A 72,089-nucleotide genomic window follows, 5' to 3' on the forward strand; every position below is an offset into this window, starting at 1 on the left:
CATCTCTGTAAGTCAAAACCATGTTTGGTCCTGAATGTCACTGGGATAGCAAGTCTCAAGTAATTCTGTTTTGTGAAAAAAAAAAGAAGTTTGAATTTTTTTTTGAATAGTTGAAAACAGGTGGAACTTATCTGCTGTGGGAAAACACACAAATTAATGTATTTAAATCTACTGAAATGCATACACCTGGAGAAAATCTGAAGAACATTTTCATCCAAACCAATAGAGAGCTGTTCGACACCTACCCAGTCTGGTAGATCACACAGAAGTGCCAATTTTTCATACTCTGTAAAATTTACACTTTATAACTTTCATGTACATTGTACATACATTATGTCCAATTTCCCCCAAAATTGTTACAAGTTTAGATACATGTACGTATGTGTCTACACTTTTCTTTTTTCATACAAAGCAACTTCAGGGTGGCATGTTCTTTGCTTGATTGCTAGTTCACTAGAATTGTCATATCTGTGTTGGAAATGAGTATTAAATCTGATGAGACATTAAAAGGGGAGATCTTATTATGGTGTGAAATTTAATCATGGTTTGAGTCAGAAATAATTGAAAGAAGTACAAACTGTTCTCATGTCTTTGATATGCATTTTATGAAAATGTTATAGTGGTAAGGATTAGTTAGGATCATCCTAAATGAAATTACAATCTGGAAATAAATCAAGTCCCTTAATAAGATCACTGTGAAACCTGAGATCACTTGTAATAGAATTTTGCACCCAAGCCATCTTTGGTGGTACCGGTATTTCACTGAAATAACCAGTGTAACAACACCCCAAGCATGACTTCAAATATGTAGTGAAGACTTTATTGACGTAAGAGATTTCCTCACACAAACAATCTCAAGAAAGTGTACCATTGCTCAACAGTGTAAACAGATGCATTGAATGGTATAATGCCGTGATTGCTGAGCCAAGAGTGTGTAATAGTATGCATTCTTGTAGTGGAAGTAGTCTGGAAATGTCAAGTTTACAAGTGTTAGTCACTCATATGATATCCAACAGGACTACTAGAAAGACATATAGAGAGTCTATTTGGCAGGATTGGTAAGGGTGAATGAGTTTAAATTCACCAACTTGGCTCTGTGTTTGTCAAAACTGTCTTTTAAATTAATCTTTGCAAACAAAATATGAGTGAAACATGAATTAAATGCACTTGTAATATTAAGCAGACATAACATTTATTAAATGAAACTTGGCAAGAATTCTTTGGTGTAAACTCTTTCAGATCTATTCAAATGACACAAGTGGAGGCCAAATAGCAGGGCACACAGTACAGGGCCAAAACTCTGTGTATTTCACATTGTAAAGTATCCTAGCAGTATTTTGCAGATCCTAAAAAAGCACAGGCAAGCTAGGCTGTATGATCTTGTTAGAAATTAAACGCACTGTAATCAGACTGAGAGTTGGCAGGTATCGGGGTGGAGGGGTACTGTATACGCCATATATTTAGCGAGACTAAATTTTCGCAAATCGAGACTTCCTGACAATATCGCGAGTGGTTAAATTCACAATCATGGAGTACTGTATTGAATGAAGGAATGCATATGTGTGCGTCACATTCATATCGGGATCGGAGTCATTATTTTCACATTTCTTTAATTTCATAAATAGCACCTGACTCGCGAAATACGGGAAAATAAAAACCTCACAAAATATTTGGCATGTATACAATGTGTGTCCCCATGGTGCAGTGCTACTAAGACCAAGGAGGTACTAGGCGAGCCTCCTTGCTACGACCTGAACCACTATAAATTTCAGTTGTCATTGATTTCCTCTATCCAGTACAAATGTAGTGGTAGGAGCTCAGGTAAATTGTTTGAAACCTGTTTTGTAACAAACCATTGTTTGGCAAACCATTGTGATTGTTTATATTACCTCTGAATAGATATTTGCAAGCCAGTTTCTAATGTGGACATCAATGTACATATGACAGGACACCACAAGGTTGCATCAAGGTTAGATTCAATGCAAAGACCTCCCAGGGCTCTTGCTTTTATTGTCCTCAACCTACCCTCCAGCGCTAGTGTATAGAATAGAGATAGAATGCCATTTTGAACATGAGCATTTGTTGAAATTGCAAGTCCTTTTGAGTCAGGGAAACGTACAAACAAATAGGTGCTATGCTATCAGGGCAATGCACTATGCCATAAAATGAATTTTTCATCATTTTATTCTTCTATGATTGATGATGTGACACATGGAAATGTTTCTTTGTGGGGAAAACCCACTGGTATCGATTTCTTGCTGCTACAGTGTGCGAAACCTGCGATTTCCTGTGCAATTTGTCTGTGACTGCAATACTACAGAGTGTGTGAATTCATATTGCATTTAATATATAGGCAAGCACTTCAGGTACCATTGTCCTTGAGGCAGTAATTAAAATTTATGGGTTACACTTTATATCTTACCAGCAGGATATATTGTGTTTTATTTCATTCTCTTGCAGATTTTGCAGAGCATCTTCTCTCAGTCAAGTGCCTTTCACATCGGTAACATTTGTCATAATTTGGTGAAACAAGGGGTTTGCACCAGTATTTTCTAATCCAGAGAGAAGGATCAAACAGTACAGACACCATGACGCTACAGTGGACATTCGTTGCAGCCTTCCTGTACATGGAAGTGTTTGTTCTCATTTTGCTGATGCTTCCTTTCATCAAGCCATACATGTAAGTCTTACTGTCCTATAGATACCTTCATAAGTCTCCTAGTTATGAATGCTATGGGACATCATGCAGCACATTTTGGTTTTGTCCAACCTCATTAATGTGCTGTTCTTGGTTTTTTCTTCCTTTGCCAGCTGCCCAACTCTTCCTCTATAAATTCTTAATACTGGAATTTGATCCATATAGTGCTACAGGTACTTTTGCTGCCATAAAATTCATTTCCTTTAAAGGGACTGTACAGTACTGGTTGAGGTAGGGATTCATGTTTTGAATATTCCTAAGTGAGATAATGAAAAGCCTCGTATGAAATACGAAAGAGCATGTAATTTTGAGAAGGATTCAATGTTGATTTGATGAAAATTGGTTTTCAAATGACTGAGATATCAAAAAAAAAAAGTGATAATAATAAAAGGTGACACGCCACAACTTTATTAGGATCTCTTTGTTTCACCTTGTTTTTGGATATCTCAGCCATTTCAAAACCGATTTTCATCGAATAAACTTTTGATACCACTTAGAACTGCATGCTCTTTGACATCTCATAGAGTGGTTTTTGAATATCTCGCAAAATGTTAAAAGCTAAATCTACACCTTGACCAGAACTGTACACACCCTTTAACCAAGTCCAATTCAGCTTAAAGACAGCCAATCCCTTTTGCATGCAAATTTTTGAAAAATTGGTGAGAATTTAACACTTAGGTATTGAAGAAAAACATTATTTGGAAACCTCCTGTAAATTTTGAACTCAAGAGGGTCTTTATTTGTTTAGTTAGATTGACCGTTAAGATTTGAATAATTTTTGCGTACTACGCAAAAATTACAAATCTAAATACATGTACTAGTCTAGTTTTACAGACCTGTGTGATGCACTTAGTTGTACATGTAGTTCACGTAAGTGGTGTGTTGTTATTTACCAATGAAAACAAAGAAAGAGAAGCTAGTGAATTCTTCTTTTCTGACAGCTTTAACATGCATTATCTGTTGATCGAAGTATTATAAGTATCATATTACAACCACAGGAGGATTAATGTATGCAGCTGTGCCTAGTACACAAAATACATTACGGTGAGCGTTTGGTGCATTATTTGAATTTTATCGCCTAACAACCTTCAAATATCACAGAAATGTTATAGATTTACAATAGTCTTGTCATTCTGGTGGAATATATCATGTTCTGTGCTATTTGGGAATACAGTCAAACTCGGATACCTCGACGTCGGATAAGCCGAATATCACTTACCTCGGGGGCAAAATAAAAGTCCCGATTGTTCCTATGGAGTTTCCGTGTATTAAAATTCGCGTAGCTCGAAAAAGATAACTCGAAGTTCGGTTACCTCGAAGGGAAATCTAATGTCCCGATCTTAATTAACTTATTGTTTTTCCCAGCATGTTGCTCGAATCGAAATTGTAAACATCACTCAGCATCTCCGATTAAGCGCGCGTGGACAGCGAAGACATGTCACAAATGTTTTCACACTCGATTGTAAATATTCTGAGACCAGAACAATCGCGCGCCCAAGAAGAAATACCCGATACACAGCTGACAAGGAAAATCCCCAACACCTACCAACACACGTACATGGTATGCACATAGCACCCGTGCCAATGGAGTGCTTTACGATAGCACTACGCGCTGCCCCATCATTTGCTTTTCTTTAACCACTGTGTTTTGCTTTTTGATCGAGACAGTCATACCGTGCGCGTAGATTTCTCAACCGTCGGGGTGCACCTGCTTTACGTTGACAGTTGTATCTTTAATTGCCATTAATCACGCTCCACTGTCAAAACATCAATCTCCCTCGTAGTGCCTTTTTTAAAACTATTCTTTTTTTGCCTTTCACGAAGTTTACTTCCACGAGAACGCAAGCACTGAAACTTTTTTTTTACAGCAATGCGATAATGAAAATCTGGAAGTATAGGCCGATCACAATGAAGAATAGAATACACAGGGCTCCGCACTAAGTTTTATCGGGCCACCAATATCATTGAATTTTGTTTTGTGGTGGTCGAAAGTAAATTCTGGTGACAAAAAAAAAAAATCAGGAAAAACATTAGAAAAACTAAATCGGTCCTACTAAACATAGACAAATTAATATTAAGCATTATTGAAGTGATACAGATGTCCATGTCTAAAACAAATGAATAGAAAATTCAATCATCTTACTCTGTGTTTAAAGATTTGACAAATAGGCATAGATATTATTATAAAAGTTGATGCTCATATATTGAGGAGGTCAAAACTTACGTTTGAAATGAGAAAATGGGAGCATTTGCTGACATTTGTTAGCATCCGACATTTGTTTTAACATTGTAAAAAGCCGAAAGTTACCGTTATTCATTTTTAAATGTAAAAGCAAACAACCGACATTCATTTTAGAATCTTACGGAGCTGAATAGTATCCTAATCCATTTCCAAACGTGAAAGCAAACATCCGCTATTTGTTTTAGCATCTAACTGAGCGGATTAATACCATTAATCATTTCCAAATGTTAAAGCAACAATCTGTTATTTATTTTTGCATCGTACGGAGCAGAATATTACCGTTATTCATTTCAAACATCCGACATTTATTTCATTATCGAACGGAGCCGAATGTTACTGCTGTCCACTTCCGAAAGTGAAATGAATCATCTGACAATTATTTTATCATTGCACGGAGCCGAATGTTACTGTTTTTCATTTTTGAACGTCAAGGCAGACATCAGACATTTTGGACCATGAAACGTATAGCTGAATGTTACCGATATTTATTTTGAAATGTACCGTAGCAAATATCCAATATTTTTTATCATCGTATGGGGCAGAATGTTACTGCTGTTCTCTTCCAAACATGCCAACGTAAAAGCAATCATTCGACATGTATTTTAGCATCTTCCGGAGCTGAATGCTATTGACATTTACTTTCGAACGTAATAGCACACATCCGGCATTTATTTTATCAGCGTACGGAGTTGAATATTATTGTTATTCACTTCAGAACATCAAAGCAAACATTCGACATTTATTTTAGCATCTTCCGGAGCTAAATGTTATTGCAATTTACTTTCGAACACAAAAGCAAACATCCAGCATTTATTTCATCATTGTCAGGAGTTGAATATTATTGTTACTCTTTTCCGAACGTCAAAGCAAACATCAAACATTGATTTTTACCATTAAACACAGCTGAATGTTACTGTTATTCATTTCGAAATTTAAAAGCAAACATCAGACAGTTATTTTAGCATCATATGGACATGATGGAGCAGAATATTACTGCTATTTTCTTCCGAACATAAAAACGATCATCTGACATCTATTCTAGCATCTTCCGGAGCCGAATGCTATTGCTATTTACTTTCGAAAGTATAAGGAAACATCCGACATTTATTTAACCATCGTACGGAGTTGAATGTTATTGTTTTTCATTTCCGAACGTCATAGCAAAAATTCGACATTTATTTCAGCGTCTTCCGGAGCCGAATGTTATCCTTATTCATTTCCGAACGCAAAATCAAATGTCTAACATTAGTTTTAGCACCATACGGAGCTGAGTCTTATCGTTATTCATTTCCAAAAGTATGAGCAGACATCCGACATTTATTTTAGTATCATACCGAGTCGAATATTACCGTCATTCATTTCCACAATTAACCGCAAAACTCTGACATTTATTTTAGCATCTTACGTAGCCGATAGTTACCGCTGTTCATTTTCAAAAGTAAAGGCAAACATCCGACTTTTTTTTTTTTTTTTGGTGGCGCGATCGGGCCACCAAAATCTTTATTTCTGAAATTTTGATTTCATTTCCGATTTTCACTCAATTCATTCATATAAAAGTTGATTCAATTCAAATTGACAAGCATGCAAACAATCAGTAGGCACTATAACAGACACCATGTTGAACATCGATAAACGTCAAACATCGATGAACATCGGATAAGTCGAAGAAAATTCGACGTACGCGTACCTCGAAATTCGCGTACGTCGAACCATTTTCTTCAGTCCCGACGAATTCGAGGTATCCGAGTTTGACTGTAAATGCAAAAGGGAAGGGCTATCTTTAAAGTTAGAATATTTTATATGTAATAAAGATAAGGAAAATAAGATGTATGCTGTACATGATGAGATGTAATTAGAAAATTTTGCAGGTTTTGTCTTACACTGATAACTGGGTTTTCCCTCTCCTTATTATCACATTTATTGACATGTTGAAATATGATATTGCTTGGCCATTGTCATAACCATTACTGAATGATTTTTTGCAGGTTGTAGTGAAACATTTAATAAGTCATGTGAAGAGACTGAAATGCTTCCTCATTTAAAGCCAAGCTCATAGGTTGCCAAAGCATGTATTTAAAAAGTCATCTCTTTTGTCCTCCACCCCACCCCATTCACCCCTCCTTTCACTTGTATTTCACAGGTGGCAAAGAGTCTTTCAGTCAGGACTGATCAAGAGCATCTCAGCATATGCCTATATCTATTTCAATGTGTTTCTCTTCGTCCTGTCATTGCTACTCATCGGTAAGTGTACGGCTCAGTGGTGGGGGGGGGGGGGGGGCCTGGGTGCCCCCTTAAATTTTTTCCTTTTTGAAATATAAAGAATTATAAAAAAGTGTGCATGAAATCGCACCATGCCCAACACAAATATAAAAAATCTCCCTATCCTACCCCCCAAAAATCTCCCCCCCCCCTTCCTACTCCCTTCCCTCTCTCACTCTCTACACTCCATTCCCCCCCCCCCCCCCCCCACTTTACAGAATTCCTGGATCTGCCCCTGTGGCCTCCTTACCCCCAAACATGCCTCATATTATACAGTGGACTCCCGTTATAACGAAATATTCGGCACTGCCAGTTTTCTTTTGTTATATGAAAATTTCGTTTAAATCGAACAAATAAACAATAAAAATACATAGAGTGTATAACATCGTGGCCCTTATTTTTTTTCATTATTACCAGAATTTTGATATAACCATGTTTGTTATAACGAGAGTGCACTGTATTCTGCCCCACTCTGTTATGTGTTCCACTATCCTCATCTGTTTCATTACCAGATCATAATTTTATGATGCACTTGTGAACATGGACTTTCATCTCCTCTGAGCAGATTTTACACTGGAAGAAAAGTGATTTGATGTTCACTTTTGTTGTCTCGCCCACTGGAGGTGAAGGCGAGACTAAGGGATCCAAATGGCGTCCGTCCGCCGTCCGTCCGTCCGTCGTCCGTCACAAATGTTAAAGTTTACCTGCAAGACTCTCTTATGATGCATAACTTGGCAACTATTACAGCAATGGCAGCCACACTTGGGTGATAGGAGCACTAGGGGTATCTTCATGTTATGGTGTCGTCAGAGGTCATGTGATGATGTCAAAGGTCATTTGAGGTCATATATTAAAGAGTATGTGCAAGACTCTCTTTTCTATGTTAAAGTTTACCTGCAAGACTCTCTTTTGACAAATAACTTCACATACGTTGCTTGGATTACAACCTAACTTGGGTCATAGATGCACTAGGGGTACCTTCATGTTATGGTGCCATTGGAGGTCACAGGATAAGGTCAAAGGTCATTTGAGGTCATACGTTTAAAGTTTACTTGCAAGACTCTTATCACATGTAACTCCACACATGTTGCTTCAGTGGCAATCAAACTTGGGTGATGGATGCACTGGGGGTACCTTCATGTTATGGTGCCGTAAGAGGTCACATGATAAGGTCAAAGGTCATTTGAGGTCATACGTTAAAGTTTACTTGCAAGACTCTCTTATCACACGTAACTCAGCACATGTTGCTACAATGGCAATCAAACTTGGGTGATGGTAGTTGTCTCTTGGGAAGTTGAAGGTAACCACAAGGTCAAAGGTTACAGGCAGGGGTCAACGAACTTTTCGGGCCCAATGTTAAGTTTTTAGGGCGCATTTCGTTTGTGGCTCATAACTTTTGATCCCTTTGTCCGTTTGTGACGAAACTTGGATGGAAGATGTCCCTTGGGGAGATGAAGGTCGTCACAAGGTCAAAGGTCACAGACAGGGGTCAACAAACTTTTAGGGCCCAATGTTACGTTTTTAGGGCGCGTTTTGATTGTGGCTCATAACTTTTGATCCCTATGTCCGTTTGTGACCAAACTTGGACGGTAGATGTCCCTTGGGGAGTTAAAGGTTATCACAAGGTCGAAGGTCACAGAAAGGGGTCAACAAATTTTTAGGGCCCAATGTTAAGTTTTTATGGCGCGTTTCGATTGTGCCTCATTACTTTTGATCCCTTTGTCGGTTTGTGACCAAACTTGGATGGTAAATGTCCATTAGGGTGTTGAAGGTCACCACAAGGTCAAAGGTCATAAGCAGGTCAATTAACTTCTGGGAGTTATAAAAAATATTAATTCCTTGTACGCGAATGGGCGAGACACAATTTGGCGATTGCCTTGTTTTTAAATGTACATTTATACTTTTACACTTGGGTATTGAAACCTTCACACAAATGGCAATAACTCACTACACACATGGAGGGCATACTTCCTGTCATAAAATTTCCACATCTTACAGCTGTCTGTACACTATGCTGGTGGGTTTGTAATTGTATGGGAAGGAATAAGTCCCTGAGCTTAGATTCCAGCATATTTTGTCTTTGAAAGTTGTGAGTCCCTACATTTTGCAGTGTTCCCGTAAAATGTTACAACTACGTCAATATTGTCATCACTATATATGGCCCTTTTATGCATCCAAACAGAAGGGAAAACTCTTGTTTGCAAAAGAATGGTATGACATTAAATGCAAGCCATGATAGGCTTGTATAGGCAAATGTGCATGAAATGATTTGATATCAGCATAATCTATCACAAGATGGTAAATCGGAGAAATAGTTTTACAGTTCTTTTTACAGAATTGATAGGCCAAGGCAGAGCCTATCAGGCACTTACTGGAATGATATAACAATCTCAATTATGGAGTCTTTACATGTCAACTGAGCTTGGTATTTGTATAGCATACGTGCCAGTAGATGCGTATATCGTCATGTGCCCGGGTAAACGATGATATGTGTGTATGAGTACCAGATATGTGGCTGAGATGCAAGCTTAGCTCATGGTTTGCATGAGTGTCCTGCATGAGTGTCCCTCTCTCCTCCAACTTCTTGACATTGTTTCATACTGGTAAAAGTGTTTAAGTCTGTAATCAGAGTAATCCCTATATGCATTTTTTCCAATAAGGTTATTCTATTTGTGGTAATCTTACTTTAAGCTCTATGCTTCAAGAGATTGTGCCCCCATTACTTCAATTGCTTCATTATTATTATTTATTTATTTTGTTTATTTTCTCTGTTTTTCATTGCAAGACATCTATTTCACAGTTCATGTCTGCTGAAATTTAATCTGCTAGTGCCTTATTTTTCCACAAATTTTCAAATCTTGACATTTTTGTATTTTGTGCCATTATTTGCCTAAAAAGATGCTGTTCGAGAGGTGAGGAAGTACACAGAGGCCAAGGAGGAAGTGGATGTTGCAATCCCGAATGCTGAGGCGATTCTCAACATGAAGCTTTTTAGGGCACAGAGGAACTTTTATGTGGCCGGCTTCGCCCTCTTCCTTTTCATGTGAGTGGCAAGTGAACTTCCTGTTTGTGGGTTGAGTGTTTATTATCGTCCATCGGTACTTTAGCTGTAGTTTGTTTTTTAAGCCATTTGATAAGTGCTGATGAGTGTCACTGTAGTTTGAAATATGTGCTGTAGATTTGTATCTGTTTGATATTAGCTGACCTGATAGTGATCAGATTTTGCTTAAAGGCTTATTTTAGGCTTTTGGCTCATGTCTACTATATGAATTTGTGTAGTTACATTCTTGTCTTCAACTGTGGTGATGTCATCAACTCAGTATGCATGCTGTACTGTGCAGCATTACCCAAATCCAATCCAAATCCCCTTATGATGTCACCTGTTTCATCACTTCAAGTATTGAATCAAGGTGGTGTCAGACACACTGTTATCATAAATGATAAGAAATACTGACTGGCATAAATGACATGTGATTGCTGCATTCAAGGTTTTTAAGCTCCAGTAGTCGATATTATGGGGGTGTTGAGATATACCGTAGGGTAGGGTAGGGTATGAAGTGATAATGCTCATACTAAGATTTTTAATGATACTCATACTCACTAAGAGATGTCGCTATCCATGCCATACAAGCAACCCTCGAGGGCACTCTCTGCTCTGATTACCATGCAGCGTACTGAAGCGGTTGTGCAATCTGATCTCCACGGAGGCCACTCTGATAGCGTCCAACGAGGCATCCGTCAAGCAGGCCCAGGGAGCTTCTGACCAGGCCAAGCGTCTCATGGACGAGATCGATGACCTCCAAAAGGTCAGTGGTCATGCTTTTGTTTTGCTTTGTTTTGTTTTGCTTTTGTTTATTGCAGGCTTTTCTGTTTTATATTTTTTTGTCAGAACAAGTTTTTTTTTATGATAGTATTCTTTAAATATATAGTCATGGTGATCATTTTTTGTTTGTGTATATTTCATGTACGTGTACCATCGGTTGTAAACATACTTTGTAGATATAAACAGGGCAGTAGATTTTAAAGTGTTTTACAGCTTTTATGACATTTTCCAGCATTTCTACATAAAGTTTAGAAAAAAGAGAGTCTACCACGCTTTTATTTTTTATTTTTTGTACCAGATAGTAGAATACAACAGTTGTTATGTCTATGAGGCCAAAGTTGGTATTTGTATAGTTTTACCATATTGATATTGTGATATAACAAGGTGATATTACGACATGTGATACCTGTGTTGTGGTGTATTGCTGAATTGCAATAACCATTCTTATATCCATACCTCTATATGAAGATAAAGACATTATTATGAAATACACTCTTGTCTTGTCATGCTCACTGGCCAATTTTATACCACCAGTCATCACACTTCAAATGGTATGTAACAATCAAAGAAGAGTTCTTCTAACATTTCCTGTCATGCCAACCCTATCGTTTGTTTCATCAAGATGCTTTGATATTTTGCTGCCACTCAGGAACTGGAGACAAAGAGCAAGCGCTCTCGCTCCGGATCAATGGCTGATGTTGTTGTGGCGGCCGTCGCAGATAGTGAGGTGACCAAAGACTTGAAGGCAACTAGAGAGGAGCTTGAGTCAACCAAGACGGGTGAGTGCTTTGCTGCTGCAAGCATTGCTGCAACATGTTGCACAGAGACTCTGCCATAAGGGACACTTCATACATTTGACAGCTAGAAATCTGGGAACTATTTACCTGCCGTTATGGTATTTGCCATTATTTTAAGTTTGCTTTTTGAAACAAATTGATATTCTGAGGATCTAGATTATAGCGCCTGTATTTTTAAAGGGTTGTAGTATTGTTGGCAAGCTTAAGTATATCAGTAGTGAGTAGTGTGCTCTAATTACTGCTCTACAGACAGCTTTTACTGTGGTTCAATATCATCAGCTTTCAATAGAAGTGAAGATTTAAAAAAACTCCAGGGTCTACTACTTACATTGAACAAATCAATACTTCAAAGAAATTGCTTACGATACTCCACAGTCCCTATGTAGCAAAGCTTTGTCATTGAGAACAACTGAGATAAGTCAGATTCAGGTCAGTCTAATTCTGATTTGACCCAATGAATTTTGGTTTTCCCAGGCTGGATTATTAAAGCCACATCCCACAAAAGCCCCAAAGAGGCCAGAAAGTTCCCATCCCCTTGTCTTTACCTGTATTTTGGGCTGTAAAAATCATCTCTAATTTAATTCTGTATGGGTAGATAGATGTAAAGCAGGAATTTTCTTGTTTGTCATTCTCAATCAATACATTATTGTATCGATTATGTATACGATGTTGATACATATTGATATATTTGATATCTTGTAAATGATGCATGTGAACACATTTTATTTGTCATTCCTTACAGAGCTAGAGAAAACCAAGAAGGACTTAGATGCAGTCAAAAAGCAGGCCGAGGGAGTCACATCGGAGTATGACAGATTACTGCAGGAACACTCTAAACTGCAGGTGAGGTGGGGTGGGGGTCATATTCTCTCACAGAAAACAAACTAGACAAAAATAATTGCTCTCCAGTACATGAACAGTGAATTGAAACCTTTCCATTTTCTGGCCCCAAATCACTTTCATTGTCACATTCCATGAAAGCACGAGGATTAGAATTGCAATATTTTCTGTCAAAAGGTAACAAATAGCCATTGCACTTAAGCCAGCATTCTGTAAAACCCAAACTGTCACATGCATTTAAATTTAACAAATTTCGCGAGAGCCAAGATTAGAAAAATTAAAATTCACACGAAATTTCTACACTATATGCATCGAATGCCAGTGGGAATTTGTGAAAGTTTCATGCCGTGAAAAATGCTGTCGACTCCAGTTCATGAAAATTTCTTGCTGCGAAAATTTCTTGCTTAATAGTATAATGATGACAACACGCCAACAGGGGAGACAGAAATGATCAAACTGTAGTTGTCAAAACTTCCAACAACAGTTTAGTGTGTCACATGATGGTACCAGATGGATTTCCTACAGGATCATGATTTGATTTAAAGATGATTTGATTTTGATTACAAATGTGAATAGATACAAATGACAAACTACAGTGGACTCCCGTTATAATATGAAGTCCTCCGGACTGGCAGTTTTCTTTCGTTATATTGAAACTTTATTATAACCGAACAAATAAACAATAAGAATACATAGAGAGGATACCATTGCAGCCTGAACTTTTACTTCGTTGTAACCGGAATTTTGTTATAACCGGCTTGTAATAATGGGAGTGCACTGTATTCTTGCATATATCAAGGGTTGCTGCATTAATGCTTTTCTCTTGCGATTGGTATTAGTGGATCTTTTTTAATATGTCATGAAATTGTGCTTGTTTGAGCAACATTGCCAAACTACTTTTAAACTATTTCCTTCTTCTTCTTTTTTCTGCATAGAAACAACTGGAATCAGAAGAGTCCAAGAAGGACACATAGAGCACTTAATTTCATCACAAGGCAAAGGGATACAATAAAATACTGATAGAGAGTTCAAAGGTCAATCAGACTTGATCTCATCTGCATGAAACATTCTCATGGCAGAGGTTAAGCTGTACTGAACTCTCTCTACAGGCTTAACAGCACTAAACTGCATTTAACTGTACGCATTTCCTCGATACGGAGCAGCCAGTGAAGTCATAGAAAGAATCATCCATTACAATTCGTTGCTTAAATATCATGAGCTTGGGATCTCAGCAAATGAGTGTGCCATAGTAGGCCCTGAACATGTGCAGTGTTATAACTTTGCGAGATCAGAAAGTTTGGCTTTGGTAATCGTGCAGGAATAAGAAAGCATGTGCTTGGATTTTAATGTTTCTGTATACAAGCAACTGTGGGCGTGTAAAATCTGAACTTGCATTTCTAAATTTTTTGACTGCGAGTCAAATCAAAACTGTGTAGAATGATATTGTATATGCCATATATTTAGAGAGTCTAATTTTTTGGTGAATCTGGACTTTCTGCAATGCCTTGAGTGGTCAAATTCATGATAGTGAAGGACAGTATTGAACGAAGAAATGTACACCAGCACGTCACATTCACGTCGGGATCAGAGTTAATATTTTCACTGTTGATAAATTCACGAATACCATTGGACCTGGGAAATTATGGATATGGCATATACAGTACATCCAACAAGCGCCTCAGGTGGCGTAAAGGAAAGCAGTGACAGAAAAGGAGATGGATGTATGCAATACTGTACAATTTCTTTATTTGCATCTTCAAGATGGTACATATACAGGATACATGAGGAAATATTTTGCTGAATTGCATAGTCCCCAATGCCATAATTCAAACAGGATGGCTGTTTTCCCTTGAACCTCTATCATGTGGTACTGCACGAGTGTTTGTTTGTTATTGTGCATGTGTGTATGTGTGTGTGTGTGTGTGTGTGTTTGTGTGTTATTTCTATAAGAGTGACCTTTAAGTAACACGCTATTTGTATGTGCACAAGTTTGGAAGATATACCACACTCTTTGAAATCATAGCCTGGCATGCAAGGCTTCATTAACTTAATGAGGAATTTGTACAAGACTTGGACAGTCAGTCTTTTCATTAATTCAGTATGAACATTGAGAGTTGCGTATCAACACACCCTTTACAACATGTTCATGAGAAATGTAGATAAGTGTACCCTTACGGCAAGTCTTTTTTTATTTTTAGTAGTCTTATTTATAATATGTTGCTTCTGGTGGTAGAGTCAACCTGAAATAGATACATTGAAGGTGTAGAGTATGTAGCGAAATCTCCTGCAGTTAAAGGAGGCATTGCAAGCTATGTAAAGCTACTTCATATTCATGTGGAGAGTGCATGTCCAGAAGCCCTTTGTCACTTCAAATGTGTGTTTAAACATAGAATTGATGTTCAAGAGATGTGTCACTTATAACCATCCCAAGACATTTGATGCTTTTTCACTTTCAGGTACGGTAGAGACAGATCATAGGTAAAATATGATAATGTAAATGCATGTGTACTTTCAACTTTAAATTCAAATGGAAAACATAATATATTATTATGTCTGTTGTTGCCATCAGATTATCAATGTAGAAGAAGGCATGCATCAATGGGGTTGCACTTTTGACTCTGCCGTAGCTGAAACAGTCATATTAATTCTTTGTCATCTTAAAGGTCACAAACCATCACTGGGATGATATGTATATACCCACTACCAATGTCTGAATTTAGAATGTGCCAACAGCTTAGATGAACGGCATCAATTGATGTCTTTGAAGAATTACTCAAGATTGTACTCAGACCTCTAACCCATCCTGATCACTGTATGTCAAGCGTTGAACACAGTCAAAATCTGAGCATTTGAATATACAATCAGCCTGGCCTCAGTCGAATAGAGCTATTTGACTGAAGAAAAAGCTTCATCATAAGAGAAAATTTGATTTATGAGGGATTAAAATCTATAGAATATAAAGAAAAGAAGACTTGAAAAGACCTTTGACTTAGAAGATTATTGGACTTATGCGAGGTCGACTTAACGCAAGGTTGACTGTAGCTGATGATTAGGAAAAGAGCAAGCAATGTATCATATTAGGCAGCACATGCAATGACTGTGGTAATGTCATTGATATTAAAAAAAAGTCTTACAATATGAAGGAGATGTATCTCATGAAGAAGCTGTAGTTTTATGTTATGTCACACATTGGGAGAAGGTTTGTTTGTGGTTTATAAAGTACTGAATTCTTAAGAGAACCTCAGCAGCATATATCAGTATGATTGCAGTGTTAACATTTGCAGCAGGAGTTTTATGTAATGTTGGACTGGATTGCCCATTGAGTGAATTGGAATGCAATGGTAAATGACTACAGAGAATGTTACACTTCTAATGCAGCAAGTCACTCCAGAATGTGATCACTTTGATTGCCACCAAAAGTTCTATTGAATGATGCAAGTTTGTAAGTATGTAACTTCAGAAGCCATAAGCGTAATGAGTGTGCAAATAGAATGGTTTGTTTTATGTTGGATTATGTAGGTTGATCTTATATTGACCATAAATTTTTTTTCTGAACATGGAGTAGTCGTGTGATACTTCTCAAATGATCTGAAACTTCATCCCACAAGCTGATTTACGATGTACAGTGTATTTTATATTGGTTATTAGATTTTGTTTAATTTTCTTATGTGTTTCATGAGAACAATGCTAATGTTTTCCTTTCAGCATTTTGCATAACAAAGCTTTGTTTATGTACATTATGGTAAAGGCCAACACTCATTAATTGTTTAACATGTGTATGTTGCTTGGTTGCTGATGCCATCAAATACATGGAGAGAGAAACCATAGATAGCTACCCAGTCACTTGTGATAGCCATCACATGGAAATATGTTGCATGTAAGCTTGAAATGCCAGACAGTGTGAATTTGTAGAGTTTTACCTGGGACTATCAACCTTGTAATCTCGATCTCTTGTCATGCAAGATGTTAGAATAGCAATTGTTGCTAAAATAGCGACCTGTAGCAACAGCCTGTCAGGATGCATGCTTTTCTGTACAATGTCTTCATTGCATACAAAATGATTTGATTAAATCTTATTTACAATATGTGTGGTCCAATGGCAATGTTAACATATCACTAACAACATTTGCAATGTTACAACACTACAAAAATTTTATGTTAAATGAATTAACAGAAAGAGCTATAGGCCTATATACTTTGTACATCTGAATAAGTATAATGTGCAGCACAGACATTCTTGATGTTCATTTTTACATATAACTCCATATTCAACATTTACACATGCAAATTTATGCAGATGCATGAATTTGCCACCTATATCTCTGCAACAAGCCTGTTATTTCATCGTGCTGTGTTTTGAAAACATTGGTCGTGGGAATTTCAATGCAATTCATCCTTCTTTGGCGGCAGAGATCCTTTGAAATGTTAAACCATGGTCCATTTTCCAACAAAGTGTGTACATGTACCTTGGTACTGAAAGTGGTGTCTTCTAGATTTGAAAAGAGCAGTTGGTTGGTTGTCAGGGTCTGGGCAGTGTATTGTCACATCTCTAGCTTACGACTGCTTTTTCGGTATTTCTTAATTTAAAAAGTAATTATTATTTCGTTAGAGGTATTTTTTTTTATGCCTCCGCCACGAAGTGGTGCCGGAGGCATTATGTTTTCGGGTTGTCCGTCCGTCCGTCCGTCCGTCCGTCCGTCCGTCCGTCCGTCCTTCCGTCCGTCCGTCCGTCCTTCCGTCTGTCCGTCCGTCCGTCCTTCCGTCCGTCCGTAATAAATTTTGTGGACAGGGTAACTATCAAAACCTTTTAAGGTATCCTAATGAAACTTGGCATGTGTGTGTATTAGGGGGTGAAGTTGTGCCTATCAACTTTTGGGTGCACATGGTCAAGGTCAAAGGTCAAAAGGTCAAGGTCAAATACATAAAATTTCACTATTTCCTCCATATCTATGCAATGCCTGAAGATATTTTCTTGAAACTTAGTGTATACATGTATTACCTAATTAAGATTCTCTGGTGAAAATTTGGGGTCATGAGGTCAAAGGTCAAAGGTCAAAAGGTCAAGTTAAAATATTAAAACTTCGCTTTTTTCTCCGTACCTTGGAAATTGTTCAAGGTATCTTCATGGAACATAGTATATATACATGTACTGACTGGCAGTTATTGTCTAGAGAATCTAGGGTTCATAGGGTCAAAGGTCAGGGGTCAAAGGTCAAGTGCAGCACTTCAAATTTTCTACTATTTCCCTCATACATGTATTTATGTAATGCCAGCAATTTTTTTTTTTTACACTTGGTGTATGCATGTATAACCTAGATTATCTGGAAATTATCTTTTTCTCTTTTTTTTTTTTTTGGGGGGGGGGGGGTTTGCCTCAAAGGTCAAAAGGTCAAAGATCAAGGGAAAGTGCTGAACTAACTTTTTCCTCCATATCTCAGAAGTGGCTCAAGTTATCTTGAAACTTACAACATATGTATGCATGTTCTGCCTGACAGTGATTATCCTATGAATTTTAGGGTCAAAGGCCAAAAGAAAATGGTAACAGTGTACTTTTCAATACAGAAATTACACTTTTTCTCCATACCTTGAAAATTACAGTATTCATACACTTATGAATGGGTCAAAGTCAAGTTAAAATCCTTGAATCCCCAAATACATGCTCTCCTATTCATCTAATTAAACCTAGGTAAAGGAAGGTGAACATTCAGCACATTTGTGACAAACATGTAATTTCAGTATTTTGCCAATATTGTGAAAATATAATTATACATTGTCCACATGTACTATAGACCTATTAGGAGAATCATGCATTATGGCGGAGGCATAGCAGTCGCCTTAGCGACATTTCTAGTTCTAAATATTTAATCATTTATACATGCTCATGTAAGAGGGAGGCTTTTTGTGCTTATGCCTCTGATGTATTATTACTAGAACATAATGGTTATGTAACCATTTACCAGCACATTTCTTTTTGTGTCTGTTTTGTTTTGGTTTAGTTTGGTTTGGGTTTTTTTTTAAATAAATTACAAGATGTTGATTTATGAGATTTGTTGAAAGGTCTACATACATTTACCTGAAAATGTTGTGACAGCAAATGTCTTCTCTTTGTTACAGTAATTTGACTTTGTCGATGCAAAACCCCCAAGATAAGAACAGTAAACTTAAACCTTAAGAATTGGCTGCACTTCGTGCAGCGATGATACTGCTTTTTGGCTGTGATTACAGGAAACCTCTTTACAATTAAAATATGGAGGATCCTACTCCTATTGCTACCAAGCTTTGCAGAAATACTTTGTAACAGAGTTTTGTTTTGTTTTGTTTTGTTTTTGCGTGCTGTAAATGTGACAGCAGTTATGGTGTAGGACGTACGGAACACATGTGTGTCTATATTTATTTGTTGTGTCTGTATTGCATAGAAGTGTGATTATTTGTGTGTGTATGTGTGTGTGTGTAGTTGTGTATGTGTGTATGTGTGTCTGTATTTGTGTCTGTGTGTGTCTGTATGTGTATTTCCTTGCACGTGTGTCTGTATTTCTGTGTATTTATGTCTCTGTGTGTCTGTATATGCCTCCCTTGCATGTGTGTGTGTATGTGTGTGTGTGTGTGTGTGTGTATCTGTATGTGCATGCATCTATGTTTGTGTCATGGTTTGTGTTTATGTGTGACTGCGTGAGAACAGAAAAGGTTAGAAGTCCAGTTCTTCTTTTGAAAATAAACTGCATTATAATTCAGGTACAAGTTGGTACCCCTTGTACCATAGTTCAAATTGCATTGACCAATCTGAAATTAGCATCAGTCAGAGGCGATTGTCATTTCATATGGGTCACAATTGAGGCTGGCTTCACATCCCTGGTCCCAGCCCTAATCTCTCTGAAGATATGGAGATGAATGAATATATTGGGTAAGATTGATAAAGAAGTAGGAAAATTGAGATGAATGTAGAACTGACAGTTGGTGACAATCAACATACTACAAGTGAGCAATGAAAGGTAGATACAACTCTTTTTTTTTTCAAAATTTGACAGTACAGTTGTAATTGCAACATCAAAAATCAAAATGGGGAAAAATACTCAATAAATAGATTAAGCAATGTCATAGACATGTCTAAATTATGTTAATCTTGTTTTCTGAAGATTAGGCTCAATTAATATTGGGGTGTACAATTCAGTTTATGTTGTTCCTGACAGTGCAACAAACTCTTTTTGTGTGTGTGTGTGTGTGTGTGTGTGTTTCCTTTCCCCCCCCCCCCCCCCCATATGGCACATATTTGCCTCTGTCTGCTGTAATATACAGCTCCAATTCTATAAGTCAGAGTTGAAATGAATTTAAAAACCTGCCTAACCGGATGTTTGCTGAATTATGATTTCAAAATTTAAATCAAATGGAGTCCTCAAAGCATGATTACCGGAATGCATTAGGCCTACAGACCACAATTTGATAGCCATTTTCATCTGTGGGAAGTGGGTGATAACTTATCAGATAAGACAATTAACTTCCAAAGTCTGCTGTCGGTCGAACCAAAGAACTAGAAAAAAAAAATGGTGAAGAAAAAACAGCCCGATTTGAAAATAAATTTACTTGTTGCATTTTATGTGCCACTTCAATTGCGCGCACACAACTATCCTTTGTAATCCTATACCAGATATCAGGACACTTTTACCCTATAAGGTAATCTTATATCAATTTTTACATGGTATGTTATTCATGTGGAATTCCTATTCATTTTAATTCCAGTTTATTTTTTCTCTTTCTTTCTTTCTTTTTCTTCCCCCTCTGATCTCTACCCCCTTCGGTTGTCACTTTATTTCCTCTATTTCTCTCATTCTCTCCCTCTCTTCCTCATTCATATTTACTCCCTTTAAGATGTAAATGTGTACAAGTTATGTTAATATGTTTCAGAAGTCTCTCTGTATATATGTTATATTCTCAATTACTCTGTACCATCACCCTGTACTCGTCATGGTGACCAACAAATTTTACAAGCTAATATGCTTTTAGTTGAGTCACCCCATTTCCGTTTGTATAAGTGGTACCCTATATTCTGTCAATTCATGCTGATATATTACTGTAATATTATGTGTCAATATGTAAACAACAATGCAATGTAAAAATGGAAATGAAACAATAAGTATACCATTAGGCCTACCAGCTAGTGTATACACATTACACACAACCAAAGAGTATAGAAGCAGCTTTGCACACAACTACAGGAGGGCCTGTGTACGCACACACACTGTGTGTGTTTCGCTCCGCTCTACGCCGCGCGCCATACCTACCTCCTGCGGTTGCCACGGCGACGGAGATACTGGACAAGCGCCACCGATTGCGAACTGGATACGTAAACAATTATTCGACAAGACGATGTATTTCTAGGGGAAATAGACGTGACGAATGTGACGGAAAAATGTCTCATAGGTAAGAAATTGTGTAATATTCACATGTATCGACCAAAGGGTCAATTAGACTTGTATTCTCTTTCACAGAAAGCAGTATTTGTCGCTAGCTAGATAACAGCGTTATCGCTGCCAAGATGTACATAGTCCCACTCGTTGCCGTTTGTGTGTTGGAGTGTCTCGGTGACACGTCTGAAGATAGTTAGAATTCTAGTAGATGGACATGGACTATCAATCTATGGACTGGCTGTAACGCAGTTAGGTCTACTTGAAGGTCTATTTCCAGGACACTTTTTGAAAAAATAAGTTCTACTTCATTAGACCTCGTCTAGGGCAAGTTTTCATAATCATCATAATACATAAATCTTCATAGAATTCTACTGCTGTAGAACTAGAAGTTGCAGTTGACTGAGAAGATAACCTCATGCCAATCTCGTGATTTGTGTCGTCAGCCCGGGGAAATTACAGAATACCGGTTTTGCATCATATAAATTAGCATATTAGTGCGTATAAGAGCCGCCGGAGGCGGGGCCTTCGGCCCGCCTCCGGCGGCTCTCCCTTAGAGATGAATTTCAGCCCGAAGGGCTGAAATTCGTCTTTCCCGTCGTCTGGGGCCCCCAAAAAGCCCGGGAACGGAACGGCCGTCAAAAAGTAGCATGACCACACAATTTTTATGAAAATTGAGTGGTTTCGGAGGAAAACTGCTCTAAATCAAGATATCTCGAGTAAATCGTCGATAAAGAAAATTGAGCCGATTTTGACGGAACTATTTTAAACGTGATGACGTCATCACAGCTGACATCCTCCCTCCTTCATCTCTTTTCGACACAAGTCATTCACGATCAATCACTCTATACACTAGTTTGGTAAGGCAGCGCGTATACGCGTACATGTATTGTCAAGAGACATGTGCGCACTCAACTGCTATACGTATTGTACACTGTACTAGTAAACATGCGCGCGTTCTGCAGACTCAATACGCGCTACCACTGCACACGTACGCATCATAAGCTGTTGTGTGTAGGTACGTACTGTTGTACGACTGCATAGAGTCAACATGGTGGGCTGTCAAGAGCACCCACACAGTGCGTAAGCTCTAGAGTCTACTGTAAGCTAGCACCAGCAATTAGATAAGTGATTGTTTTCTAGTCTCACCTAAATTGCTATCGATTTCTAGGATACGGACTATCCTCAACTCCTAAAAACGTGAGTATTCATCGTAAATTCGGGTAAATTTTAACGGCTAGTCTAGACTAGCGTCGTCAGGATCTAGAACTACATTATTCAGGGGACACCCCCGAAACCCCCGAGAACAACGTAAGATACCACACTTCTCATCGCGCAGAGCAAAGAAAACACACGTAAACAAATGCAATCGTCGACAGCCGAATCACGGACCGTATCGCAGATCGGATTAATATTTCAGATGGTTGCTATCGGCAAGCGTAATTACGCTCTTTTTAGAGCGATTTGCGCTCTCCGTGATTGGCTGCCGGTATTCTGTAATTTACCCGTCAGCCCATACTTAATAGGGTCTAGAATAGATATTCTATATCAGTTTCTGTTGTTTCATGGACATTTTTTTTTTTGTGTTTTTTCATGTGTAGAGTTTGACTAATCCATATGATATAGATCTAACAGAGTAAAAACCCTGGGCAATTTTCGGACACTTAAGCTTTTCTGCAATATTTGTTAAACCCCCCCCCCAAAAAAAAAAAAAAAAACTCTACAAAATTATATCTAATGTTAGATCCCTAGTAAACAATGACGACAATGTAGATGTGTCTATGCTAAATATATCAAACTACATTTTTCCAATATTGATTTCGTTAAATACATCTTAAATTTCACAAAATCCCCAAATCACCTTGTCAATTCCCCAATTTTCAGACAGCCTCTCCAAAATTTGGACACGTGCTATGGGCGTTCAATTTCAATACGCATACAAGGCCGCTGAAAAATGAGCACGCGCCATACCTTGTTGGTGCAAGGTAGCATCGGGGACGTTGCGGCGCCCGTTCGCGTCCCAATTTTGGTGACCCTGCAGTAGCTGCACTTGCATTCAGCCCATGTACATTTATACACTGCATCGGCACGTACTGAGATTTTGTTTTTCTTTTGTGTTTTTGAGGATACCATCACACTCTGAGCTTGCAACAAGCGAAAAATCTCACAATAAAATGGCATAATTTTTCAATTTTTAGCACTTTTTCGGTGAGCCTGATTCTTTACACAGGACCTAATTCGCGTGTGCTTTGGAAAAGTTGCGCCGATTCTGCGTTTTTGACGGCGAAATTTGGGACTTTAGATGGATTTTAGGAGGTTACTCAGGCACTTTCCTGTGGGGAATGAGTGTGCTGGTTTGTGAAATGATGTGATATGCTTGTGTTGTGGCAGTAGAACTTGCTGGCTTGTGATAAGTGATAGGTGTCCGGATTTTGGAGGCCGGCCGAAATTTGGGGGTTTTACGGTAGACTACTTCTTTCAGCATTCAGCTTTGAATAAGGCCAAGTAAAAAAAGAAACCAGTTTCTCGTCCTCGCGCGCATCGATTTTGGCCGCCGCATCGATTTTTGTACTATTTACTATTTTCAAAATGGCGCTGAAAATACCAAGAAATTCATAATTCTCGTCCAAGCCCGCTCTCCGCCCGCATCGATTTTCAGTTGCCGCATCAACTTTTTTTGATATTTACTATTTTTTCGACCGCCGAAAACACAAAATCGACAATTCACCTACCAATCGTGATGTGTACGCGTCCTCTATCTTAGCTGAGTACAGCTGTAGCTTCCGTAGTGCGTATGTAATAACGCATGCATTTCACACTGCGAGCTCGGCAAGAAGGAATGACCCACAAAGCAGTCGAACTGTAGTTGGATGGGCGCGCGGGCGCGGGCCTGGGCTGTTACAGCGCACTCGGTACGTCGTGAACGCGATAGCAGCAACATCTTTTGCGAACGATTGCTGATACTAGTATTCCACTTATATTTCGCGCATTGTTCGTATTTTTCCCCGTTTCTCATATTTTAAAGGGATGAATTGTACTGTACAAATGCTTGTGAGGATTGTATCGAGTTTACATTTTCATGTCATTGTGACTATGTGCACGTGTGTGCAGTGTCGGAAGGTCAGTGCCAGTGCAGTGGCCGTGCCGGCCGCGTATATGCGTGTCTGTAGCTAGCTGCCAGGGTCCCCATCCCCCTGGTCTGTCAGCTGTCTGCACGCACGCATGAACACATTCGAATGTGTAGAGGCTCAAACACTGCTCTGTTAAATAGTACAGTATTGGTGGAGATGAAAATTGGGCTTTTAATTTTTTTTCGAGATACCAAGAAAACACTTATGATATAGTACAGAGCATACCATTTTAAGAGGAATTCAAAGTTTATTTGATGAAAATCGGGTTTGGAATGACTGAAACATCCAAAAACAAAGTAAAACAAAGAGATCGTAATAAAGTGTGGGTCCCACACTTATTGGAATTGCTCTTTTTTGGATATCTCAGCCATTTCAAAACCAATTTTCATCAAATAAACGTTGAATTCCTCATAGAATTACATGCTCTTTCATATTTCATAAGAGGTTTCTCATCATCTCACCCAAAAATGTTAGAAACTTTAAATTAGGTCTCAACCAAAACTGTACAATCCCTTTAACGTTGCATCTGATGGCGATGTATTGTTCTATTTTGAAGAGAAAATGAATGCGCTTTTCCAGCAAATGTAGAATTATTAAATGGGTGTATCTACAAAATAAATAACTTTTCCACGGATTCTGGTTTGTCCCGTATTTCTGCGGGATACTTTTCTTTACGATGTAAATTCACGGACACGGCCGTGAGTCGTATCACCTGTAGTGTGATACAATCAATTCATCATCCAAATGATGAGTGATTATCAAGTGTCTTTTTAGAATATGAAGAAACATCTTTAAATGTTTAATGCTATAATGCCATATCAGTATCATTTTGACATCCATCTGCAATTGTACCAGCCAGTTTCCAGTTGAATGTGCTACAATTGTACTGTGAAGAGATGCAGATACAATATACCAGCTGTGTGGACACAAAAAGTCACAAACACAATGATAAAGCAGTGTTTTGAATATCATGGAATTTATTTCAGTCGTACATTTGTTGATAGAATGTTTTATACCTGTTTCAATTAATAGCACAATACATCAGAATTGCAAGTACACTGGTATCAGAAATGCCATTACAACACTAAATACCAGTATTAAGATGGTCATTTTCCCTTGACATCTGTAGTGGAAAGAAAAAGCAAATGTATTTCTGCATTCATGAAGTTTCATTTCAAGTATGGTACATAGCGACAATACATGTATATCTATTTGGTTGAAAATGCACAGAGTGCAGGCAAGTGTACACTTGGGACCTGGTCTCTCATAACACAGCTACCAGAGTGATATTTCATTTCATGAATTGGATATAGAAAATAGTAAAGCCCTCTCTCGTTACCTTTCTCAGAATTGCCAGACGAGAAACACATATTACTTTCATTTTGACAATCCTCGAAAAAATAGTAAGATATCAAATAGTAAGGACCTCCCTCATCGCCTTGCTCAAAAACCCCGGACGAGAAACTACTTTCTTTTTTTACTTGGCCTAATGATCAATTAGTTCAGGACATTTGAAGTTTGCTGGAACTTCACTGAGATGAGTATAGAAGTTGTTACAATAAAGAATTCATTCCTCTCTTTCTGTGTAGATCTAACCGTTAGACACTTTATGAAAAATTTCATCCTGATGCCTACCCATACAACTGTATGTAGGTTTGTGCTGGTGTTTTGAATACACAGTCAGCCAGTGCATATAAAAGCTCAAACCAACTTGTATGAAACTGTTCTTGACAAGCTGTTGTACTACATTTTTTTTTTTAATGAAAAATACAATGTGTGATATGGAAGAGCTGCATTCATCATTTTAGGGTGATGTGATTAAAATTTTAAGTACCGTGTTTTGTTTTCAATTTTTGTACTTACAGCTACTATCAAAAGCAGTGGCTTGAGGCCCAGGACAGCCTCAATGATCTTCTCCAGCAGGAGTTACCTCCAGAGCCCCCCAAACCTGAGAAAGACCGTCTCACCGCCTTCCAGAATATAGCTACGCTCTACCTCAAGTACCTCCAGATATTCCGCAAACTGGAAGGATGCTATGATCAGATTGTTCACCCACAGAAGAGGCGTGTTCTGCGTCGAATGTTGGATGGCGTCATGGGAAGGTTGCTGGAGCTGAAGAATGAAATGGTTCTGCTCGAGTTTTCAGAGTTCCACTATTTTGATGACATCCTGTCTGATCTCAAGCTGACTCCGGTGAGTTATTTAGATGATATGTGCAGTGTATTTGATGCCCTCCTCACAATGTATGTGTGCTTGGATTTACACTGCTATAAACTTTTTCAAATTGATTTATGCAAGTTTTCTACTGCTGGACGTAAAGCTGTCAATGATGCAATGATTTTGTACTAGTTTTATTCTGATATTTATGTTAGGATATGAACTATTGATTTCTTACACAGAAGTAGATCCCCCAAACTATATCATGTTGATAGACAGAAATATTCTGACATTACCACTGTAATACCAGCAATTGCTTACAGTTTGTGGCTTCACAGTGCACAATGTCATGAAATTGGAAGAAGGTCAAATTTCTATTTTCATGTTGCGACATATATTTATTTGTGCCATCAGCTAATAAGATTTTCATGTCATTAGCATTAAGATATAAATGACTGGGTACTCATTCAGGTACTGGTAACAAGCATTCATTTTTCACATTTCATTTTCTTCTCCATCTACCCAAGCCCCACCGATGAACTGAAATGATGATGGTGTATATCTCATTTCAAATTGAAATATTGTATTATATTTGCATGTTCTACTCATTTATTCCTCTCAGAATGACATTGAGATACCAGTCCCCCAATATTTCATCAATGAGCGAGCTAAAGCACTGCAGGACAGAGAGAAGCTCCTTGGCCAAATCCTGGCCAAGATGGGTCCACCCGAAGAGAAGACCGAGGAAGTCAAGATGTCGGCAGACGAGGCCATCCGCCTCATCCAGGTCCACGAGAGGGCACGGCAGGGTCGGCTGAGGGCAAAGTTCATGCGGGAAATCCGTCTGCAAGAAGAGCGAGAGAGGATGGCCGCCAACCGCGGCGCTCCCACCCTGGACACAGAGCTGGCAGCAGTCAGAATTCAGAAGGTATGAGTGTGGAATACTGTAAAAATGGATATTTTCGCGTGAGTGATTTTCCACGCTCGGCCGGGTAAGACGAATTTCACATGTTTTTAATTATGCGGAATCATTGACTATTGGCATATATGTCATGCAAAAATATCTGCATGCTATATTTTTGCACTAGCTTCTGGTTGCGCGAAATGCGCAAAAAATTTCCACACCGCAAAAATTTCCACTTTTACAGTATATGCGTACAAGATGCTGGGAGAGCTGGATTTACATAATGTGTGCATCCATGTATAATATCTACATATTCTGTTTAAAAAAGAAAGAAAGAAAGAAAGAAAGCAAATGTGTGTTAATTGATTGGAGGAGCTGTTGTGGCTCAGTGGATAAGACTACAAACTGTGAATTGCAAGGTTCTTGTTTTGGGTCGTTGCTGGTGTGATACGATGCATCATGCGTTACATCGGGGTACCGTAGTTCCCCGGGGTACCACGTTGTGTAGCGCCACCTCATGTCCACTCGAGGACAGCCGCAGAGAAATGCATGCACGTGTGTGCGTGTACATAGTCATTCCCATGCCACTGCATGTTATACTATGCATGCATGGTATGCTGTGCTAGCAGTAGCGCGTGCTTCAGTGCAGTGCAGTGGCTAGTGCGCTCTAGCTCCGGCACGAAAATAATTTCCACTTTTTGGCAACCCAGGGTACAACATTTTAAAAGAAATAAATAATTCAACAAAATGGCTGATTTTTATTTAGTACCCCGGGATACCATTTATGTCATCGTATCCTGAGGCAAAGCACTTTATCCTCATTGCCTACAGCATCTATTTTTACCTTAGTAGCCACGTACAACAAATCTTTTGAGTATTCTAGTAACTTTTTAACCTTATTCTGTATGTTTAGTATTTTCATACCAACTTGTTGGTTGTTCTTAAACTCATGCTATGTGTCTTTGAAGTGGATAGGACATAACTTCGCTTTATCTTTTACAAAAACAACAATGTTGTGTGTCACAGAATTGCCTTTAATTCTATGCTATGTGCTGAAATTTGTGCCAAGAAAAGTGAACAATTCTTACTTGCTGTTCATACAAAGTTGTGCAACTCGTACTAATTGCATTCAATCTATTCTTCACCCATCACAGACCTGGAAGGGATTTTCATCCAGAAAGAAAATCCGTAAGGATAGAGAAGAAGAAATGAGATTCATTGGCATGGTGAGTGTATTGTTTGATTATATATATGCATTAATATTTACATGCTGGTTTCATACCTGATATTGTATAAGTTTAGACATTTTTTCCCCTTCTAGTAGTGTTTGCCTAACCATGGACCTGCAATACATATCCATGCTTCATCCTACAAATCCCAAGCATAAAAATGACTACGTAGAAGTTCATAAATCAGTAAAGGCAGAAAAAAAGCACTCTGTGATTTCATTTATTAGTACCCTCTCTTTCTCTGTATCGCACAGATTCCGCCCCGTGAGCCTGCCAGCAACAAGAACACGCCGCAGATGTTGGCGGATCGGACAGAGAATGCCCGCCGCATCACCCAGGGAGACCATGAGAGGGAGTATCAGCAGGCGCTAACAAGCATCAAAGCCAAGCTGTGGGAGGTGGAGGGCCCAGACATGAAGGAAACCATGCAGGACCAGATCAGACAGTGGTTCATCGAGTGCAGGTGAAAACCCAATGCTTCAGTAATTGTGCTGCATTCAGCAAACGTTGTATGAAAGTAATTACTGTGTGACCCATATTGTAAGCTGTAATGATATTACAGTGCTGTGTCAAAGAAGCCTAGCTATGATTGTGCATGCCATATTGCTCATTATTTTGCAAACTTGGCCAAAACTGTGTGAGTAAAAATTCTGAACCTGAAAAGTTTTAATGTAGTGCACCTTAACATAAAATTGCTCTTCAACCTCAGGAAAATATGCTTTAAGAGGATGGTTTGCAGTACAATATACAATGTTGTGAAAGAAGAAAGCAGTCATTTTTTTTATTCATAAAAAAGTTAAGAATTTCACACTCCAACCATTCCAATTCAAACAACAACAAAACAGTGTTTCATAGGAACAGGACAGTGTGGGTTTACATTATAGTTTACCTGAATCATCTTTTCCAGGGATGCAACAGGGAAGTTTCCTGACTATCCAGACGAAGACGAAGGGGGGTCAGCGGCCATCTTCAAAGAAAAGGACCCAGCTGAGGTACGGTGACCTATTATGACAAGAATGCCTTAAACTGCTCAATTCAGACAATTTCTGTCATTATTCTCACTGGACCTGCATAAAACCCGCTACATTTCACTAAGAAACTGTTGGGTCGTGGAAGGCTGTATATAGAAACCATTTTCCTTTTAAACAGGTGTGAACATTTTACTGATACCAGTTAATAATTTTGTGAGTGTTGTGCAAAATAGCATGTTATGAAAGAGTTGATGTTTCCTGGTAGTGAGCCCTCTATTGGAACCAGCAATACAGATGATGTTCATGATATTTCATAGAAATAAATGTTCTGACACTGTTTGGCTTTACACTATGCTTTCTAAAGTGTATGAATAGTAAGTGGTTATTCTCAAGACACTATTGTCCCCAAAATGCCAGTCCTCTTTATTTCATTTTTTTAACATGTGAGATTGCATGGTTTTGTTGCTTTTAAAGCTAGCATGTATATGTATCTATCTAAATTGTGCCAGTATAAATTAGCCGATCATCATCTGACAATCATCTTTGTCTTTCTTTTGATGATTGTGGTTATGTCAGTTCAAGTGGAGGTTATACTAGTATATTTGAGAATGGTCCTCAGTTTTTTAGCTAGTGGGTGGACAAAGTACACTGTAGAAGTTTTATCTGTTGCATGGTAGATACCATCTTAAATATAGAAATTGCTCTCAAGCCCATGATACCTGAATGATTTTTTTTTTAATAGATTGAGGCTGAACTGGCAGGTAAAGAGGATGACAAGGGAAAAGGCAAGAAGAAGGGAAAGAAGAGTGCGAAGAAGGACAAGAAGAAAGATAAGAAGAAGGACAAGAAGGGCAAGAAAGGAAAGAAGGGAAAAGGAGGAGATGATGACGAAGAAGAAGAAGGCTTCAAGATGCAGCCATCAAACTTTCTCTCTGAAACGGATGTCTCGGCCAAAGATTTTTCAGGTAGGTGCCAGATCCAGAAAAGGTGACAGTAATTACCTACGAATTTGAGTCACGCCAACATGACTGTAGAAACAGCAACACATTGAGCTGTGAATGTAGGCAGATATTTCTTATATTCTATTCTCAACCAATTATAGTTGTCATATTTTTCATCCTACAAACTCTATGACAGAGCATTGAAATGGTTGTAGTCCAGAGCGTCCAACATATGTTTTGATACATGGAGTAATATATTCAGACATCTCAGCTCAGAAGTAGAAAAAGAATGTGGTACTGAAAAAGGAATCAGCTGTGAAACAATAATTTGTTGGCCATCAACAATGTGCAGAAATGAGTAAACCTGTGCAAACAAAGCCACCTCTTTTTTTTTTATATTATGCTTAGTGGTCCCTTAGTCCCATAAATTGTTCTCATACCTCTTCAATCTCAATTGAAGTACATCCTGCTTCTACCCTTCTCTAGGCATCTGGAAGGAGAGGAACGAAGAGAGCAATTTCAGCCAGAAACACGACGCGGAGCTGATCAAGGAGGAGAAGCGGATGGAGGTGGAGACAGAGATTCGGACGCAGGTCGACGAACTCATGAGGACGGAGCTCAAGAATCTCAAGCTGGTGAGTGAGTCAGTGCATGATTGTGTCTTACCCACTTGCACAATGAGTAGTTATGGTGATTCACTTGTTTATTAATCTCAAAAGGTTTATTTAGTGGACAGATGCAGTTGTATTACTCCATCTATGTGTTTTGATGCCTACACCACAAAGCAGCACTGTAGGCATTGTGTTTTGGGGTTGTAATATGCGTATGAGTGGACGAAGCTGTGCCTATCAATGTCAAAGGTCAAGGGCACTAGCTAAAATTTTACTTTTTCCACCTATATCTCTGCAATGCCTAAATGCATTTCATGAAACTTAGTGTATAACTGTATATCAGATGAAGATTCCCAGGGAAAGTTTTGGGTGAGAGGTCAAAGGTCAGGTTAGGATTGTAAAATTGCTCTATTTGATACACTTTTTTTCACCATATCCTGAAACTAATCGAATGTATACATTTAGCAGTGTAATCAAATTTGTTGTGCAATTTAGTACATGCATCACCACACAGAGATTATCTAGGGAAAGTTTTTGAGCCATGAGGTCAAAGGTGAAGTAAGAATGCTAGAATTTTGCTCTAAATATTGTCATGAAAATTGATGTATATAAAATTACCAAATAATGGTTATTTGTCATTCATGTGAAATTGCTATCGTACATTGGCAATGTGTACTGTAGACCTTACAGGGAGAAAAATATGATATGAAAGAGGCATACCAGTCACCATAAAGACATTTCTAGTTAAATTTTTTCTTCAAGTTCGTTCCACTTTATATAGCCTTAAATTTCACATTCTATGATATAGAATGCTGGCTATAAAATGATACCAGAAACAAGTGTACTTGTTCCATGATGCCAATTAAGAATTCTAGTGTTCTAGAATGTTCCAGAGTGATAACAATAGAACAAAGCATGGAATTACATGAGGTTAGAGTCTGATGTTTTTTTGTGTTTTTTTCCAGGCTGTTGACAGAGACAAGGGCAAAGGGAAGAAAGGCAAAAAGGGCAAGAGTGGAAAGAAGAGTGGAAAGAAAAAGAAGAAGAAGAAGAGTGGGAAAAAGAGTGGAAAGAAAGGCAAGAAGAAGAAGGAGAAGGATCTCACCCCAGATAGGTAAGGCCATTTCTTTTTTGGCACACAGACACATATATCTTCTGGTTGCTCATGGTTTTCTCTTGAACACCTAGTGTACAGTTTTTCATAAGGGATATACCAAACTAGAAAACAACTTGTCTTGTTGTTCTAGATGTTCTAGTAGTAAACTGAATAAATTGACTGTAATAAGAGACAGTATTTTGTATTGGTAGTGGATGACAGTGAATCCTTTGAAAAACTTAGAAACTTGGCAAAGATATATATGGACTAAAGCATTTCATTTTCTCCACATGATTAAAGGACTGTGCATATTAACTTTTTTTTATCAGCTATTGCACTTTTTCCACATGTGATCGGGGGGGGGGGGGGGGGGGGAGGGGATTGACCTCAGGACTTTCAGCTCATGTTGACATTCCAAAAGCACTCTTTTTCACACCTTAGTGGCCATGAATTATCAGAGCAAGCAAACTGTGTCAAGACTAATGATAGAGTGGGAAACCCCTAATGGATATTTTCACAGCTGTGCAAACATATTTCCAAGGTTAATGAGTAATTTCTCTCAGACTGAAACAGTTCTTGTCCAAGCTGCAAATGTAATGAGGTGCGATGCTAATTAATCATGTTCTCATGGCCATCAACTCAGAGAGGAGTTCTTGTCCACATCTTGTTCACAGAGTGCTTCTTGACTAATGGTTCTCTCCATGGCATCTATGCATGAACAAAGTCATTTTGAGTGAACTTTCTGTCTTTCCCTATGTTTTGCTCACAGGTTGTAATTGAACTGTGATATCAAGCTGGAAATAGCTTAAACCAATGTGTTTGAAGACCTTATATTCAATGTTAAAACCAGATTGATATGTTTGAAATGTAGGAATCATGTAGACATGAGGTATTAGGAAAACAATTAAGCATTCTTCATCATAGACTTCATTTAAATGACAAGTCCTGTTGTGTTTTCTACAAGCATGTAGTAAGACATAATCTTAAAGTGCTCTCAATCTCTTGACTCTCTTTCTTAGGACCATTGAAGACCTGTACGAAGAGTTAGTGAGAGAAGGGATCATAGTTCGCTGTCCCAAGTTTGCACTCAACGACTACATAGGGGAGTACAGCTACCTGGGCACAACACTGAGACAAGCAAACATCGAACCTATGCCATCTTTGTCCGATGTCAGGCAGCTTGTGGCGCTCTACGGCATTCTACCCCTAGGTAAAGTCATCTTCCCTGCTGGCCACTCTTTGCTAAACCTGACATTCTTACATAAAGATATTACTCTTCCAATCTTTCTGAATCTTTGCGCTCTTTCCTTTTTTTTTTCCCCATTGCTTTCACTCGGTTGAATGAGTTACGTCAGTGGTTATTTCTTAATGGCGGTGAAAGAATTTCTAAGTCCATAATTGTGGCATGTCGTCCCAAGGACCCAGGACTCAAGGATCCTATTCTCAATGTCTTTTTGAATGAGACCCAAACAATTAACATCATTTCTTGAATTTTCTTGAGTTTTGTTACGCCAAAATGATTAAATGATTGTCATATGCTCGTTCTTTTCTAAACTCCACAAATATTCCATGTGTGGAGTGTAAATTGGAAGATATGATAAACGACACCTTCACATTCCTATGTTTGCTCTACTGACAAGACAATTCTCAACACGTTGACCCAGGTTCCCAGGCTGTCCATGAGAAAGCCCCTTACATCAAGTCCATCCTGCTGGCCGGTCCGCGTGGTACAGGGAAGCGCAGCCTGGTCCACGCCATCTGCACTGAGACAGGGGCCAACCTGTTTGACCTCACCGCTACCAACATTGCGGGCAAGTACCCGGGCAAGGCAGGCCTGACCATGCTGATGCACCTGGTGCTGAAGGTGGCGAGGCAGCTGCAGCCTTCCGTCATCATGATCGGCGATGCGGAGAGGACTTGGCTGAAGAAGGTTCCCAAGACAGACAAGGTGAGGATCAACCTTGTATCCCAAGAACTAACATAAGACCTAGTCTATTTACAGAAAGGATTGAGTGCGTGCCTTTTCCCTTGTTGTGAAGTTGTCTGAGGCAGCTTGTTACCATGTTGTCTGTCCCTCCGTCGGCAATATTCATTATCCATTTTGTATTGTACAGTTCATTAGTTCACTTGTCTTGTTTTGGTAAATCTATTAATGATCATTGATTAAGGTTAAAGTTTCAAATTGAATAACTCTTGGTATAGTTTTGGGAATATGAAGAGACTATGGTATGTGAATCTCTCTCAAAAGCTCCCCCAAAAAAAAGAAAAAAAAAAGGAGAATATTTCGGGAATTTTGAGTAGTTCACCCTGGTGCACGTCTATGTATTGCAGAATGCATGCATAGATGAGATTAACAGCTGGTATGATATTGAATAAAAAGACAAATCCAATCACATGTATAGTGATGATATACAGTATGCAGCTTGATCTCCCACTGCAAGTTGTGATCAAAGGGAGTTTGCATTGAATCACCAGCACTATGTTTATTGTATCTTTACTGCATTAGAGCATAGCAGACATCCACTGTAGTAAATTGTACACTTTATTTCTTTGTAGTATATGTTTGGCATAGTAGAATAATGAACTGTTTGTTTGTTTTTTCTTTCTTTCTCATGTAGACTGATCCAAAGCGTCTCAAAAAGGAGATCCCCAAGATGTTCAAGATTCTGAAGCCTGAGGATCGTGTGGTGTTGGTGGGGACCTCCAGGGCCCCCTTTGAGTGTGAGATGAAGGGGCTGGTAGGAGCCTTCCAGAGAGTCATCCTCATCCCAAGACCAGACTATGCCTCCAGACATCGTGAGTTTGCCTCTCAGATACCCCTTCCATAAACATCCATGTCTTTTGTTGAAAGCATTAGTCGAAAGAGAGTATGCTCCCACTGCCAATGTTCTGTAAATGATGAATGAAAGATATAATACATGTATCATCAGTAAATGGCCATGCCAACTGGTGTTTCTGATTAAAGACTACTTTTGCACTGCAATGGTCACTGAGCATAGATGATTTGAGCAAACAGATGTCCCAAGTCAAGCAACATCATCAGGGCACTGTTTCATGAAAGTTGTCAGTCTCTAACAGTTACCATAGTAACAGTCAGTGATCAGAGCTTCACAGCCAATCAAAACCAAGGACTTTACTGAAATTGTCTGAGACTTGACAACTGGTCAGGACTGACAACTTCCATGAAATGGTGCCCAAATCTGTTACAACTGTATAAGTGCTAATACGGCACAAAGTATTCTGCTCGTATCCATCATCCATGCAAGTCTCCAGGAAAAAGCAAACAAATCAAAAATGCACGGAGAAAATTTTTTTCTGTCTTTTTCCTCCAGTGCTGTGGCGCAACCTGATCCTGAAGCACAATGGCATCCTGAACCCCCACTTTGACATGAGCTCCCTGTCCAAGGTGACCGATGGCTACACCCCAAAGCATGTGGTGACCGCCTGCCAACAAGTGCTGACTGAGAGACGCGTGTCCCAGCTGGCCAAGAGACCCCTCGTTGCCTCTGAGTTTGTCCCCCCGCTGGCCAGGCTCGAGCCAATCTACAAAGAAGAGGAGGAGGCTTTCAAGGTAGACAGCAATCAATTTCTCTTCTTTGTATATATGTCTGTTGGTATGCATGTGTGATTTGTGTATGTATACTTGTATGTATGTACAACTATATGCATGTACAGTGTATAGCACAATTCTGTTGTAATGAACATGGCTAAATTGAAACTCTCATTGTAACGAAATTAAAATTCAGGTCCTAAAATTGTCTGCGCATATTTATATACTTTATTTTTAGGCTATAACGAAGTTTCAATTTAACGAAAGAGAACTGCCGATCCCAAGAACTTCATTATAATGGGAGTCGCCTGTATTTCTATATCCTTGTGTGCATGTGGTTTATATGTTTTTAAATGGTATACATGCATCCATGGGTAATATATCCATCCCTTTTACTTTCTTTGTCTTTGGTTAATGGCATAATGGAAAGGTGTTTGTACTCTTTAATGCTCAGAGTATACATTGCATGACCAAAGGTAGAATCCTTGCTTCAGTAGATTTGACAGACTTGAATTTTCACTCATGTAATTACTACCCTGAAATTGTTTGAATGAATTACCTACTGAAGATATATGCATACCGTAAAAGGTTTTATTTTCAAGAGGGTTTAATTCTTGCAAATTTTGCAAGTCACTGATTGGCTGCAAATTTAATGAAACACAAAATGTTGCAAACAGACAGGCATTAGTACACCTACGATAAGCATTGATGTCAAATCGAGAAAACAGCATCTCGCGAAAATGTCTGTTTACTCATCATTCAGGGAAAATATCTGTATGCAAAAATAAAAGGTCTTACAGTATACCTCATGCTAGAAGCACTCATTTTTAATGTCTTGTCACCCCATCTCTCTTCTCCAGACCTGGTACGCCAAGACCCCGCTGGGCAAGAAGAGGGCCAAGGCGGCGGAGGGTAATGATGAAGACGACAAGGGCAAGAAGGGCAAAAAGGGAAAGAAAGGGAAGAAAGGGAAGAAGGGCAAAAAGAAGAAGTAAATCTTCCAGGCCGTGTATGGCCAATTCAACCCTACTGGTTATATCATCACCTTGTGGTCCGATCCTCGCCGAAGTCATATATGTACAAAGATTCATCATCCTATAGCACAAGCTGTGGCGGCAAGTGCCTTCAACTTCAAAACATCCGTTTGCTTTCAATATTCATGGGTGCCGTGCATCATATTGCAGACATTAATTCATTCTTTGTTGTAATGCAATAGATCGTTGGGCAAAGAAGTTAATTTTATCCTCACTCGATATCTTGACAGTGTTGCTCACAGTCATGGTGCATGTGATACTTTTGTAGAAGTGCCTTGAAATGAAACGTCAAATAATCATTAGCATAGGGCAGCAAGTGAGATGGACAGTAGCAGCAGAAAAGTAAAGGAACAACTTTTACAATAATTCAGAGACAATATGCAACTTATAGCAAGAAGAGTCTTTCAAGAAATGCCACTAGCAATTCCATCCATTTGTCATTCCTTACACCACACATTCAAATGCATCAATGTGACTTAATAGCGGTGTGCTTATGGGTGATGTTTCAAACGATGTCACAACGAAGCCACTGTTCATATATGACAGCAATATTATGCGACCCGAGTATGAAGTTTGAATTGCTTGTTCATCAGCATCTTTACAAAGTGGTAATGTGAGCAGATTGAATCAGTGCACATCAGCTGTCCTGCCTGAGCTATGGACAAGAACAATCAAATCTGATTCCTGTTTCAATCTTTGATTCAAGTCAATCTATCTTGTCTTCAAATAAATCTTACCATTACAGCAAATGTGAATGTTTTACTTTACTGGCTCACACGTGATCTTACTTATGTCAGAACCGACCATTTTCCATGAGAGAGAAAATCAGCACAGCTATTCACAGTTAAAAACTGAAGATGAAAGTCTCAAATTTTCATATATTTGGGGATTTTTTTTTCTTCTTTATTAATGTAGCATATTGTACACAATTTGGATGTAGTGGTACAAAATGTACAATAAAAGAAAGATTGGCAAATGTATGTAGCTATTTGGTGATGGAATACATTGTACTTGTCAACAATTTGATATCTACTGTAGATATCAGTCATGACAAAAGCATGGTTTTATTCAGTGAGACTCATACTGAAACCTTGATATCTGTCAATATAACATGCCTTGTAGAGATTTGTTTATATTATGGGACAAATGTACTTACATGTTCTTTGTAAATAAATTGAAATGCAGAGAGAGAGAGAGCTATTCTATCAATCATGTTGTCATTGAAGACTGGTTTGTTGTGTAATGTGTACAGATTTTGGTGGAGTGCTTATTTAACCCTTTTTTTTGGGGGGGGGGGGTGGTGTACAGTGGGATGGAGCAACAATCGCACATGACAAGTGAAGACCATTTTGCACATCTTGATCCAGGAACATTCTTCTCATTTTGAATCTTTACTTACTTTAATTTTTACTCCTTTTTTTTTAATGACAATTGTCGTACAAGAAGGGTACTAGTAAATCATTCAAATTGTACTCGTAAAAAAACATAAACTATGGAAATTTGGGCATACCGGAATAATTGACGAACATAAGCACACATCTTTATCTATGCTGTGAGAGAAGACACACAACCTACAGTAATGCAAGACTTATGTCTGGCTTACGATGACACCATCTGCCATAATGTTGGATTCAAATTTTGTTGTCGTGCAAATTAAGATACAATGTAATTGTGAATCCTGATATTTCTAAACTCTAAACTTACATGGCTAAAGTCCCTCTGCTATGTTTATAATGGTATCGCTGTACTCATATTGTATCACGGATGTAATAATATTCTAATAAGATTTTGTGAAATTATGCTCCCCAGCAGAATCTAATAGGGAAAATAGATATCTCGGCATGTGTGTGACTATTGCTACATTAAATCTGTTTTGTCGGTGTTGGCCAAGTAGGATAAAGTAGGGCACTAGTTCATTCAAGATAAGTCAAGTGAATATCCAAGCTCAAAGGATGGGAAGGAATCACATGTATTCTGAAATTTTGTGTGTTTACACAATATCTCAAGATCTTTTTGACGTATCTTGTCGACACCTTTACTGCATGTGCGCATGTGAACGGTATGACCAGGCTATTGCACACATACGTAATGAGATTAAAGACTCCCGGGAAGAGCAGGGGGTCTTGCGATCGAATTTTTAAAGTAGCACATAATTTCCCATCACTTGGCTTATCAGATTGGTAAAAAAAAAACAACAAAGTGAAACAAAAAGTACATTGTACCATTTGGGTAGATTCAGCGGGATCATGGTAAACTGTACACTGCAAGCAAGTTCATGTGATATCGATCAAGATCATGATGTCAAGTTTTTTTTCATTTTGCCATATTTCTTCTTTTTTGGGGGGCAGGGGGGGGGGCTGTTTGTATTTGGGTGGGTATTCCTTTGATTGTTTTTTTTCCCCTGTCGCATTGATTTTTATCATAGTTTGCCTATTTTCAAGTCAGAAAGTTTCATGAAAACCAAAGTCGTGAAAGATGAGAGAGACTGTGCGTACATAATTATGTGTGTGTGTAACCTATGTTGATTGAATGCACACTGAGCTTTGCCTGAATTCAAATCGTAAGCAGTTTAAGGACTAGGTAAGAATATAGTCGATATGACTGAGGGGAAAAAACAGCAACAACCAAGGATGCACTGCTGATGACGGTAATGATAGACGCCCACTAATATACATTGTATAACCCTTGTTTACCAGGGGCGGGAAAAATACAACTATAAAAAGCTTCTTGAGTTCGACCAAGCAGCTCATGTGAGATCTGTGGCTTACGTTTCATCAAGGACGTGCACCATTAACCTTAGACGAAAGAGATCGATCAACGTCAGAGAAAAGAGGAAAGGAAATCGGGGCGACCTAAGTGTTCGCGATGATCACGTAACCATGCCCGTTATAACACCCTTGGCCACATTTTAGTTGACAAAGCTAGAGTACTCAGTATGATATGAAGTAATAATCGTTATCCGTGAATGTGACATTGACTGCTCTTGCGAAGCGCTGTAATCTTGTTAAGTGAGGACGGCCCATGCTGAACGGGTTGTGAACGCTTTTTTTTTTCTGTGTGCGACAAGGCAAGTGAGAGTAAATGTTTTTTGAAAGGCAAGGGCGCGTGGTCGCGTTACCATGGGAACATTATAAAGTGGCGTGAGGTGCCACGGTATAAAGTCTCTAGTGGTGCATAGTTTGTGCTGCATCACGTGTACCGTGCGAAAAGTACACAATGGACAGCATAACATAAAAATTTGCGAATTTATGAGCGAACACCTCCTGTTCGACGTGAAAGCATTTTACGGAGCAACTGTTCATGCACATTTGTTGGTCAGCTGAAAGCATTATGAACCCGATACTCTTACAATATGAGATATTCCTTCTGTCAAAGTCAGCTTAAGTTATCATACAAATATTCATTAACGAAATTACTCGATGAAACGCGACAATCATATATTATTAAGCGCACGGCACTCTCACTAATTTCCTGCTGTCAGGGACATAACGCAAGAGGACGTAAACCAGTTGGAGTCAAATATCACTCAGTTTATCAAAAAGGGCTCTCTGTTGTTTTTGCACTTATAGTTACTGACAGTTGTACCGGTGGATTGGACTGCTCAATGTCTCGTCTGATCGGATTTTGTCGACATGTCTAGAAGAAGCTTCTCCATGAGATGAGAAAGAGGATTTTTCTTCTTCTTTCCCCCCCCCCCCCGTTGTTTGCATGCCTTTAGCTTTTGATAATCCCACGAGCCTGCTTTATGGAGCCCTCTGGATTTTACCCATAATGTGAGCAGTACCTTTACCCGTCAGCTTGTTGTGCATTTGTCTTACATCTTTGCTACCATGCCGTTAATGTGGTCTACCAAAGGCGATCTTAGCATATCTCCGCCATAATACCCTGCAATTGTCCTAAACTAAGCTGTTATCCACGGATTGATCACCCACTGAACGTAAATTTAGACTGCATCCACGTCATCGAAAGATATTGATTGCTCTTTTTTCCGTAGTTATCGCGCAAAGGGTGCCTTTCACGATAAACAGTGATTATATCATACTTTTCGTCGCATCCAGTATCGTATTTATCAATACGCAGGTAGCATACGTCTATTTGAAGATTATTTGACTTTTGTCGGCACTTTTCACATCGAAAGAAACCTGTCCGCCGTTGGAAGGAATTACATATCAAAGTCAAATACTCAATGAAGAGTAACAGTCATCGTCGCCTCGATTTCAGAGAATCGTTTACTTCGTGATCTCTACGAGTTTCATGCAAAACTGTCATTTCAACCGTTGTCCTTGCAGATCTTGCTGTGAGGAAATCTTCCCCGTCGTCCAAAGAAGCAAGGTCAAAATAAAAAAATGAGCTGAAAGATACGACTACAACCTTCTACGAGAAATCTCATTAAAAAGTGAATTATGATAATAACACTGAATACCTGGTGATACTCAACAGATCCGGTGTGCTTCGTTTGCTTGTATTAACACTGACGAAAATCTGAACAGAGCGTGGAACCGATTGGACGCATTTGTCATCTTTTGACTTCAGAAAGGGAAATATTCAGACCTGAGAAGTAATGAAGAGGAAGATCAATTTGTAATCCTGTGTTCAGAAACAACGGCAAATGAATGCATGTCTGTGTCTTTTGTTATTACACTGCAAAAAGTCCGGTTTAAATAGTGAACACCGAGCTGGTGTTAAATTTTCGGTGCTCATTTATGGTGTTAAATTAACACCTCCGGGTGTCATTTCCAAATTTTAAACTGTTTTTTTTTTTGGAAGAGTTTCTTAGTAACTGCACTTCTTGTTGATTTTTAATTTAAACAAGACCATCAAGAATTTTACATTAAAATACTAGATTTTTGAAAAAATGTGAAAATAAATTTACACCAAAGTAACACCAGCTGGTGTGGTCTCTTATTGAAGCTGGACGGGTGTTAAACCATTGATATTAACACCAACAAATATCAAATCAACACCATGTGGTGTCATTTTTGAATTAACACCAGTACAGTGTCAAAATAACACCAGGTACAGTGTCAAATTAACACCACGAAGTGTCAGGTGAATACTTTTCAACACCATCACAGTGCATTTTCAACACCTGTGGGTGTGGTCCTTTATTGAAGTTTGATCGGTGTTAGATTTAACACCCGTGGTGTTAAATCTAACACCGATGTTTTTACAGTGTACCGTATATCCTAAGATATTATCTTCGTCTATGAGACGCGAGCAAAGAAGGCTTATTGAAGTTTTGTTTTCTGTTTGTTTGTTTATTTTTTAGCTCACGCATCTGCACCTCTTGTCGCTACTCTGGACAATTTTGGCAAAACCACCATGTGACAATGAACAAACCTGCATTGGCATCAATACTGATACTGTTAGACTAGAAATTGAATCACCATCGTTATATCATGGACATGTGATAACCTCACAATGTTGTGACGCATTGTGACTAGCCCTGATTGTGACACGCATCATTTTTTTTACTCCTTTTTATTTTTGCATTATTTATTCTAATGGCTACGTATGTTTAAACCATGATTTTATGATTTAAAGCGTAATGTCACTCAGCAGCTCTTGACCTTAGTTACAATGCTCCTCCCGAAGAGCTTGTAAATATTTTATTGCAAGTAATCAGAATAATTGATCAGTATCCTCGATGAATAAAGTAACAATGGCTATTGGGGAAATAGCGCCAGAGGTAATTAGATGGTCGGTTGATGAATAAACGTACATAGGCGGTCGACTCTTTTCTAGCGTGGATGTATCGATGTGACTGAGTTTTATACAATTAGTTTCCGGTAGCCTGGGAAACCTTGTATAGTGAACGAACTTGCTTATTGTTATTCGCTTCTGTACATTAAAGATGATAATCATGTATATGTGGGAAGATGGGAAACACATAAATATTAACGTAAAAGGTCCACAATACAAAATGTACGGTTATTCTGACTGTATTTGCGTGTATATTTCATATGTCAACTCGCGATCATGATGAAGATGGGATTAAAGATGCAAGACTCGCTCCCGACACAATATGTATATCACTCATTCTGCCTGTAGGCCTAAGTAATCAGGAAATTCCAGGGGTACACTAGTACTTGTACGCCCGGTTGATACAAGGGTACGTCTTATCGATGTTTCATTCCATTGCGGAATCGCGATGCATAATGGGTTATAGATGCTGATGTACTTAGAAAAATAATTTTTGTGTATCTAGTAACAGAGAAGTGGGATTAGGAGGGGTAGTTTCCTTACAGTCGTATCTCCTCAATCTTCGCAGGAGAAACGTTATTCTGCTTTCATCATGGATTCAAATGATACTGGACACACGGACAGTTTTCATCCAGGAATGGCGTCCCTCTACGCGTACTACATATCACTGATAATTGTTGGAAGTCTTGGAAACGGACTCATAGTCCTTGCGTTTTGCTCGAATCCCAAATTGCGTCGCGTAACGGCAAACGTCTTCATCGCTCACCTTTCCGTGGTGAATATCGTAACCATGGCAACGGTAACCCCACTTTATCTGATAACGACAGAGAATGAAACAGCAACTGCTTATCGCGATGTGTCTTTCCCGCTGGCCATCGCCTTGGCGCAACACAGCTTGACGGCCATTGCTGTCAATCGGTATCTGCTTATTCGGCCCAATGGCACCTCGTACCAGCGCCTCTGCACTGGTCGGGCCATCCCAGTCGCCATGGCGGTGATGTGGATTCTCACCGGGGCCAACGTTCTTCCGCTCTGGATGGACATCTGGCAAGATACCCAATCTGGGCAGCGGGCAAAAGTGGGACTGTACATGATGTTAAACATCTTCCCCTCGATCGTCGTATTGCCAATCTTCAACTTCCTGACCCTGCGGAGTATCCAAAAAAGCCGACAAAGAGTGAACGGTATGCTTAATGGTAGTGAGAGGAAGGCTGGAGATCAGGTCAGCCGACGCACGGCCGTCAGCTTCACCCACGAAAATTCTGTGCGTCATAGCAGCATCAACAATCGTAATGGTATGGCTGCAGATGACTCTCCTAGTGCCATTAACATAGACCGGATAGAAAGGACAGTCGAGGACCTCGCTAGAGACGCTAACACTCAAGGCCAGATATCGGTGTCCATCGGAGCTCCTTTGGACTTCGACAAGCAGTGCACAGTCGCAATGACTCCTAGCTGTCAACATGACGTGAGACATCATGCGGAGGGAACATCCGCAAACAACACTGGCGACGACGAGAATTTTCGAGGCACAACTACACAGGAAGTTAGTAAAGAGAGTCAGGCTATTGTCCTGGGGAGACAAGGAGAAATGTGCACAACCAACGTCGAGCAGGGTTGGTGTCTTGATCGTGTCCATGGCAAAGACGGCTCAGAAACCTGCCCCGCCCCCAGTAAGTCCGGTCGCCAAAAGTCTAGAAAGCCCAAAACTGCAAGAGTCGGTCGCGGTGAGATTAAGTTGATCCGTCTCATGATTCTGATGAACATCATACTGGCAATTTCATGGACACCCTTGATAATACTTATCTCCAGCTGGTCTATGCCAGATCGGGTGCGCTTGAGCGTCGCAAAGCTCAGAAATTTTCTCTATCTTGTCCCAGTCTTTCCTACTACAGTTCCATTCGTCTACATTTGGAGTAATGTGCACATTCAACGGACTCTACGCAAAGTGGCACTAAAACTTTGCAATGCGTGCTGCTCTCGACCTGATACCGTAGATAGGTCAGAAACAACAGTGTTTTACTGATACACTTACAAAAGATTAAAGGAGACCTCCGGATGATTTCCAGACTTTTACATTTGAACAACTATAAATCAGTTATACTGAGAGCAGGTTTTCAGAATTTATAGTGATTGGGATGAGGAATAAGAATGTTTTCAAAATTTACAACAAATTGTAATGAACAAGGATGATGACGTGGCAGCTTCATCATAAGAATGCCTGAGTTGGAGCTCAAGGAAGCAGAACAAAAGAAGAAGGCATGCATAGATTCTACACCGGTGAACTTGTTAAGCAAGCGGTATTGTAATGGAATTACACTGCTACATTTCTGAAATATGTGAGGCTCCTATGTCATCGATACTGTTCAGTGTGATTTGCTTAAGGTTTTCAGAATATTGGTTTCTCTGCTTAAGGACCACAATAAATTCCACAAATCTATACATGGAGCTGTTAATTTATGTAGTACATGATGTGAAATTATGAAAATTGTCTGTAATGTCCCTTTAACGGCAACTGTGATTTAGAGGTCATTCTCTGCAAAGCGCTACTGAAACTAAGTCGTTGTGGCAAACGTTTCCTTAAAGCGAGTTATATTTTTAAGCTCTTGAATCTGGGACGTGGATACTGTGTACACATTGTCGTGCATGTAGTGAATATATTGTTAGTGTGCTGATTTCTACAATCAAGAAATACATTGTTATTCTATAGTGGCTTAAAATTTTGCACAGAAAAAAAAGGCATTTCGGCAATGCCTACTTCGCAAATTAAAGTTCATGTGTACAAGGATGAACAAAAACAAAATTGTAAACCTAGTGTCTGTGGTTTTGGCAGCGGTCTGTAATCTATATCTAAAGATTCTATTCAGTGGCGGATCCAGGGGGAGCGCACCGGGCGCCCCTCCCCCTTTATTTTTTGCCAAAACAAAAGAAATAAAAAGAAAAAATGGGGGGGGGGGGCCCCCCCCCCCCCCTTTGATTTTGTTAAGGCACCCCCTCTTTACGTAATTCCTGGATCCGCCCCTGCTATTGGCCACTTTGTTTGCTTTTCAACAACGAGGATATAGTACTTGATCTAATTAAGATATTACTCCCAATTTTTCACCAGAAAGTATTATAAAAATATAGCCAAAATAGAAGTAAGACGCTGTTCCCGCATTTTAGATTTTATAGCAGCTTTGCGCACAATCAATTCGAATTGTTCATACCTGTCACTCGAATTTGACGATACTTTTTTGAAAGTCTTGCTTTTGCGACCAAAAGAATATTGTATTTGTGATATCTAAATTGAAAGTATATGAGAATGTTAATGCATTTAGGGTCAATAGATGAACGTTATTTTCCGTGATTCGATTTTGTGTTTCTGATGTGAACAGATACTAAAGTTAGTCATTTCTGTAATTTGAAGGAAAAACTGCTGAAGAAGATAAAGGCAATGAATAAAGTCAGAATATATCGGTAAGCTGTGCATGTCATGGCGGTTTTTTTTTTCTTTAGGTCCGATACATACTGCAAGTAAACAGTAAATAACAGTATATATTTTACAAAATTAGGTATGCTGATCTTACAATACAAACACGAGACGCTGTAAACAAACAAACAAACAAACAAACACAAGCACACACACACACACACACACACACATATATATATATATATATATTAGCTGTTGTTAAATACAACGACGAAGTGAACATCATAACCACGGAACTTTCGATTTGGGAAAAGGCATGCTGCATTTTTTAGTGTGTAAATTTATTGGAATCACAAAACTCATTGATCTATAGATTTTACAGTACAGAAAACCCCGGTGGTATTTCTAAAAGCGTTCAGAATTTGAGATGCACCGATGCATCAGCAAGTGGGCATTTGTACTATACTAAAATGCATATATAATCTTTAAACGGTTTTCCTTCACTCAGTCTCAAAGCTTTTGTCACGTTTCCTGGAGTTTGGGATCTTTGAACAGTTGACATTTTGGACGATTTTACTCACAAAATAATCTGAGAGCAGGACATTCAAACACACATGGTTTGATAAAAACATACCATATCGTATTACATTACATTTTGTACATTATATTATATTATATTACATTATATTATATTATATTATATTATATTATATTATATTATATTATATTATATTATATTATATGATATGATATTATATTATATTATATTATATTATATCATAGCATGTCATAACATATTATAGTACATATCACTACCATATAAGTATATAGAATTATATATATATATAAATGAATCCCTCGAAAAAGTCCTGAACTCCTGTTTGATGCATCATATTTTTCTTCTATCTGCCTCATTTTATTTGAATGTGACATCATTAGAAAACCTGATTGTATCTTTACAATCACAACTCACTTGTTCCCATCATGCATTCCTGGAATGTACAGTGCAACTGAGTAAAATGTCAAATGTAAAATGTTGCAAAATAGAGCAATTAATGTGTTACTGAATGTCAAACCGTGTAATCCCCATTCGTTTTGTTTTTTTTTTTTTGGTTTTGTTTTGTTTTTTTCATGGGAGGCATGTGCTTGAAAAGTATGCATTGTGAGATTATCATTAGATTCGAGGCCTCATCCATGAATTAGAACACTGCAGTATAGTATCTGCAGATTAAAATTGAACAATATATTGACTAGGCAATCATCTAATATTCAGGAAATTGGTGTTTTTGAAAGTGCTCACATTTTAGCTTTGCTTATTCCAGTGGCCTTTCATCGAAACAATACATTATTAATAGCGACTTTTCACTTTTGATCTTTTCCCCATCATACTCAGCTGTTTTGCACATTCCAGGAACACCCAGTCATAACAAGTGAGGTGTCATTTTAAAGATAATTCATCAGGTTTTCTTATGCTGTAGTATTCAATGAAGGGCATACTCGTGAAATAGGCCCCACCACTGCGTGTCCGTACTATACGGCGGCTCGCCTATTTATACTCGTGAATAACCAGCCCCACCGTGTGGCGTTCATCGGTAAGTAAGCACGGCGGTGGGGCTTCCTTCCGCAGTATACTACTCGTGAATGCGGCCCCACCAAACGGCGTTTACGCGAAATTGATACAGCGGTGGGGCCGATTTCCACAGCATAGCATCTTTCGTCCTCTCTTTCTTCTCGGAAGGACTCCCTAATGTCCCTCGACTAATTTAACGGCCAATCTAACCATAAATACAACCCTACCTAACCCTAAACCCTAACCCTAGGACCTACCCTTGCTTGCTAACGCACGGGTGCACGCGCACTGCGGTGGGGCCTATTTCACGATTTTGCCCAATGAAGATAATGCCGGTATAAGGGAAATATGATTATGAAACCTTGATAGCAAAACTTATTTTGAGGTGTTATATATATACAGTCAAACCTGCCTTAGCGGCCACCTCTCTATAGCGGCCACCTGTCTATAGCGGCCACTGAAAAATCCCCCCGAGAGAAAAGCAATGTTAAAGACCCTGTGTATAGCGTCCACCTGTCTAACGCGGCCAGCGGCCACAAATTTTGTTTCCCGTGGTAGATTTTAACCTGTCTATAGCGGCCCAAAACTCGATGGAGCCGTAGCCGAGCCGATAATTCAGCGTGTTTTTCTGCTTGTTAGCCGTGCCAGTCATTCCTGGGCAACGTTCAGTGATCACCATCGTTGCATTCATCACTTATTCAGTCACAATAATGCACTTTCTTCATGACTGTGCACATGCTACATGTACTGTGCAACAATTTCATAAACACTGGTATTGTTCTATGTATGATACACACATGTGCATACGTACACACATACATGTACATGTAAGTATATATAGATGTATACAACGATGATACATGTTACCTGTCTATAGCGGCCACCTGTCTATAACGGCCACTTTTCCCGTATCCCTTGGGTGGCCGCTATAGACAGGTTTGACTGTATATATATATATATATATATATATATATATATATATATATTATATATATATATATGTACTGCAAAAAGTCGTGTATTAAATAATTATGAAACACCGGGCTGGTGTTAGATTCTCGGTGCTCATTTGTGGAGCTATATTTACACTTCCAGCTAGGTGTCACTTCAAAATATAAAACTTTTTTTTTTAGACAGGTGATTAGTTACTGTTCGTCTTGATGATATTGAACTTCAACAAGACAAACAAGAACTCTCCGATAAAGTGCGTGATTTTTGAAAAAAAAAAGTTTAGAACACATTTACACCACGGTATTCTACACCGGTTGGTGTGGTCTCTTATTGACACTGGGTGGGTGCTATACCATTAACATTATTAACACCAGCAATATCAAATCAACACCATGTAGTGTCATTGTTGAATTAACACCGACGCAGTGTCAAAAATATCACCAGCTACAGTGTCAAATTAACACCACGAAGTGCCAGGTGAACACTTTTCAAAACCATCACAACATACTTTCTCCACCTGTCATGTGGTCGTCTATTGACCATTGATCGGTATTAGATTTAACACCCATGGTATTAATTCTAACACCACTCTTTTTGCAGTGATCGAGCCAGCCGAGAAAATGATAAGACAAGGGAGAAGATGAGTGAGAATTATGATCCACATTACAACACAATGTGGTTCGATCGCACAGTAAAGTGGAACTCCTGCAGTATTTTAAGTGTTAATTATCAAGGAAAATACTGAATTTGCGAGAAAAGTATAAACTGCATGTATCTGCTCGTAAATGACGGTTCTAGCTTGTGCATCATTTCTGCGTCTAAAGATGATTTTGAAATTAGATTGTACTGTATATTATAAATGTTCAGCTGCAATGCCGCATTGCAAATTCGATTTCCTCGCCGTATATTTTGGCATGCTTATCTCCATCAGTCGTGAATGAACTCCTCCCTGTGCCCTCTAGGCCGATTGGAAACTGAAGAAAGATTTCCACCTCTCATCGGCCTCCCTTCGTAATTGCATATACTCAAATACAACTACACATGTATACGATTATCCATAGCCGGGTTGCGTGATGTTTTTATAATGAGCAAAATGATGTTCCTGCAATGGGGAACACGACGTCGCTTGGATACGCGGGTATTACATTGGTCACGAGGAACACGATTTCAGTTTCAGCCAAAGACTTTCGGACGTACAGCCAAGAGTAATCCGTTCGTTCACATTTTTGTCGTCATAACCTTAATAAATGTACTTTATATCAAAGGATTGTAGGTATTCTAAGTAGGACAATATATCTCATCCAGCCCTTTCAAATAGGAAAGATAAGATACTGCCTTTGTAAGCGCCCCTCCCCCCCCCCCCCCCTCCCCCAGCCAACCAGTCGCTATAATCGTCACAAGAGGCCATAGGCTAAGCTGTGCCAGGCGGAGTATCTAGCTTAACTCGTTTGATGTTTCGGGGTACACCCTGCCTCGTTTCCATGGCAACGTTGACAACCATGCGTGAAAGGAAAAGGGATATCATTGCAAACACACGTTTAATGCATTCCGGACCACTCATCTCAAACAAGCACTGACCCTGCACACATCAACTTGTCAATGGTAATGAAAGTCTTAACCAGTTTAAGTTCAGGAAACCTTTTTTTCTTTATTCTTAAATTTTCTTCTTCTTCTTCTTCTTCTTGGTTTGGCGCTGCACCTTTATATCAGTTTTTTTTCTTGTTATTCATTGTTAGTATTTCGTAAGGTGGTATAAGCGCTTCACTTTAACTTGAGCCCTATCTTGGTCGCAAATCACTGTTTACTTTGTTGAGAAATCACCAAAAGCCTTTCAATTAATGCTGAAATTGGCAACACGCTTTGAAAGAGTTAAGTTCTTGTTTCTCCGTAAATTTTGGAATTTAGGTTGTTTGCTTGCTTGATCTTTTTGGGTTTTTTTTTCCTCATTCTGATCCTACTTAATGAATTTGACGAGTTTCATCTACTTTTTCTCCAATGTAATGTATACAAGATGCAATGTAAAATTCAGAGTTGACATCTAATTACCACATGTTGCTATATCTTCGGCAAAATAAACCCATGACGCGGTTGGTAAACGTGGATATGCATGCTTGGTATATTGTGAATTCGATTTTCATTTTTTTACATAAAAAGTATGGTCATTTCCCTGTATGTTTAAATCCATCATGGTATCTAATAAAAGACTATATAGATGAATACACTTTGGCAGGATATTATAGAGAGGGACTGTATCATGGGTTAAGGGTTTCCAATTATAATAATGCTTGGTATGAAAGCGAACCTCCTAATAACTACATGCTATTACCGATCCTCGAGAAAACCCCTAATTTACATTAACTTTGCGGATATATTCTATCATCATCCTGGCAATTAATGTTGAGGGGCTCATCATGAAGGGTAAAGAACTGATCTCTATGGCAACATCAATGACTCCAAATAAATTGTTTTACACTTCACTGCCTTGCACGTGTAATGTATACTTTGCTAATTTTCATAGCCCATCCATTCAATTCGCAAATGACACATAAAACTCTATAATATGACATTGTGGTAATATTACAAAGTGAACACTGCTAGTTGGCGCACTCGATGTTCTGTTCCTATACTTGCTTGGAGTGCAACTTCACATCATTCTCATTTCTGGCTTTAATAATGAGAGTAAAACTAAATAAAAAGAATCGCACATCTTACAAAGTAAAGATTAGATCAAAACTTAAAAAAACACGAAATATTATAATCTCAAAATGCTTTCAAGATGCGGTAATATCAATGTCAATCACAGTATAACATGCGAAGAAGATTAGGTGATGAGAGCCTCAGTCTATATCGATCTCCTCATAAATATTAACGGGAAACACCGATTGGACTAAGCCACCCAATGCGCTATTCGGTGACACCAGGTAAAAGGTTCAAAACTGTTTTCATATTTTCATTATAATGAAATTCCCATGCCTTTTTGTGTGTCTGAGTTTTAACCCCAGTTGCTATATGTAGACATTCATAGAGTAAATTTGAGCTGGCGTGGCATTTAAATTGTCCTGATCTTTATAGTATTTGTGTGTGGGGGGTGGGTGGGTGGATGAGTGAGCGCATTTTCGAAGGTCTTGATAATGTATGCTTTCCATTACCATGATTAAATTGGTTATTAAGCCGCTCTGCATTTATATTATTCGATTCCTATATATTCGTAGAAGGCAATCACCATAGCGGATTTTGATAATATTTATCAGTCAGATTGTGTATCTAATATCCTGCTCTCTTGATTTCATCTCAATGGCAATTTCTCCTCTCACTTCACCTTTTAACAATTCATGGTTTAGTTTTGCCCGATAGCATATCCCGATGCATAAACCATTTGTACCATATTCGCACTCACAACTTGCGAACGTGAGTAAATCGTAATATTAACGCTATACAAAGAAACTGTCCAATTTTCCAATAATTCATGTACAATTTATTTGGTTATACTAATTCACAGAACCCTTGCAAAATGAAGTGCAATGGAACAGGTTGTGACATGGTATTTTCCATCCAAGTGCCATTGTACAGAATGTCTGATACAGCCCTATAAATATATTACAGTGAAATATACAGTTCATCAAAATCCTTGCCTTTTTTTTGTCTTTGTTATTCAATTATCGTTATGCCGGTGTCCTCGAGCAAGTATAAAATTTTCCATTGTTGCCAGGTTCTATACCATCACAAGCGCCTCTCTTGCTCTCTCTCTCTCTCTCTCCATCTCTTGTTTTTTTTTTTTATCTCTCTCCCTCTCTCTTCATGCAACTCTTCATGCGACTTATACAGTGAACCACCTTCCATGTTAGACCACGATATGAATAGCAGATATATATATATATATATATATATATACATGTACACTCAGCAACAAAAAAAAGAAAGAAAAAAGAAAAAGAAAGGAAGTAAACACTTTTTCAAGTTCATCTTTTTCATAGACTATCTGGGTAAAAATGGTGTTTTAATATGTTAAAGGTAATCTAATTAGCCATCAACCTGTAGGTCAATGGAAAGGTTAACTTTACGCATGAGTGAACACATTCGTTTTTCTCTTCCAAGGCACAAAAGTAAAAATTGCAAAATGGACAAGTTGTTATTCAAGCATATTTGCTCTTCCATGTAATAATGATAACAAATAACAAATTCAATGTAATAGAAATGCAAATTAATTTGCAAAAAAAAAAAACAAGTTATGATCTCTATAATGTCTCTGTAACCCTTCAAAGGCAAAAAAAAAAATAATGAAGGAAAATGAAGAATCTTCTGTCAAATCTGCAGTCAAAAGACATAAGAGAAAAAAAATTATTGTAACAAAAAAAGTTAAATTTGAAACGTTATTCCAAATTAAGAAAATTTGAAATAATATTTGGTTCTTGAATTTGTCTCATGCATTCTTAAATTCCTTAATTAAAAGGTAAAATGAAGAAATTCTTTTGATTATCACCTTTACGGCTTACTCCATATGTCATTTAAAATTTGAATGGAGGGAAAATGCTTATGATCCTTTTTTAGTTTCCCCACTATGTTTTTGTTTTAAATATAAAGGGACACAATTGAACGGAAACTTATTTCTGCTATTTCATTCATGCCTCTTCATTGCGTTAAATTGGTCTTTTGTTATCATTGAATTTCAATATGTCCAATTCTGCAATTTTCACTTTTCTGCCTTGGAGGACAAAAACGAATGTATTCACTCATGCAATGTTTGATATGGAATATGACACATTGATTTTTATCAAAATCTTCTATGAAAAATATAAACTGGAAAAAGTGTTTACTTTCTTTCTTTCTTTTTTGCTGAGTGTATATGTGTATGAGATATATATATATATATATATATATATATATATATATGTATGTATATATATATTCATACAATTTTCAGTTCTCTTTTATATGAAATCTGAAAGTAATGAAATCAAAGAAACCAACTTTTAAAATGTAACTATGAAGGCGGTTTAACAATATCTTTCTATTCTATAAAAAAAAAGAACAGCAACAGATAAACAAGTAAACAAGTTTTGAAGATGAATTTAATGTTAACCGCAACAAAGCAGATTTGAAGTTCTTTCATTTTATTTCCTCTACCCTCCGTGATGATTACTAGTATACAATCCATATACCATCTATCAAAGTTTTGCAGGCAAAGGGAGTCGATTCAGTCAGCACACCTCATTTGACCACGTTGCCTCCGCGTCTTCATTATTACGTTCTCCCTCAATCTGCTCTAACTCAAGACTCTTTGCGAGTCGCAATTTTTTTTATCCCGCAAATCATGTTGGTCATAATAATTTACTTGATACATGCGGACAGTGATTCGACTGCAAATAAATTCGCTCGGTGATCATTCCTCAAAACACACAACTATACTCATGTACGGTCTGTAGCAACGTTGTCTCTGAAAGTGACCTTGTCATCCAATGCTGTATAATGTTGTACGCGACGTCGCATGTGCATTACAGGTATTCAGTGGTGATGTTTAAAAAATGTGCAAACAAAAATGTCTGAGCATTTAATTTCCCCAGCATATTCTGATAAGATTAGAAGTGATAAGATTGGAAGTGTCAGGTATATGGCCGTTACGGACGCTTCGGCTGTCGGAAAACATCCTTTCGTTTGGTCTGTCGCGTCTGTTTCTTTGTTTGTTTTATTGTTTTTCACTTGGGGTGCGCTACTCGTTTACGGAAATAATGTGATATGTACAGACATGTAAAAACGCAGCATCCCAATGCAATACATTAGTCACTGACACTGTAGACAAAAAATATATCCGAAGTACAACTTTCATTTGAATCAGTTGTTTTTCTAATAATGAAATGACAGAATCGAGTACGTGTAGTGAACTCTTTTTCATGTTGTATTTTTCGTCTTTCCTCCTTTTTTCCTTTTTAACAGTTTGACATAAGATATTCTGCAGTTTCCTTAACTGATCTCTGTTACCGATTGTGCGATTGAAAATAAAAGCAGTCTCTGGAGTTCTGAGAAGTCTGCCATTCCGTCCATGCCCTAATGCTTACAAGGACGAACCGCTACTTCAGCATTTCGTATTACCAGGGAGGTGAGACACCTCCCTGGTAATACTAATATAGTGAGTATTCCATTGGCTTGCATGGATGCTATAGGTAGCCGCGTGGTGGCGACTCGGGTCTCGCTGGTACATGTCAGAGTGGTCTAGGAGATGTCTCCGCAACGTCCTCTTGAGACTGTAGCCTAGTCTCCAAGAAGACGCGAGATGTATGTTTGTTTGTTTTTTTCGGGGACCTATTTCTAGTCTCTAGTTGGCCTTGGAGAAGTCTCCGCGATGTCTTTATCACGTCTCCTTCGTCGCGGCCGAGTCACTGAGACAAAGTCTCCGCGACCTGCTGGGAGCAAATGTTGTACAGTTTGTACTTTGAGAAAGGGTTGGGACTTGTGGCGCTTTGATTTATCTTTGCCAATACGTGTCTAAAATAAGGCAATCATGACTATACATCTATTATTTTACTTGAACCAAACGGCATCATAATTTTTTTTTCAGCAATTATTCCAACGTGATCGGGCGGACTTCGCGAAGGCTGTGAAGATAATACTATAAGTGTTGGGATTGATAATTCCTTTAATCTGATCATCGGTGTTGGAGCTCGATTCAAGGTATTTTTTGGGGAGATACATTGGTTGTGGAACTAAACCTAATAGCGCTTGCACGGAACTTGAAATCATCCAGTGAGTGTACGGTACTAATATTCTCTGAACTGTCATAATTTCCTCGGAAGAGGGCGCTAGAGTATATCTGTGTCTGTGTGGGATGGAGGATTTTGTTTGTTTGATTTTCTTTTTTAATCGAGACTGACGATCATTACATTTCATTTCATTTATCAAATTTCCACAAAAATTGTACAGTGCTGTATTTACAACATACATCCATGGCAATGACAAGTAACACATAATTTGTAAATTCAGCGTATAAAGACTACAGATTACATGATACAAAATGAATTGAAATCAACATAAAGTACGTTACATTCATCATGGATAATTTAGATATGGTGGGAACCTAGATAGAAGCAGATGCTTGTGGGTGTATGCCCGCAGAAAAAAAAAGAAAAAGTCAGTTAAAATCAGTTACACTCACACACTCAGACTGCACGCACGTAAGTGCACCTGGACTTGCGTGCGTGCACACACAGTCAAACACAACAAAGAGAAGAGAATGAGAGGAAGAGAGAAGGAGACCGTCATACGGACACTAGTTTTCGGCGTACGGTACTTGTCACTTTGTCATGTTGGATATCTATGTATTTCTTTGAATAAAACCTCAAAAACTTCAGGCAAAACACAGATATTCAAATGATTATAGGCCGACATCAAAATTCATAATTTCGTTTAGTACAAATCATCTAATTCTTAAAATGTTACTACATTTGTATATAAAAAAGTGGATCAATATGTTCGCATACAGTAACTTACGCACTTACACTTAAAATTTTTTTACCGGAAGACGAGCTAACTTAATTCTTGTTGAGTTGAGACAGATTAAAGTTGCTAAATAGATTTTTAAAAAGAGGTAAAAATAGGAAAATACGGGATATTTTTAATCATAATGTCTTGTCAAGAACATTCCTTGTTATGTTACAAGTGAGGTACCACTGGAAAGCTTTACTTGTTATATGGCACATATATTAGTGCCATATTACAAGCAAGGTTTTCAGTCCATTTTGCCATGAAACTCTAAGTGTTCATTAGATTATTATTTGATGGGGTTAATAGGAGGTAAATCTGTTTTTCCCACTGTGAAATGATTTCATCTGCTCTTCTTGAGGTTGTCATGAAACTGACGGATGTGTCCCCTTACAGATGCTATTTATAAAATACATTGTATATGCACATCGCTTTGATTCGATCATGGCGCTCTGACGATGCTCAGGAGCTGTCTACGATTCATCTTGCTCATCCGCAGGGGGCGCTCTTCAACACAGTGGCTCAGCTCAGAACCTTCAGTATCTCACTCTGCTGTGGCTCTTCCGTGTCCACACGAGCGTGGAAGTTTCTCTGCCGTGCGAAAAGCGCGGACTCGCCGGTTTCCATGGCTACGCCGTAGGCGTTCGAACAGCGATGTCAGAGTGGTTTCAGAACACCCATACCTCATCATGCAAAGGGTTACTTCTGGCGACTCGGAGCCATCATCTCCGGAATCTAATGACTATTTTGCCCTTGCATATGCCATTCTCACTTGAAAGCTTAAACGTCAAGAAAAATGTAGTCCTACCTGATAAGATACCCAAAGTACTTATGAGCTTGGGCTGAGAAACATATACGCAGTGTTCAGTGCAGAATGTAATAACATTTTTTTTTAACCCAGTAATCAAACTCTTTGCATCATAAGGCGTTGTAAATTATGTACACTGTACTTTTTTTTTTCAAGTGATGTGTTTATTCTGAATGGAAAGTCATTGCTGTTCTAGGCAATCATGAAGGTTGTAAACTCAGTATTTTGTGCAGCAGTGTATACCTCTAAAGCCGAAACAGAGATACTCGTTCGTACGTTCGTATTTATTTTTGCTTCTCAAATCAAATCAAATAAGATAAAAAATGAATAATATCAATGTGACAAATTAAAACCAAACATGACCAAATGACAAAGGAGCAATACAAAACAAAAGTGCAGTTTACCAAGTCCATAACAAAAATTTTAGTAAAGCATTGATAGTTACATATAATACAAATAAGGCAGTGCATTTTATCAAATAAGGATGCAGGAGACGGTCATATTCATTCAACTCTTAAGAGCTTGTATTTTCCGATTACCCCTTGTCCTAACCAAGGCCGAGTCACGGGTGCAGATGACATAATTTTCACAGATGAACACGGATACATTTGCCCGTTACAAACTACAGTACATTGTACAACCCAAACCCGCACCTCCAAAAACGCACAAGATACAAACGTACGTGAAGCAGCAAAAACATACGTTATGTATATAAGCACACACAGTGTTATATGACCCTGTACAATCTAAATCTACTATCAACAGTGTAGGACATATAATACAGACAACACGTACTGGCAGCAGGTAGTACCATTCAGCAATCAACCAAGTATTGGATGATGTATAACGAAAGAAAAAAGCTGCACCTCATTGTAATAGTCATTATAGGAATTTCAAGAAAACCGAAGTCTTTCACAAATATTTAGGATGTGAATATCCATAACCTCAACGTTGTTGGCTCTTCGTCTGTCTTTGTGCACCATAAATACTAATGGATCTCATCAATGCAGAAGGAAACAAACGACAATAGCAAAATGTCTGTCCAGTGATAAATATCCCATCATGCTTGTCATGTATAATGTACATCCTTAAGGCGGGCTCTTTGTTTCTAGTGATCTTCCGCCGTTCACATCAGAAAAAAAAAAATGGTTCATTTACAATCAGGTTAAGCCATTCTACGAAGGTGTGTGGAGTCTTGGCAGCCTCTTAATTTCTGTTAAACCATGCATGTATCTACCAGGATGTAAACAGAATTGTAGTATCTATCCTTACAAGTGCACTATTTCTTTCAAGGAACGCGACCCCCCCCCCCCCTTCCCGAAAACAAAAAAAAAAGCAAAACAAAGAAACAACAACTTCACTTACTCTACCAATTTACTTATTCTAACCCTATACATGAATGCAACATAGAACATTGTTTAAGTATTACAGACTTTGGCTGACACATATAATTATAAGCGCATGTATGCAGCAATGGGAAGGACCTAGGCCTATAAACATGGCATGCCTTGTAGACCAAAGACATACGCTATGGATAAAATTTACCATTTTCTATACTTCTGCGCTTATTTACAATAAACATTATTGTGCAAAGTGATATTCACCAGAGAAAACATTCCGTTACCCTTTACGTATCAGGTTTGATGGTGGAGGAGTCAACATTGCTCGTGTTGCTGATATAAATATTTGGTCATCAGTTCAATGCTTCTCTAGTCCCTGGACCGAGAAATCAGTCTTTACCGTCAGACACGATAAAATGTCCCACGGAGACTACGTCTGGCTTCACGCAATCTCTCTCCTCGCAATCGCAATCCTGTGAATTACAAATGTATAATTCCAATGGAAATTAACATTTTCTGGTCCACAGTGAGCTTACTTACTTCAGTATTATGTCTGCCTGCATAAGATCCTTTTCATGTACACTTTGCAAAAATTTCACGTCACACAATAGCGTATTGACGTGTGTAATTATGCTTTTAGACTGGTTTGCCATTCTTCTCAAGAAAGGAGTGTTTCACAGACAATGTACTCGTGTCTCTTAGAGATCAGACTGCATACCTTGCACTGAGTTCCCGGCCCTCAAACTCTTGGAGGTCTTAACTTTGAGCACTGTCTCCAGACAGCTGTCCTGTACTTTCTATTCGTCCACATGAAAGCATAGGGTATGACGGCAGGATATACGGGTATGAAGGAGCCGAATGCATCAAGGTAGTTGCGAAATTGGTCGTCACTCAAAATCCAGGCGAGCAGTGATGGTGTCCAGACAATGACCAACACAAGATACATGATCAGCATCATCTTGATCATGCGCGTTTCGTTCCTGCCCACCACCAGCCGTTCCTCTCGCTGGATCACCGGACCCTCTGACTCCCGGGTAGTGCTGCTGCTCGGTTGGATCACCCTAGGACGTCCAGCCCCTCCAGGCAAGTTGTTGCGGGTGCTGGTAGACGCCGATACGGTGCTCCCGCACGCCACCGAGACCGGATCGGTGTTACAAATGGAGGTTGTCTGCGTTGGGGGTGGCGGAGCGTAGGACCCAGGTGTGTCACGGACAACTTGCACGGCTTCGATGCGATTTCGACTCGCCCGAATCGTGCGGATGATCGCGCATTGGAAACACGGGATTGCAATGAGGGGACAGTAGTTCAAGATGCTGGGAAGGTAGAACAATTTTTCGAGAACGGCGACTGCCTTCGTATCTTCCTTTCGCTCTTTCCACATGACAGCGGCCCAAAATAACGTTATGACAGAGATAGCCAAGAACCAAATGGTCAGCAGAAGGCACGCCATAGCCTTCCAGCCGGTACAACACGTCCGGTAGGTCGAGTTAGGTCTAGCAATCAGCAGGTACTGGTTTGCAGCCACGGCAGTCAGTGTGAATATAGACGAGATAGCGCAGAGTTGGAGGAAGTATTCACCCGCGTACAGCGCCGTGATGAAACCACTCCCCTGACACTCCACAAAATTTTGGGCGGATACCATCGGAGAAAAGAGAAGAGATGTGATGAAATTCACCACCGTGTTGCTGCAGATGAGAAAGTTCATGGACTTCTTCAACAGACCAGGGTTCGATGCGAAGACGACCAGCAGCATGCCGTTACCTACCGTCCCCGAGATGATCACGACGAAGAAATAGACAATGGCCGGCACCCTGACGGCAGCTGGAATATCTGGGCAAGTGTAAGTGGCAACTGATGCAGTTATTGTTGCCATGGTAATGTTGGTGCTACTTTCGCTCGGCATTATGGCTTCTTTTGTGGTGTGTCACATATCAGCACCTGCAGGAGGGAAGCTGAATGCGAATGGTTGCACTTCCGCTGAAAACATAAGGGGAAGAAACGACACAAAATCAATCATTAGTCCTTGGTACAAAGAAAGCTGTTTAGGCTCTCTCTCTCTCTCTCTCTGCGACAGAAATGATGATAAAAGGGATGGTATAGTATTGGTTTAGGTGAGGATTCAGTTTTAACTTTTTCCGAGATACAATACTTAGAAAACAATTTATGAATCATATTGCTAAAGATTGTACAGGTCTAAGATGAATTCAAGCTGTATTTAGTGAAAATCGATTTTGAAATGACTGGGATATCCAAAAACAAAGTAAAACAAAGCAATCCTAATAAAAGTTGGGTTCCACCTTTTATAAATTTAGCTTTATTTGGATATCTCAACCATTTATCAGTTAAACTCTGAATTCCTCTTAGAATTATATGCTTTTTCCTATTTCATAAAAAAATCTCATTATCTCAAAAGAATCATCACCAAAATTGTAAGCCTTGAGCCCCATCTCAACCGAAAGACAGTGTACCAGTCCTTTAATGTTACTTATCTGCAAAATTCTGTCCTTGACATAAGTTATGCGTGGATGGCAAAGACTGGCCTTGGTGGCGCATTGAGGTAAAGGCGCTTGTCATGAGAAAAAAAAATATCCGTACCTGAAGACAAGTAATAGTAAGGTTGTCGTGGTTTCTACAGTGTGGCATCATAAGAGTGGTTGTTATTGTAAATCAGTATATTTAGTGATAAAGTATCTAAGAAAATAAAGGCAGTTATAGACGTACTTATAGTAGCAGTAGTGTAGGTTTTCCCGGCCAATTTCGCACTTTTGTCAGTCCAATTGTTGATAAAAGGTTCATTCAATTTAGCGAAAATCCTCGTCACTGCACATTCTGTCATTAAAAATTGGAACTTGTTCGTTTAATTTAGCTTTTCGATCAATGAAATTCGCACATGTGCTTTTCGAAAACCTATAGTAGTATAAGTAGTAGTAGTAGTAGTAGTAGTAGTAGAGTTTAATCAGGAGTGGAAACAAGGGTTACGTAATAAACAGTATTGCATTATAGTAGTAGCAGTAGTGAATTTACCCCCTTAGTTAAACAGTATAACAATTACTTATCAATGTAGTTAGCAGCAGTATGACATACAGTAGTGCATTTACCGCCTCATAAATCAACAAGGGACGATGTATGATAGCACAGTGCAATTTCACTGTAGTAATCAAATAAGCCATGACTGCTTGAGCTAACATTTAATTTCATCTCGTGTCGTGTCTGGCGACCATTAGATATTTTACCCGAATTGCCGCCAATTCATTTTCCGCCAAATGGTGGCAGAGTTCACTTTTGCTCTCATCCAAGCATTAGCTAATAAGACCGAAAACAACAACATGAGGCCATTAAAAAAGATATTAATGATGGTAATTTTTCTTATACGATCACTCTCCGTATCATTCCAGATCCGTAAAAAACACACATAAAAACGTGCATGCTAGGATAATGTATGCACAATTATAATCTGGGATGATGTTCTCTGGCGTACGTGCAAGAGAGTAAATTCAGCCTTCAAAATGATTGCCATCAAGACGGAGGGGGGGGGGGGGGAATTACATCAAGCGTTTTGTCAAACACTTTTTAAAAAAAATAAATTTACTCTATAGGCATTTTCACATCAGCCCGATAAAAATCCAAGCTCGAGATATTTTTTTTATTTCCCAAGTCAGAAAATAGCGCACTATTTTGAAACATCGGGCTGATGTGAAAACGCCTATTGTCAATCAGATGCAAGCATTTCAGTAGCTAAAAGCAGTTTGTCAGAAAAAGAATAATCTGACAAAATGTGTGAAGAAATATTCATTGATGACAGCTCTTATCTATCATGTGATCGTGTGAATCTTTACATTTCCACAACTTTAGAAATTTGGGGCTTAATTTCCAGAAAATTATAGACATACCAATCTGTTTATTTGACCTTGTAGAATCCATAAAAACCAACTTGAAAGCGGTATGAAATTTCGCTTTACCTTATTCTTATTTTCCTCATTTCTTTTTGTGGGGATTATTATCCACCTATAAGATGTGATTAATGGTCGAATGTGCTGTTTAGTGATCGTTACCTGGTCTAGCGAAAATTTCACTTGATATTATATTGCGAGCAAAGTAATTATGAGTAAAATTTGATAAACGGAAAGTGCAACTATTCAATGTATACATGCAATTACGTACGATTCGTATAAGCATGAACACATGATGTTATTGTTTATTCATATATTATTTGCAACATACCTCTCGATTTTTCTAGAGTTTCATGGAATATCAACTTTCATACTGACGTTCGCTCATCATTCGAAAATAAAAAACATCGCTGAACTAATGGGGGCCTCCTTTCAGTCGTGTAAAATAAATTTGGTCAAAATGACGTCACAAAGCGTTCATTCTGTCAAAACATTGAATCAAGGCATGTTACGTCACATTCTGTCTCAGCTTCACTACCTGGTTCCCATTCTCCCCCGACTATAATAATAACTCCTGAGAGTTACATTAATCCGAACTCAAATTACAAGAGCAGCAAAACCCCGAAATTATACCGAAGTAAAACCAAGACTGTTGGTTCTAGTAACCAACGATAAGGCAACCCGATGTAACTACATAAATGTATGTAATAATATATGCATACACACACGCACACATTATGTATGCTTTATAAGGGGCCTACTAAGAAAAAAAAAATAAAAAACCTTCAGCAATACCAGGGGATACTTCTTTCACCATTGACCCTTGGTATACAGCATGTTTTGTACCCTCACATACGCAGTTTCTGCCTTGATTCTATATAAATGCGATAATCATTAGCCATATACATATATATGAATTTCCTCTCATCCACAAACTCTTGAAAACAAGAACGCTTTTACATGCTCCATGTTAAGATGCACTTACACGACAGGCAAAATCATCACTTGCTAGCCGGGTCAAGTTGGGCTCGTTGAACCGGTCTAGGAGCCGGGAGAACTTTGGCTGGATGCACTTTTGGCGCGATATATGCTCTACGGCAGTAACGTGAACGAAATTGACTGCTCCAGTGCGCGAAGGGGTGTGAGAAAGTGCGTCCAAACCCGAGGGATACTTGTCTGCAAACTGAAGTATCTGTACGATCCGAACAGATCTTGCAGGCGCAAATGGGTGCGATAATTACAACACCTGAGCATGCTTCGATGGATGTAGATTACGCAAATGAATTCCCGTGGGATGAAAAAAAAAAGAGTTACACAGCGTGACAGAATTAACATTAGTGTGTAGCACGTCATGATGTATGTTAGAACAAAGGAAACAATGGATTTCAGTGGGGATTATACTCATTCTCTGATTGCAGCTAGATCCAGAGATCGCAGTAAATGAAATGAACGCCTGAAATGTATGTATGAAAAAATCGCTTACTTGAAATGTGGGAGCGTGATAATGACAATTTTCAAGTCATATTTCTCGACGCGCACAAAGGGATTTATGACGTAAGGAATACATTAATGTCTGGCAAACAATAACTGATACAACTCAGCCATACGGCATTAATGTAAGTAAATATAACATCACGAGTTCTGGCACGTTCAGAAGTCAAATGAAGCAAATTGAATTGTTTGCGAAACTGGAACTTAATCATTGTTAATGATCATCCTATAGAAATTCCAGTGTGCTCTTCAACTCTAGATTTGAACTCTCACATTTTACATTTTCTTTAAGGAGCTCTTATCGGGCGCAACTTGAGAATAGAACGATTGCACGTATACTAGTAATAGTCTTACTAGAGAAAAAAAAGTAGTTCTCAGTCGTGCTTGACCGTTATTTTGATGCATTTTACCTGCGTCATTTTTACTCCCTTTTACAATATTTTAGCACTAAGTTACAACTTTTCACCAACACATCTCTTGTGGGATTTTCCAAGTCAGATATATTTCAGCATTTCTCTTTGACTAACATCATCTGGGTTGTGTTTAACCGTTTGAAAGAAAACAAAAATGACAACTCTTCTTCATACCATTTCAGTACGTCCTATAGATAAGGCGTGTTGTCACCAAGTTGTAAATGACTGGCAAGTAACAACCCTTGTTGACAGCATTAGGTCTTCTTTAAGGATTTTTTTCCCTTTTTCTTCATAATGGCTCCACAGAATTATCGAATGGTGTTTACACTGAAGTATCGACACCTATCATTATTATGAAATATGCCCGATATTCCAGAAATATGACAAAAATAAGATTCTGTACACCAAGTCAGATGGTACTCCACTCGAAAATGTTTCCCATATAAAATTTCTTGGAATAACAGTTGACAATAAGCTTTACAGGAAATTTCAGATTGACAGTATATGTAAAATTATTTCACCTAATATTGGTATAATTAATAAGCTTAAGTTTTGTTTTCCTCTGCCGTCCCTGCTTGTACTATATTCATCCTTAATATTGCCATATTTAAATTACGGTATTCTCGCGTGGGGAAATACATATAAAACATTTTTAGATAAATTACTTTTATTGCAAAAGAAATCACTCCGTGTCATATGTCATACTGCATTTTTGTCCCATACTGACCCACTATTTTATGAGCATACAATATTGAAAATTAATGATTTGTATTTGTTTAATCTAGGACAATTTATGTATAATCATAACAAAAATAATCTTCCAAACGTATTTGAAACAATGTTTCAAAGAAATCAATCCGTTCATAATTATCCAACACGGCGATCAAGTGATTTCCATTTGCCATTTCTGAGAACTTTGCTGGCTCAAAACACATTCATCTACGGTGGGCCAAAGTATTGGAATTCACTTCCCAACAATATTACAACAGCTCAATCTCTGAATTCCTTCAAGAGTAAATTAAAATCATTTTTATTGAAATTTTACAACATCCAACCGAGTTAGTTTTTCTTTATCATCTCAGTCAAGACATCATTCTTTTTTACATAAGTCCTCCTTCTAATTATGTCCCTGTCTTAGTTCTAGATATAACGATGTGTTTATTCTCTCTTTCTCCTGCATTCTTACCAACATAATTACGTGTAAAAAATGTTTTGCATTATATTCAATCCAGCTTGTATTTCATCACTTATTTTACATTATGGAATCTAGATTGCTTGCGTCCACGATGACACGTCCTGTAGTTTTTCCCCTTTTCCCCCTTTTTTTTCCTCTTTTTTTTTTCTCTCTTTTTTCCCTTTTCTTTCTTTTTCCCTTCCCAATCATCTTGATGTCAGTTGACATCGGTTCGTTTTATTTTGTTTTATATTGCTGTCTTGTGTATTTTCTGAGGGTCCCATATCGTACAAGCTATACTTCTTAATGGGACCCTCCACTTCCATCCTCATCCTTAGTTGACTTGTATTATACGCTTTATGTATATATCAACAAAGATGTAATTGCATCTACCTCTCATTTTCATATGTACCTTGTCAAATTATGCTCTGGAAGTATTACAAATATCCTGTACATATGCAATGTATATAATTTCTTTGTTTATTTGATGGAAGTGAAAATAAAGTTGAATCTTGAATCTTGAGTCACCTGCCTTTTCATTTGTGGTCTTACGTAATGGCACTGGTATATACATGTTAGCAATACTCCTCCACGTTAATGATCCTTATACTTCGCAATCAGCGTTAACAATCAGCGTTAATCAACCAGCTGCGGTTTCTTCGACTTAAGCGTATATTCTATATAAACAATGAGGGTGATTTTGCACCTTCTTGTTTGCAAGTATGAAGATATGTAATTTGGGACGTTGGTACCTGCCTGAGATATTTCTTTTAAAGTATTGTATAATCTGCGATTTCATAACACCGGAAAGACAGGTAAACATCTATCGTGGAGCTTCATGATAGGTTTAGAAGCATCAAAAGTCTAGTTGTAATTATAGCGTTTTGGCAATATTTGGCGGATATACCGCTCTGTGAAATTACTTCGTTCATCTAAGCCAGAACTGTTTTGATGCTTTGATAAGCTTCGAGTTAATGATTTGCTTTAAATATCAATTTTCTTTGATCATTCATGAGATCATCGTTTATATTAAATCTATAATATCACTTAGATTATCAACACGGAAAATAATGTTCGAGTCATATAAACAATTTTCCCCTGCTTTCTTCGCAGCAGAATTTGTACTGTGTTGTTACGAATCTAGTATACGTCCCTATACCTTTTCCTCGGGCCGGCCATCTTTTCAAGCAATGTTTACAATGGCGGCCCTCTGCATTATCGCTTCTTAAATAATTATAATATTGTTATTGTAATCCCTGCTGCATAGACATGCATACTGTAATATAATATCATTAATTTCCTTTTATATCGTTGTTTATGCAAGTCAAACGACTCTGTTTCAAATATACTTTGTATGTTTCCCATGTTCATGATTATGTAATTTATGTATATTGATTTGCAGAAGATAAATTATCTATCAAACAAATAAAAATTATCTCGCTTTGTTAGCAAAATTAAAAACATTAATAGAGATACTTTAAAAACAGTGTAAAACTTTGACTGGAAAAAAGTATATTAACATTTCTCTTTGTTTTGATGATTTGTCTCAGTGTCATGGTATTTGCGATTTTAATTTCTAACAGGAAAGTATATAGAAAGAATTTCAGTGTACGCTCCTGGTTGATCGAGATTAAAATAATACATGTAAAATTATGTTCTCTGCCGCATTTTCAATCACAAGTTGAACCAAAAACAACTAGTGAATGAAAGAAGTAAAAATACAAACAAACCCACAGATGAACCATTATCTCAATTGCTATGCACCGACGACTTGTCGAAGCTGTATGATATCTAGCCTGCGAATCACTGATGGTTTGTTATTTCTGTCATTAGCGACAAATAACCTGCAACCCCCCCCCACCCCCTCCCTTAAAAGGAGCTGAGAAATGAGTATTCTACAATAACACAGCAGCGCTGTCTAGGACTGATATTGTAGCATCACATGAGACACACATGACATATTATGATAAAAATAAATCAATGCATTCTTTTCTCAAATGCAAGATGATATATTTACTTTTCATCCCAGCAACTTTGCCTGTGGAGATTAAAAAAAAAACTACTAGTCGCTCGCCAAATCTTTTCTTAGCATTTCTAGTTATTCCAAAGCTGATTCGATATTGATTGACTTTCAGGGGTATAAGACATGTCTCTGCATAAATCGCTCATAATATCGAGGCGACGATATACTACTACTACTCAATATTCCCCCACCCTCCACATGTAAGAAACAATCGTGAATTTTTATATATCTTGAGGTGTTGGTCGGGCAAAAAGTAAATAGGGCCTACCACTCTATCCATCCTAGCAGTCGTCGTGAATGACGCAGTATTTGTTTCGCGCTTAGCAGCTCCCAAGTTTCCTGGAGCAGTGTTGACAAGGTAGCCTCTGACATATCTGAAATGATCAGGTAGATTATGCCCTTCCCAATAGACATATCTCACTTTCTCTTCATCAGCGCTACCAGAGGGTGCCACTGATCTCAAGAGGACGCGAGTGGGATGTTACCTCCATTGTAAGTAACGTCAACTTAAAAAGTGGTTCCTCCCAATTGCCTATTTTACCGGGGTTTAAATTGTCCTATGTTACCCTTCATCGTAAGTAAAGTCACCTAAAAAGTGCTTCCTACCAATTGCCTATATAACATGTATAACCATAGTTTTAATTGTCCTACGTTACCTCCATAGTACGTAACATCACCAGAAAAAGTGGTTCCTACCAATGGCCTAAATTACCTGGGTTTTAATCAAATTGTCCCATGTTACCTCCATCGTAAGTGACGTCACCTAAAGAGTGGTTCTTATACCAATATTGACAATACAGTGTATTACTGGGGTTTTAATTGTCCTACCGCAAAAAGCTTATATCATATGCATGTGTATTAACACTTCCACCTAAAATTGTATATAGTAGAAATAAATCAATGCATGTTTGCTTTATATGCGTGTGTAATTATGATAACAAATATATATATATATATATATATATATATATATATATATATATCCATGGGTGCACACAAATATGAACATAAACCATATGCTTCTGTGAGGTATACGTCGTCCTTTTAATTTGATTTGATTTGACATAATTTGATTTGAACCAGAAAGGTACTGTGGTTCAACACGTGTATAGTGTAATTTGTTTAAAAAAAGGGGGAGGGGAATTTGTCGGCACAGCATCCCTCTGAATGTCCAACGAGGATACTTCAACGACGAAATTGTATTATATCGATTGGCGCTTGTGAGACTAGTGTACTCATGGCAATTTTGAGGAGCTATACTCTACAACCAAATTCAAAATTTATTCAGTGGACCAAAGGATTTTGTCGCATTTGTCGGTCATATCCCTCACTCACAATATTGGCTGCTCAAAAAGGATACTGTACTTCAACGGGCAAGTTGTTGTGTTCTATTAATCTTTGGCGGTTTTTGTTCTGGCGGATATGAAAGTACATCATATACAGCTACATAGTATTATACAGGGATACTCTGTAAAACCCACTTTAGAATGTATTCACTGGCAAGGATTTTTAATACATCTAATTCTGTCACGGATTTTGATTGAGACCTTGCAGTTCAATCAGTTGATTACAATTGCCAGCCAGTATGATTTGCAAGGCGGTAATAACATTTTCCAATTCAATAGCGTCCGGAGGGGAGGGGAAGGGAGGGGAGGAGAAATCACTTTGTGTGGTTTTCGAGTTTTCTAGTTCATCTCTTCTTCTACAATATGTATTACTTTCGTATACATGTGTATCAAAGTAATTACCTTCATGGATGTGATAGTACAATTCATTAAATTGTGAAATTTGATTAATTAGTGAGGGAATATGTTACTTGCTGGACACATACGTTAATAATCATTGACAGAATCTTTGTTGAAAGGTTTTTGTTGGTGTATCCAAATAACATCAGCAGATTAATACTAAAAAACTATCAAAACACATAGATTATATACGGCATGTTCCTCATTTGGCTTCATAGGTGATGTTGAGGATATCTTGAATCAGCACATGCCAATTCAACATGCCTGTGCATTGCAGAAGGTGGGATATATATCGGCTGGAGTATGGAAGCTCCATAATGTCTTTATATTTATACGATATGCATAATGGGCTCATAGCGTGACAGTATACAAATATTGACTGCTCATGAGGATGATAACGCCTCGGGGTGATAGAAGGGTCGGTATGAAAAGCACCTCGGGAATGATAATTTCCTCCATCATCCGAATACAGAGCAGTTAATATTTGTTTTATATACCTCATCGTTTAAGACTTAACCAAGATCTAGGGCTAGACAAATACGAAGTAAATTCTAACTGTTAGGCCTAAACGTTAGCCCTAAAATCAGGCCACAGCCTGCGCTTGCTTGCATGGTTTTCGTGCATTTCACAGACTACCCAGTACGCACGGTACAGTGTACTCACTCACACGGCCTTCGGCGAGCTCCTGCATAAAATCGTGGCAGTAGATTACAGTATACATCCAGTTTCCCGTCGCTGGTGTTTTAATTTGATATTTCCAACATGCTGAGATTTGTCTCTGCTTCGGGATCCTAAGAAATCCTAATTGCAAAGTGTACGATCTTTGATCCAGCTCACTTCAAATCACGGAGGAGCGCTCGATCACCATGCCACGTTGAAACATGCCTGCTGTGCGCTAGTGCGATGATTTTGCATGTGTTTCGATGCGCGTAGTGAACGTCCTTGGGTCCGGGTATACCACGGTGGAGGGGTTGCGGACACCGCGCGCGAAGTCTAGTGTACTTGTTATGTGTACAAAAGTCGCGGAGGGTTTACGAATTCTATCACGAGGGTTTTGCCTTTCTATCACGAGGGGTTTGCCTTTCTATCACGAGGGTTTTGCCTTTCTATCACTTACATGAAAACCCTAAGGCAAGATAGACGGGACTACACCTTGTCACGTGATGTACTTTTGACCAATCAGTGATACGAATCTCACTTATGAGGTATATAAAATCGTCTATACCCATCGCTCAGTAGCTATATTTTGTTTTATATACCTCATAAGTGAGATTCGTATCACTGATTGGTCAAAAGTATATCACGTGACAAGGTGTAGTCCCGTCTATCTTGCCTTAGGGTTTTCATGTAAGTGATAGAAAGGCAAAACCCTCGTGATAGAAAGGCAAACCCCTCGTGATAGAAAGGTAAAACCCTCGTGATAGAATTCGTAAACCCTCCGCGACTTTTGTACACATAACAAGTACACTAGACTTCGCGCGCGGTGTCCGCAACCCCTCCACCCACCCAAGGACGTTCACTACGCGCATCGTATAAACACATGCAAAATCATCGCACTAGCGCACAACATGCAGGCATGTTTACGTGGCATGGTGATCGAGCGCTCCTCCATGATTTGAAGTGAGCTGGATCAAAGATCGTACACTTTGCAATTAGAATTTCTTAGGATCCCGAAGCAGAGACAAATCTCAGCATGTTGAAAATATCGAATTAAAAACACGAGCGACGGGAAACTGGATGTATACTGTAATCTTCTGCCAAGATTTTATGTAGGAGCTCGCCGAAGACCGTGTGACTGTGAATGAGTACAATGTACCGTGCGTACTGGGTATGGTAGTACGAAATGCACGAAAACCATGCAAGCAAGCGCAGGCTGTGGCCTGATTTTAGGGCTAACGTTTAGGCCTAACAGTTAGAATTTACGTCTTATTTGCCTAGCCCTAGATCTTGGTTAAGTCTTAAACGATGAGGTATATAAAACAAATATTAACTGCTCTGTATTCGGATGGTGGTGGAAATTATCATTCCCGAGGTGCTTTTCATACCGACCCTTCTATCACCCCGAGGCGTTAGCCGAGGGGTGATAGAAGGGTCGGTATGAAAAGCACCTCGGGAATGATAATTTCCACCATCATCCTCATGAGCAGTCAATATTTGTATAACATTTTGCTTGTAATGTCTACGTTCATGGTTTTGAATTGAATTTGCCCCTTATATTGTAACGACTTTGCAGGATACTCTGACTTAAGTCCTAAAATAACTCGAGCCCAGGAAAGGGGCCAAATATGCGCATAAATGAATCTGTACATTAGAAGTTGATTTTTTTTTTTTTTTTGGGGGGGGGGGGGGGGGGAGGGGGATTGCTGCCATAAAATCTACCAGAAACGCATCGCAATCATGAACTGATTGATTGGTGTGATGCTATCTAGAAAACGAGAATCTATTATCTCATAGTTCTTGTCGTTATCGTTTTGTAATGACTTATATATACTTTGCCTCCACCATCATTCGTTATGCGGCTCATTGTCATCATCTTGCACCCATTACGTCGTTCTGATATAGTTTTTTTTTATTGTATTGATTACAGGTTCCCGTAAACGTCAAAGCCTCCATTACACGCGTCATCCGTTTCATGCGGCGCGCACACACACACACACACACACACACGCACACACACAAACACACACACGCATTAAATATTGAGACATCTCATTTACTTCACATTGATTTGACTCTACATCTTTGATTTGATTCTGCACGCTGGAAATAAAGAGAAGAAGACATATGGCTTCGCCAACCGAAAACGAATCCAGCACTATCTACGAGGTGCAGACTGATCAGACAGTCGACTCGACTTTTGTCCGTAGACAGAAACCTATCGTCATCGCGTCGACGTCCTACTTCGTCGTCATCACCGCCATCGGCATCTTGGGCAATTTTACCCTGCTCTACGTCCTTGTCAAGACGAAAAGCTTCAGGAAGAACTCCGTAAATTCTCTCATTTTAGTAAACTCAGCGGTGAACTTTTTCATGTCGAGCGTGACGAATCCTATGTGCGCCGTGCAAAATTTCGTAACGGACACTAACATTTTCAATATGGTCATGAGCTACATCACGCTGCTTTTTAATGTCTGCTTGAATTTCGCGGTATACAACATGATAGCCATTGCTGTGAACCGCTTCCTACTTATCTCGCGACCGACACGAGCCTACGGCACCTGCTGTTCGACATCCAGAGCCGTGGGCGTGGTCTTGGTTCTAACGGGTGTGAATGTGGTCCTCTACATCATCATCACGCAGATGTCAAATCGATGCGAGAAGGGCATTAAGTGTGACAGAGAGACGTTCTTCGCACTAAACGTTTTATCGTACATTCTATTTTACATCCCGCTTCTTCTCATTCCTTGCTTTCAC

At 38.7% G+C, this 72,089-nt stretch overlaps 2 protein-coding genes across 2 annotated transcripts; both read left to right on the plus strand.

Annotated features, from left to right (window-relative positions):
• The first annotated feature begins 2,366 nt into the window (after window positions 1–2,366).
• Window positions 2,367–13,852, plus strand: LOC139734046 (B-cell receptor-associated protein 31-like). The gene is made up of 7 exons (XM_071644858.1): window positions 2,367–2,680; window positions 7,081–7,181; window positions 10,098–10,242; window positions 10,870–11,005; window positions 11,672–11,801; window positions 12,562–12,662; window positions 13,595–13,852. Exons 1-7 carry the CDS (start codon window positions 2,589–2,591, stop codon window positions 13,631–13,633), a joined length of 744 nt encoding a protein of 247 aa, XP_071500959.1. The 5' UTR covers window positions 2,367–2,588; the 3' UTR covers window positions 13,634–13,852.
• A 7,130-nt stretch (window positions 13,853–20,982) lies between these two features.
• LOC139733974 (dynein regulatory complex protein 11-like) lies at window positions 20,983–36,643 on the plus strand. The gene is made up of 14 exons (XM_071644785.1): window positions 20,983–21,074; window positions 26,055–26,382; window positions 26,969–27,274; window positions 28,405–28,476; window positions 28,734–28,942; window positions 29,387–29,471; window positions 30,193–30,415; window positions 30,878–31,026; window positions 31,968–32,116; window positions 33,118–33,308; window positions 33,763–34,046; window positions 34,717–34,894; window positions 35,431–35,669; window positions 36,509–36,643. The coding sequence occupies exons 1-14, from the start codon at window positions 21,064–21,066 to the stop codon at window positions 36,641–36,643; spliced, it is 2,559 nt and encodes an 852-aa protein (XP_071500886.1). The 5' UTR covers window positions 20,983–21,063.
• The last annotated feature ends 35,446 nt before the right edge of the window (window positions 36,644–72,089 follow it).

The sequence above is a fragment of the Diadema antillarum genome, unplaced genomic scaffold, assembly GCF_040938485.1.
Source record: "Diadema antillarum isolate AM-2024a unplaced genomic scaffold, OU_Dant_1.0 seq00000507_RagTag, whole genome shotgun sequence".
In the NCBI taxonomy this organism is placed as follows: Eukaryota; Metazoa; Echinodermata; class Echinoidea; order Diadematoida; family Diadematidae; genus Diadema; species Diadema antillarum.

Excerpts from the sequence above, each read along its gene's own strand:
- LOC139733974 (XM_071644785.1), top strand. Across the intron at positions 28,477-28,733 it reads AAATGAGATTCATTGGCATG|ATTCCGCCCCGTGAGCCTGC; the intron begins GTGAGTGTATTG and ends TGTATCGCACAG. Across the intron at positions 29,472-30,192 it reads AAGAAAAGGACCCAGCTGAG|ATTGAGGCTGAACTGGCAGG; the intron begins GTACGGTGACCT and ends TTTTTTTAATAG.
- LOC139734046 (XM_071644858.1), top strand. The coding sequence starts at position 2,589 with ATGACGCTACAGTGGACATTCGTTGCAGCCTTCCTGTACATGGAAGTG. Across the intron at positions 2,681-7,080 it reads CCTTTCATCAAGCCATACAT|GTGGCAAAGAGTCTTTCAGT; the intron begins GTAAGTCTTACT and ends TGTATTTCACAG. Across the intron at positions 12,663-13,594 it reads AGGAACACTCTAAACTGCAG|AAACAACTGGAATCAGAAGA; the intron begins GTGAGGTGGGGT and ends TTTTCTGCATAG.